The 64,703-nt window shown below is 42.2% G+C and overlaps 3 protein-coding genes across 3 annotated transcripts; all 3 read left to right on the forward strand.

Moving 5' to 3' along the window:
• The first annotated feature begins 1,835 nt into the window (after window positions 1-1,835).
• On the forward strand, window positions 1,836-12,648 carry VPS26A (VPS26 retromer complex component A). The gene is made up of 9 exons (XM_053451066.1): window positions 1,836-1,928; window positions 4,014-4,163; window positions 5,834-5,909; window positions 6,452-6,608; window positions 8,694-8,858; window positions 9,133-9,239; window positions 9,485-9,553; window positions 9,797-9,939; window positions 11,672-12,648. Exons 1-9 carry the CDS (start codon window positions 1,926-1,928, stop codon window positions 11,780-11,782), a joined length of 981 nt encoding a protein of 326 aa, XP_053307041.1. The 5' UTR covers window positions 1,836-1,925; the 3' UTR covers window positions 11,783-12,648.
• A 2,763-nt stretch (window positions 12,649-15,411) lies between these two features.
• SUPV3L1 (Suv3 like RNA helicase) lies at window positions 15,412-25,971 on the forward strand. Its single transcript, XM_053451059.1, has 15 exons — window positions 15,412-15,796; window positions 15,962-16,039; window positions 17,189-17,296; window positions 17,612-17,726; window positions 17,885-18,053; window positions 18,744-18,855; window positions 19,601-19,678; window positions 19,821-19,912; window positions 20,672-20,852; window positions 21,256-21,349; window positions 23,224-23,443; window positions 24,018-24,098; window positions 24,472-24,648; window positions 25,121-25,269; window positions 25,488-25,971. The coding sequence occupies exons 1-15, from the start codon at window positions 15,538-15,540 to the stop codon at window positions 25,894-25,896; spliced, it is 2,322 nt and encodes a 773-aa protein (XP_053307034.1). The 5' UTR covers window positions 15,412-15,537; the 3' UTR covers window positions 25,897-25,971.
• A 981-nt stretch (window positions 25,972-26,952) lies between these two features.
• LOC128469224 (hexokinase HKDC1-like) lies at window positions 26,953-58,317 on the forward strand. Its single transcript, XM_053451055.1, has 18 exons — window positions 26,953-27,164; window positions 30,419-30,581; window positions 41,691-41,839; window positions 42,125-42,241; window positions 42,606-42,701; window positions 43,733-43,832; window positions 44,367-44,550; window positions 44,925-45,080; window positions 45,819-46,052; window positions 46,305-46,609; window positions 47,252-47,400; window positions 47,560-47,679; window positions 48,470-48,565; window positions 48,818-48,917; window positions 51,492-51,675; window positions 56,571-56,726; window positions 57,206-57,439; window positions 57,955-58,317. The coding sequence occupies exons 1-18, from the start codon at window positions 27,102-27,104 to the stop codon at window positions 58,106-58,108; spliced, it is 2,760 nt and encodes a 919-aa protein (XP_053307030.1). The 5' UTR covers window positions 26,953-27,101; the 3' UTR covers window positions 58,109-58,317.
• Window positions 58,318-64,703: the final 6,386 nt, after the last annotated feature.

A 64,703-nucleotide genomic window follows, 5' to 3' on the forward strand; every position in this document is an offset into this window, starting at 1 on the left:
TGCTGCAGATTTGTCGGCTGCACATCCATGATGCGAATCTCCCGTTCCACCACATTCCAAAAGTGCTCTATTGGATTGAGATCTGGTGACTGTGGCGGCCATTGGAGTACAGTGACCTCATTGTAATGTTCAGGAACCCAGTTTGAGATGATGAGCTTTGTGACATTGCGCATTATTCAGCTAGAAGTAACCATCAGAAGATAGGTACACTGTGGTCATAAAGGGATGGACATCTTCAGCAACAATACTCAGGTAGGCTGTTGCGTTTAAACAATGCTCAATTTGGTACTAAGGGGCCGAAAGTGTGCCAAGAAAATGTCCCCCACACCACTATACCACCACCAGCCTGAACCATTGATACAAGGCAGGATGGATCCATGCTTTCATGTTTTTTACATCAAAGTCTGACCCTGCCATCTGAATGTTGCAGCTGGAATCGAGACTCATCAGATCAGGCAACGTTCTTCCATTGTCCAATTTAGGTGAGCCTGTGCGAATTGTAGCCTCAGTTTCCTGTTCTTAGCTGACAGGAGTGGCACCCGGTGTGGTCTTCTGCCGCTGTAGCCCATCTGCTTCAAGGTTCGACGTGTTATGCGTTCAGAGATGGTATTCTGCATTCCTTGGTTGTAACGAGTGGTTATTTGAGTTACTGTTACCTTTCTCATCTCGAACCAGTCTGCCCATTCTCCTCTGACATCAAGAAGGCATTTTCATCCACACAACCGCCGCTCACTGGATATTTTCTCTTTTTCTCTGTAAAACCTAGAGATGGTTGTGCGTGAAAATCCCAGTAGATCAGCAGTTTTTGAAATACTCTCACCAGCCCGTATGGCACCAACAACCGTGCCACATTCACTTAAAACAACTTTCTTTCCTATTCTGATGCACGGTTTGAACTTCAGCACGTCCACATGCCTAAATGCCAGCTTCTGCCATGTGATTGGCCAATTAGCTACTTGTGTTAACAAGCAATTGAAAAGGTGTACCTAATAAAGGGGCCAGTGAGTATATATTGTGAATTGCTCATATTTGCTGTCAGAGTCTGTTTCTGATTGCAGGAATACTATGACCAGAATTTCATGCTGGATGCGTTTCTGACTGTTTTGTCTGCTGGAATGACCGGAGCACTCCCTGTCATGGGCAATCAGCCCCCCCGGAAACAGTGTCCTGTTTCCACTTAAGCACTCCCTGAATAGTATTCTGGGATTCTCTAGAATAGTGTTCCTGCTGCTGAAACCACTGGAACGCTCCCCACCTTGGTATTCCGGCTCCTGAAATGGCCAAAGCAGCTTCCACCATAGTATTCCTGCCGCTGCTGGATCAGCCACAAAACGGCATACCGTTCTGGCTACTGGAATGCCCAGTGGAAGCCCCTGTTCTTCCTATGGGATCAGCTAGAGTACCCTCCAGCATAGTGTTCTGGCTGGTGGAATGTACAGAGGACGCTCCAGAATAGTGTTCCAGATGCCAAAACAGCTGGAACGCTCCCCAGCGTAGTGTTCCGGCTGACAGAAGGGCTGCAGCACACCTCAGTGTATTTTTCCAGATATTTTAAACATATTATATTTGCAGTGAACATACACACATATGTCCTGCATATTTCACTCACATGTTGGTGAGTGACTTCTATACAGATCAGTGTTAGCAGTCACGTGTCACAGTAGTAGCACCCTGGTGACAATCTGCACATTTTGATGATATAGGTCTCTGAGTCACAAGCCCCCTGACATTGCAGGAGTTACAGCCAGCAGGAAAGCGCACACCTCGACCTGCCTCCTAAACCCAGCCCTGACGTGGGCCCAGATCAGCTGACCGGTCACACGGCTTCTCTCAACGTGACGCCACTCCGCCCCTCCCCTGTAGTCACGTGACGGTGGCGGGTGGAGTTCCTCGTCGGTGCTGAGGGTTCGGCCCGGTGTGACAACATGGTAAGTCCTAGACCACTGGCGGAATGGAGCTGCGGCTAAGGCCTCCTCTGTGGCGGTGGCAGTGACAGGCCAGGCTGCAAGCGGTTAGGCCGGGGAACTGTCAGGGCCTAGTTCGGGGCGGAACAACTGGCCTGAAGTGTCACTGCTCTTGCAGACTGTTTTTCTCCTTTAGTGCTCCGCTGCAGCATTCCGCCTGCATACCGACACTGCGAGTGCCCCTCTTCGGTTACCGCAGCCTAAAACCTACGAGTTCGCTTGTGGTTGGAACGGGTTAAGCATGACTGCGTCGCAATATAGTGATCGTGATATATGGCAATTGCACCGGACTCCTGTAGACCGCATGCGGTGTGATTTATCATTCAAAGCGTTAAAATCTTTATTTGTTGCAGACATGTTACATAATTTCAGCTCAATTTATCAATGATAGCAGCTCTAAGTTATTAAAAATAATGAGACGCTAACTGTCTGTTTACCATGTTTTGTCCCACCAGTGATTACCCCAGTATTCATTTTAACTTTTGCTAATTCTAACTTTTGGGCATGCACCTGTATCACTGATTTATTAGTAACACACATGTAATTATAATGAGCTTCTATATAAATCCAAGCCAACTTTCCTACTAAATAAAATAGCAACTAATGTTGTATTTGTTGCAAAGTGGGAATTCTTTTAGCCCCACGTTGCCATTATCGTTACTGTAATACAATATGCTACTGATGTTCTTGGGCTGTTGAAACATAGAAAGTAAATTTGACAGCTGATTAGATGCATTTAGTACATCTAGTCTGCCAATTTTTTTCCTGACGTGAAGACTCGGTCGTTAATCCTGTTTGTCGATCGACTGGATAGCTAATGGTATATTTTATGCTGGGCAAAACCCCCTTTCTTCCAGCCGATGACCTGCTTCAGCTGCCAGTCTAGTAGGGACTAACCTTGCTTCTAATCACTAACTCCTTCTTGTGAAGCTACGGTCTGACGGAAAATAGAATCGCTATAATCACAAAACGAAACGTATAGATAAATAAAAATAAAAAGCCGACGCGGGTTTAACAACCACTGATGAAGCCGAGCTGAGCCTTGGCGAAATGAACCTCGGCTTTTTTTTGTAGCTTAGTTTGGTGATTATAGGGGCTCTTTGTTTGGTTTACAGTAGGAATGATATGAACACGCAAACCTTAAGATGCTGTTGGCCAGGTTCTGTTTCTTTAGTAATGCATGCTTTTCATCATCTTATATCATCTGCAAGAATTGTATGCTAGATGCAGAAGACATGGTGCTGTCACTTGCAATGATTTTCGGGATGTGTTAGGACATTTTTGTTTCCTTTACGTATAATAACACATGAACTACATAAACCTACACACTCCAGGAGCATGATGATGATGACTGTATCATTTTCTGTTATGAAGCTAAAACAGACATTCTGGAATCCCTTTCTCGAGTGGTCTTGTGTAGCGGTTATGTACATCTCTAAACCATAACTAAAACTAGAATGAAAGCGATCCTTTTTATGTAATTTGACATTTTTAAGTTATTTATTAATATTTTGTCCAAAATACTCCTTTATCACAGTGGAATCCTATTATCAACCGGTTGAGAAATCTGTAGCCTTCTACTTGGACATCTTGGCAATCTGTGTACATTAGATTGTGTGCAGCGGTTGCATTTTATTCAAATACATACATACAGCGCTACTGAAAATGACATGAGAATGGAAGAACCCAACATGATTAATATGTTATCTGTATGGGTGTTGAAACTGAGGGTAATTTGGAATGTTGCCAAAAGTTTGTCGGGCTCTAAACTTAATGAAGCAATAACAGAATTGCATTCTCCTTTTTTGCTTAAAGGGATAGCAGCCGTACTGTTAATGTGAATGGTAGCTGAGGTCCCTTTAATCTAAGTTGTGTCCTCCTTACAAATGGGTTGGGGATTCTGCAGAACACAGCGGTGTGTTAGGTCAGTGGCATGAACCACCGGAACATGGAGGGGGAGAGCAGCTTCCCTCTAAGGGTAGTATATTTGCAAGACAAGGCTTACTTATAAAGACTTATTTTTTTGTACCACCGCTCATTTCTTTGCAGAGTTTTCTAAGCGGTTTGTTTGGTCCAATTTGTGAGATTGAAGTTGTTTTGAACGATGCAGAAACCAGGAAGCTATCGGAGATCAAAACCGAAGATGGCAAGATAGAAAAACACTTCTTGTTCTACGATGGGGAATCTGTGGCTGGAAAGGTAAATCTTGCATTCCAAAAATATTAAAAAATATATTCATGATTAAGTAGAAGAAAAGGGCACAATGTTTTTTCTTTTTTTTCTTGGGTCTTTTGTGGTACCTAAAATTAGTTTCCGAGACCTTGCGGGCAGACGAGATAGGCCAAATGGTCCTTATCTGGTGCAATATTCTATGGTTCTGTGATGCTTGGTATCAGTCTCTAGTTAGTATGTACAAGGAGCAGTTCAAAACCAGGCAATCCCTCTGGAATACTAGTCGTAACAGCAACTATATGTCTCTGCGGTCTAGTAACATACACAGTCACTGTAAACATAGACTTCAAACGCACAATACTGTGTTTATAAACGTTTCAACTCTTTCTGCAGCAGAACCAGTGTTTCTTACAGAAATACTCCACTTTCTCTTGTTACTGTTTGCTGGCACCAGTGGCACCGACCAAGCATTGCTGGCTTTGTTGCTGAGCCCAGCCTCAAGCATAAATGCACTGGGAGCTTGAGAAGACACAATACCCAGTACTGCTACCTGACCAATGTTAGTAGACAGACAATAAAGTCACCGGGATGCATGCTTTGGGCAATTAGCAGGAGATGATGGAAGGTGAATGTCTGTAATTGTTTTACGGTAAGATGCAGGAAGTGGTACAGGCTTCCCTTCCCTTGCTGCATTTTGAAGGGGGCACGGTGGGCATGGTGGGAGTACGTTGCCATATGTTGTACCAACATCTACAAAGGTGAGACCCTTTACTACGCATTAGAAATTTAGTTTGAATTTGAGGAAGCAACCAAAGGAAAGGCAGAGCCAGCCAGAAGATGATTACTCTGGCAGAGGTTATTCAAACAAGGAGAAACAAGTCAGGGCAAGACCAACAAGGAACTGTTAATTCTGTATGTGAGATCACTAGTTTGTGTGCTGTATAGCATGCGGCTCTTACAGTGTATTACTGGGCTGCCATCATGGAGGTAGCCTTCGGATAAGCCTTCACTATGGCCGCAGTTATTAGTATCTGAAGAATGCAAAGTATGTTTCTCGGAAGGGACTGTGTGGGGATTCGTCTGGAGGTCACTTAATCTGACAGACCACGGGTTAGTGTCTCTGATATGGTACTTTGATTTTAAAGACAAATACCTTACAGATCCTTTAATGCTCATTTTTAACTCACATTTTCTACCCTTTCACCCATTCAGTGGCTCTCAAAACTAGTAAATACATCAGCTATCAGAAGGCTTGTGCGTTAGCGGTGAATACTGTATGTTACTATTTTATTGTATTCCATCCTGCAGCACTGAATGATTTAATTGATATGGCGGTATAAATGTTGTTAATTACCACAACTATAGTATCCTCTATTGCTAAGCAATCACTTGCATTGTTACTGTGAGAGATTGTGTATGGGAAAGATCTGTTCAGATCGTCAACTGGATGTGACTTCACACTGGAACCTGTGTCTATTTTTTCCATTAAATCATTAAATATGACATCGTAGTCCTGGAAAATATATGTATTTGTGGCTACAAAGTCAAAATGTATACATAAATGTACGGTATTGTTCAGAGAACCATTATTAGTGTAAACCTAAGTGTCTCAGACAGTTTTAATATATACTTTCTGCTTCCCCAATAATTGTCCCATTTGCTTACCTTTTGTGACATGTTTGTGTTTTTGTCTGTAGGTAAACGTTGTCTTCAAGCAGCCTGGTAAAAGACTAGAACATCAAGGAGTTCGAATTGAGTTTGTTGGACAAATTGGTGAGCCCTGACATTGGCTGATCCTCAATACTAAATTCCATTGATAGTAATTGGTGGAAGTTTCATGTTTTACAGCAGTGACACATTTATAATGGAGAGTTTTGGAGTATGAATTCATTAAATACAGCATTCATGGCTAAGTGTATTTGGATAATATGAATAAGACCCTCATTTCACGATATGGACCAATGTTTTGTGAGATCCGGTTACCCAGCCTTTACGAATTGACAGTTTTGTCTTACTTATTATAAATGACTTCCCTGTTTCACCAGACGTTTGCTCAGAATGGCTTTGTATAACCTATGGACTTGACTATCTGTAGCAGAAGACCATTTGTTTCATGTATCTTGTATGCCCTTTTTGCACCGTGCATTACTACTCTGGTGCATTTTTTCCCCAATATGTCCTGTCTGTCTAAAACTATTTATACCTTTATCACCAAGATGAAAACCAACTATCATCACATAGTTTCTTACTGGCACATGCTGGATTTGTGTATGCAAAGATTTAGATTGTCCTTTTTATTTGTTTTTTCTACCCAGAACTTTTCAATGACAAAAGCAACACACATGAATTTGTGAACTTGGTTAAAGAATTGGCCCTACCGGGAGAACTGACACAGAGCAGAAGTTATGATTTTGAGTTCATGCAAGTCGAGAAGCCTTATGAATCCTACATTGGTGCAAATGTTAGGTTAAGGTATGAGTTGTTTTTCATTTTTGTTTTCATATAAGATATGTCCTTGATATCGGGAGGTTTGCAGGAGGATTGCACTTTCTCTGCTGACTTCATTTTGCATTATACGGCGGTAATCCTGATTATTATTCTCCTGCAAGAAGAGATTGAGCTGGCTCTGTATAATGTCTCCACGTTCACTGTATATTATGCAGGAGAAACACACCAGGAACGGCTCTTTATAATGTGTAGGCAAATAAATACCGTATTTGCTTGATTACAAGACAAGGTTTTTTCCAGAGCAAATGCTCTGAAAAATACCCCTGGTCTTATATTCAAGATCATCTTATAATCAGACCTCAAATAGAGGTCTGACTACAAGACTACGATCCAGATCCCCCGCAATGGGGGGTGTAAGGGATATCAGGGAGGCAGAGTGGCAAATAAGGGGTATAAGGCATATCAGGCAGGCAGATTGGCATATGGGGGGGCAGATGTGCATGACTGGGGGGCAGATTGGCAAAAGGAAATTAAAAAAAAAAAAATAATAATATTTACTAATAAAACTTTTCTTATAGGGTAGTCTTATTCTATATTCAGGCTTTTTTTTCTAAAATAATAATAATAATCCATAATGAAAATTGTTGCCAACTAATTTTATTATCGATTAGTTGAATCTATTTTATCCAATATAAGATGAGGGTTTTTTTCAGATACCCCTCGTCTTTTAATCCGACTACAAATAGAGGTTGGATAATAACACAATGTCTGCCGGCTGCCAGAGAGGAGGATCCCCTGCAGCGCTGCAGGGGACCTGGATCGTTCTCTCTGGCGGCCGGTGGGTGTCTGTGCGATGTGCGCAGACAATCTCTGCTACCGCCTGCACTACTGCTGGGACTTCTATGATGGCGCACCGGTGTCACATGACCTTCCGGGGGTCAGTCATAGAAGCTCCTGCGACAGCTCGCAGGCGTTCACTGGCTGCCCCTACTAGACACCAAGTAGTATGGAGCACGGGGGTAGAGGGGCATATCCTTGATGTGTGGCATATCAGGTGGGGCATAGTGGCATAAAGGGGGTTATAAGGCATATCAGGGGGGCACAGTGGCATTTGGGGGCAGAGTGACAAATCTGGGGTATAAGGCATAGCAGAGGGCACTATGGCATATAGGGGGTATAAGGCACATCTGAGGGGGCAGAGGGGTATATGTGGGGGTATGTGGCATATCTGGGGAGGCAGTGTGACAAGCCTGGGCTCAGATTTGCATAACTAGGGGGGCAGGTTGGGAAATAAAAACAAGAAATGCATTTTTCTCAGTTTTTTTATTCTGCTGTTTGCTTTTAACATCCAGTTATTTTAAATAAATTTTGATTAATCGAAAAAATAATCAGCCAACTAATCGATTATGAAAATAATTGTTAGTTGCAGCCCTATCTACATGTAATATGTTTGTGACGTGTAAAGCTATGAACAAAGTAGCAAATAGGTGCAAATGATGCCATGAAGGAACCATGTAACATGGTAAGGAATCAGAAAAAAAGTATCTTTACATGCCTTGGCAAGGTTGTTTATATGTCCAGACTGACACAAGTAAATATTTTGCTTTTGTTGGGTAAAATGCATTTTTCCTACATATGCAGCAGTTTTTAAAATTATGTATTCCGTGACCGCTTTATATTTGGTTACGGGTTTTTTTTCTCCGCATTGTGACTTATTTCATAATTATCCTAATTTACTTCTGCAAATGATGGGTGTAGGAGTTCTTGTGTTTAAAGGAAGAGTGTCCTTTGCTAAATGTTTTGGGGCTATCATTAGACTTCTGACCCTGATGGCATCATCACGTAGTAGGAACGTCTGTTACTAATGTTACTTGTTGTTCATCTGCTTCCTTAGTGGGCTTCTAATGCATCTCCCATAGTAGCATGGTTCAGTATCCTTGCTACAATCTGCCACTGGTAAATAACACTCTACTAGCTAATCGAATCGAATAGTTGCTGCAGCCTTATTGGTGTGCTGGTACAGTCATGTCAAACGAGAACTGATAGAAATGAGAACTCACAGCTAATATCCCCTCTCTTTCTATGTTGGTCCTTCTGTGTGCCTGTCAGGTATTTTCTCAAAGTGACGATAGTGAGACGCCTTACAGACCTGGTAAAGGAGTATGACCTAATTGTTCACCAGCTTGCAACGTACCCAGACGTCAACAACTCCATCAAAATGGAAGTGGGAATAGAAGACTGTTTGCATATAGAATTTGAATACAACAAATCCAAGTGAGTGTTTTGTACTAGATGCTGTTTATTTTATATTGTTATTTATTATAATTATTATGACTTACAGACTCTGGATAAAGCTAGGAAAACCTGAATCTAATTTAAATTCACCTAGTTGATTCTACTATGTTTAATTCATTTGGTGTATACTGGTTACACATTACTTTTATTGGATATTGTGATATGACAAGGGTTGCTTTGTCTCTAAGTTAATTGTTCTTAGTAATTACTGTATGTATATCCTGATCATGATTTACAAACTTTTCTGTCCAAGGTACCACTTAAAAGATGTAATTGTTGGGAAAATTTACTTCCTTTTGGTCAGAATAAAAATCCAGCACATGGAATTGCAGTTGATAAAGAAGGAAATCACAGGAATAGGTAAATATGAAAATATTATTACTCTGATAATCTACCATGAGTTGATGAAACAAAAAGTCAACATGTGGATAATTACATCTTGTGGCTAAACTTAACTACATCTCCCATGATGCTTTGTGAGACGCAGACTGGCAGAGGGTCACATGTATTAGGATGTTCTAACACTTTTTTCCATATAGCAACAAATCAATATTTATATGTCTGGGTATGTTCAGCGGTGTAATAATAGATGTATTGTTTTACAGGCCCTAGTACTACAACAGAGACTGAAACTGTGGCAAAGTATGAGATTATGGATGGAGCACCAGTCAAAGGTAAAATACTGGTTCATGTATATGGCAATGGGAAATCTTGTTCACATGTGAAAGAAGTATGTGTATAATAATAATAATAATAATAATAATATATATATATATATATATAATATATATAGTTGGTATGCAGAAATCCATACTGTTCTGTATTTTTTTTTTAAAATGTATATACACGAATGCTGAAATGCTATTTAATACACATCAGTTTCTCCTGGGCTAACTGCTAATGTTTTCCCATTTCAGGGGAATCTATTCCTATTCGACTCTTTCTCGCTGGGTATGATCCTACACCCACTATGAGGGATGTAAACAAAAAGTTTTCAGTGAGATACTTCCTGAACTTAGTACTTGTTGATGAGGAAGACAGAAGATACTTCAAACAGCAGGTATAATGCTTTGTGGCTTTGTGAAAGTAGTGGAACCAGGATGTGTTCATTTAGAATTTACAGCTACAATAATATCTGTGGCTTGCCAGGAAGCAGACACCGTGTGCAGCTTTGTCTAAAGATTGTGGCGTTCCGCTGTTGCTTAAAACCGCTTAAAACCAAAAGAAACAATACAAATGTTTAAGGGGTTTCTTTTTGTTTTTTGCTAAGAAAGTGTTCATTCATGATATAAGGGATACATTTAGTCTGTCCCAGGAAAAGTGAGTGGTGTTGAATTTGTCATGGTTGCTCTGGACACGGATTAAAGCATTCAGCTGTAATAGAAAAGCTGTTCATAATACTTAATCATCTATTTGACTTGCTTAGTTTTATCCATTACAACATTAATCGATTAATCGTAGCGCTGGTCATCAGCATTTAAAATTTATATGTATCCTGGAAAAAAAAACATGTTGACAACCTTTATTAGTCAAATGATCTTTTCCGCTGTGCAGTGAAATAAGGTCTTGTTGGTTATATATAGCTTAAGTCTACTTTTTGTATATATAATATGGGATACACTGTACTCTTACCTGGATGTAATGTAGGATGCAGAACCCCCCCATGCATTATGTAGGATGCGAACCCCCCCCATGCATTATGTAGGATGCAGACCCCCCCCATGCATTATGTAGGATGCAGAACCCCCCCATGCATTATGTAGGATGCAGAACCCCATCATGCATTATGTAGGATGCCGAGAACCCCATCATGCATTATGTAGGATGCAGAGATCCCCCCCATGCATTATGTAGGATGCAGAACCCCATCATGCATTATGTAGGATGCAGAGATCCCCCCATGCATTATGTAGGATGCAGAGATCCCCCCCCATGCATTATGTAGGATGCAGATAACCCCCCATGCATTATGTAGGATGCAGATAACCCCACATGCAGTATGTAGGATGCAGAGAACCCCCCATGCAGTATGTAGGATGCAGAGAACCCCCCATGCATTATGTAGGATGCAGAGAATCCCCCATGCATTATGTAGGATGCAGAGAACCCCCCCATGCATTATGTAAGATGCAGAGAACCCCCCCCATGCATTATGTAGGATGCAGAGAACCCCCCATGCATTATGTAGGATGCAGAGAACCCCCCCCCATGCATTATGTAGGATGCAGAGTACCCCCCATGCATTATGTAGGATGCAGAGTACCCCCCATGTATAATATTGGGTAAAGATTGATTGGGTTGCATGTACCTAATGTGATGCTACCCAGGAATGGGAATTAAAAAAAAAAAAAAAAAACACTCCTTTTCCAGCTTTGCTTCCTACCATAAGTGTGTTACATTGGCTGTGTACAACTAGTGATGCATGGAAAGGGTAGGGAGGCAGTACTGCTAACCAGTAAGCACTATGTGCCCACCTATCCTTCTGTCCAAGCATATGGGATTCATTGCTGACACAAGAGCTGGTGCTGCTGTTTAGGCAAATAAATACGGTGCCTTCCAAACGTGATGGTTCTAAAATTTAGTTTTACATTAAAAAAAACTTTTCACATGCTGTATACAGGAGAACAAAGGAGAGCTGATGCCCCTCACTGCTCAAAGGAGGCTGAGAGAGGGGAGAGTACCTTGCAGCAGCACCCCTACCAGATTGGTGTCCCAGACTGCTATATATGGTGGGTCTGCCTTTGTTATAGTAATTTATTTTATGTTTAACATGTTCACTTTCTCTTCAAAAGGAGATCGTTTTATGGAGAAAAGCACCTGAGAAGATAAGGAAAAGAACCAATTTTCACCAACGATATGAGCCATCAGATCAACAAGCATCAGCTGAAGAGCCAGAGATATAACACTTTCTATTCCACATGAAATGAAGGATTGCAACGGATACAAGGAAGTAAAACCTTCCGCCATAACGTCTTCCTTCATTCCAGCACTGCTGCATTTAATGTACCACACTAAACATTCTGCAGGTCTGTATGTAATTCCACTTGTACATATATAAATAGCAAGTGCTTTTGCCGGAAAACACTGGACCTTTCTCAGACTAGCATTTTATAGATTTCATTTAATTTTTAATTTTGAGATTTTGCATTGGAACATGCAGCAAGCTAAAAACAAGTGCTTCATGTATTACGGTCATGCATGTAGGCTGGTAAAAAAAAATAATTAAAGAAAGGAACAGATGGCCTTATTGTCCCTGTCTCTCATGTACACTTATTGCATTGTTTATCTGGAATCAATTTATACTTGTTTTGAACAAGCAGAGCATTAGTGTGAATCTACACCAAATCCATAGAATTCTATTTGACAAAAAGGAAAAGCTTTATTAAACATTTTGAAGACATCCTGAGTATGCGTCACTTTTATTCTGTACTACTTACCCAATTAATGTATGTAGAAACTTTATTTTTTGTTCTTCGTGAAATAATCAGCCTTTTTTTTTGTTTTGTTTTTCATCCTAACAAATTGCATCTCTTACTTTTTCGTTTAATCTTAAAATGTTATATCTAAAATACTAGAATTGGTTAATATTTATCACTCTACTGTACCCTTAATTACAGTATTTTTGCCTTCCTTTAATATATGGTAATGAAATCAAAAAAACAAATCTCATGCAAAGTGTATATAAATTTGCTTTATTATATTGTACAAGTATTTTATATCAATGTTTTGGGGCAAAATACAGATGAAAAATAAAATCTTACAAACACCACAGTGTTTTTTTTTGTATTTTACATATGAAAAATTACATATGAAAAATGTAATTTTGCAATAGTGTGTGTATGAGAGAGAAGTGAGATTTTTACCCTCTTTTATGCTACAAAAGTAACAGTAAAAAATGAAATAGGTGAATTAAATAGTAGCAAATCAATACAATGTGTAGATGCATAAGGGGGTGTTTTCCAACTTCAAAGTGAAAATAAAATGGCTTGGTTTATACGTAATTTTACTACAAAACAAAAAAATCTCCAATTATAACTGTAAACGGACAAAACCTTTTATGTTAAGGTGAAAACAAAACCACTGTTGTAGCCTACGAATTTACAATTGACACCATTTTATGTATCAATAGTTTATAACAATTTGTATGGTACCTACTTTGGAGCTCTTTGCCCATTACCCCAAGCACCATAAGCTCCCTCTCTGGTACTAACCCAACCTGTGTCCTATCACGAGTCCAACATCTCAAAAGAGCAACAGGCTGCCGTAGCGACCGCGCTCAAAGTTCAGCGGGTCTTCCCGCGGGGCTCAGCCGCCAAACAGTTCCAGGAAATTGCAGCTAGGGCCAGGCGAAAGAGCAGGAAGAACAGGGAAACGGGGCAGGGAAACAACAAGGAATGTAGGGGACATATCATGCTCTCTTATCTTGATAAAATTACATAAAAAAGCACTATAAATATATAAAATAATAAAGGAAACCGCAGCGAAATTGTCTTTGTAGCTCTATATCTGTGACAGTGCTCCCCCCTGACCCATAGTCCGACAGACCCAGCTGGATCCTGTCGGGTCGATCTGAGGCAATCCGGGTAGATTTTATTCCCATTCTGTTTTTCCAGCCTGTACTGGATGGTGAAATTGTATGGCTGCAATGCGAGGCTCCAACGCAAGAAAACGTTCATGGTCTCCAGATACCTTATTGAGCCAGACTAACGGGTTGGGGCCCGTGAACACATTGAAAGCGAGTCCATATAAATATGGCCCTTTGGCTTATATGGGCTACTGGGTGCTCATGGCCTCTGTCACTCACCTGGTGAACTGCTTCAACCTGAAGATGGAGACATCCATGTGAACAGAAATATGTTTGGAGGGGTTAGGAGCAGCCAGAATAAGGGCCGAAGTTAGTGCCTGTTTAAATTGTTGTAAGGCAGTGAGGTCAGGACCATTTTCAAAATTTTTCAACTCAGGGTCATGGAAGTACTGTTAAAGTGAAAGTGTCTTTTATATGGTATATCACAACAAATGCAGCTTGTGGGTGGTTGGAAGAAGACCTGAAGTTGAAGCGGTATTGTGATGTCAGGCAGGGCTGCATTGGGGTGGATATACTGGGCCCAGCGTCCCTGAGAGCACCTTCCCACTTAGCCTCTGGGCTACACTGAAGTGGGCGCCTGTGACGGGCTGACTGCACGCCGGCTGGGTGCACCCGTCGGTTCTCGGTTGCTTCCTTCTGGGATGCCAATAGTTAACCACTTTCCTACTAGACGACACTAGCAGGGAAGGGCTCAGGAACTGGTCCGGCGTCCTCAGTGTCACAGCACCGCAGCTCGCCGAGGTGTAGCCAAATGCAGCGCAGTGATTGTCCTGACACGACAATGGGTGATATAGCGAGTCCCTGACGTGTTAGAAGAGACTAATGTCCAGGGAAAGAACACACACTTTATTGGGGAAACACACAGGCTTATATACAGGTTAGGTCAGAAAAATACTATAAATCATGTCAACATCTTCCCGCCCTGCCCAGACAGTCCGGCACCACACTTAGACCACCGAGCCCCGCAATGTCTGTATAACTTTAACATCATTCTCGGGGTGATCCCAAAGGAGCAGCGGCGGTCACGGGATAGCTTGGGGTCCTGAGTGTATCCTGTCCAAAAAGTGACGCGATCGGCTGAAGGGACCCCGAGCTACAACAGTTCAAAGTGCGTCTCTCTGCGTTCTCCTGGCAGTGCCAGCGACCGGGAATCTACAGGAGGCTCCCTGTCCGAACCACCCCTTGTCTGTATCCAACCACCCGTGGGTTGGTGGTGTCCGGGCTACGAGGGATTAAAGTCGTGGGCAGGGCATGTGGCACACAGACAGGGTAGGACATGAGGGAGAACAACACACAAACAATAAACACTGCATACATTGAGTAAATACAGAAATCAAGAAAGTATGCGTACTGTATTGTAATGTTAGAATCAATGTGTGTATTATATTTATATATATTCACATACATATACACACTCACACACAGTGACTAGCACTATATACATAGTGTTTATAACTTGATGGTGGCCTTGGTGTCACTCAGACATGCACAATGATAGCGGCTAGAGTCCAACGTTAACTTGGTATGCATTTAAATAAATAAAACTATACATTTTTTTAAATATTAGGAACAACTCATTAATTCGGGCACATAAAAAGAAATACACGCCTACAACTTATTAAAGATTTTATATGATAACCACCAATAATTATATAGAAAGTTCACACGTCTAGTAACCATTTTCTTTGGATTTGCACTGAAACATTTCAATAGTAATATATGGGGTAAATATATGGGTAACATAACATTAAAACAATATATTGTTGTATTGTAAAAACGTAACAGTCCCTCAATTAGGATATTTTCGTGTGTTTAAGTGGGCAAAATATGGCAACTGTTTGCAGCACTTCCTTGAATGTCACACATGAGGCTTATGGTACGACCTGCCAAAGTCACGCAGGCAAAGACGCGGCAACCTAAGTCTGGGGTCCTTCTCGCTGACGCAATCAGAATGCGCCGCTGTTCCATGCTCTTGCCGGGGACATGCAGCTGTAGTGGTGATTGCAATGGGACATTTGTTATGACTGCTCGGAAGTTATTAGCAGAGCGTTTGGTGGTCGGAGCGCATCTATCATGTATCTGAAACGCATTCCGCAGTTTGCTAGGTGCTGCCTACAGCCAGTAGCTCGCAGCTTACAGCGTTCGGGCGATCGCAGGGTTCCAACATTATGTTCGGTACCAAGATGGACAAGACTAGATGCTGGGCGCAGAGCTTTGACTGGTGGAGGTGGAAAATCACCAGATACCTCGCTGTTTTTCCCAGTGCAGCTCAAACCTACAGAAACTGGGGACACTGACATTGGGGCAGAACTTACACAGCCTCTAAATAAGGGTAATTTCCATAACATCGAACATATCAAATCATTCTGTACGTTTTCCAATGCATAAGCCCTAGGTTTCAATGACTGTAGCAGTCATTAAATTATACAGCCAGTGTTTGCGATGATATGGTTTCCTGTCATAATCATGCACTAATACAGTATTATTTTTCTCATAGGTGAGGTGCTGAAGGTTTTGAATAAGTTTTACAAAAGAAAAGAGATACAGAGATTAGGATCAGAGAATGGACTGGATGGTAAGCAGTAATGTTGAGCTTTATGTATTAATGTGCATGTTTAAGTAATGCATATCTCTTTAGTTTAATAAGCATACTTTTCTCATTGCTGCGTTCCTAATGTATCCTGTCCGTTGAGATTTTACCATGTAGATGTCAGATGAAGTCCCATATACACATGTTGCTAATTTAATCATGTCGGCAGGATGCTCTGTGTCCTGTATTGTTTGCTATCTTAAGTAGATTGAGTTACAGGAGGACTAGATATCTCATTGATCTGTGGAAATGTATATGCAATGCTTTTGTGATTTTCAATGCAGCCCTCAGTAGATGTTTTCCGTAAGGTACATATGGTTATCTCTCTGTGGTTGACTGTTGTAACCTAGTTTAGTGAATAATACGTCTTCCTGCCGCTACACTGGGCATCGGGCTTTTTTTCAAAAGCCGGGAATCTCCCTTTTTGACAGAATTCCTGCTGACTGGTTCTCCCATCTGCTGGCTGATCGGGATTATTGCAATAGGGCAATGCAGTGCTATGGAGCCCTGCTTGCTGATCACCACAAACAGATCAGGAGGAGGAGAAAAATATATAAATGCGTGTGTGTGTGTATATATATATATATATATATATATATATATATATATATATATATATGTAATATAAACATGAAGGAAGTAAGATAAATTGGGTGATTGTTCAGCTGTGCCATCTACAGTATGGAAGAAAATGTAAGCAAATTCGTGATTTGTTTCTCTATTTTTGTATAGGTTATTTTTTTAATCTATTATCACTAATAGATATTATGTTTTATGTATGCCTATGTTTTTAAACACCACTTTCCTGAACAAAATTATATGTAATTTGTGCCGGTTCATCAAATATGGAAAAGGGGAATCGTGGTTTACCAAACATATAGTAAAAATGACAATATTTTGATCCTTCATTATGAAAACCTTCGGGCATGAAGGAGTTGAAAGCAAGGTTTGTAGACTCCCTGTGACATTACAGGAGCTGACTGTGTCCAAAAACCACGCTCTGACTCTCACTGTTCAATACTTAGTAAGACAGAGAGCCTTAATTCCCTTTATCCATATGCTCTATAGAATAACACGATTTGGGAGGTTTTTTGTCAGCAAATGACTATTTGTCCGGTTCTATTGTCATCACAGCTCGCCTCTTTCACCAAGCTTTTATAAGCTTCCGAAAGTATGTCTTGGAGACTGACCCATTACAAGTGGATCTGCACATCGTTCTGAATGACATTTGTGTTGGGGTTGGTAAGTGGAAGTATTCTAACAATCAAATTATACACAGACCACTAATTTCATGCAATATTTTGCCTTGAGTTTTCTTGAAACCATACTTTCATTTGTTCCCAATATTATTCAGAAAGGTAAAAGTTATAGGGAACTTTTTGAGAGATGGGAAAACTATATTTAAATTTTCTAAATTACCCATATTAGGGATATACTGCATAGAGGAGCTTTCCAGATTGCTTAGCATTGACGAGACGTGATGTATTCAGAATATTTTGCTTACGTAAAACATTGAAAGTGCATCTAATTCAATTGTCATTTATTTCACTTTTGTAGGTCATGTTGATGATCTCTTCCCATTTTTTATGAGACATGCAAAACAGATTTTCCCAATGTTGGATTGTATGGATGATCTTCGCAAAATCAGTGATTTAAGGTTACCCCCTAATTGGTAAGCATTGCAGTAACGGGCACGGAGTTATATGGTTATATGTTTTTGTTTCTGTTTCAATGCTTGTGCTGCACAATGCCGTCAGTGGAAGCTGCATAGTGCCTTGATTTAAAATTATTATTTAGTAAAGACACTTCTTTATTTTGCATTTTTTATAGGTATCCTGAAGCCAGAGCCATTCAGCGCAAAATTATTTTCCATTCCGGACCTACAAATAGTGGTAAGACTCACCACGCTATTCAGAGATACTTGTCTGCAAAGTCTGGAGTATATTGTGGCCCGTTGAAACTGCTAGCTCATGAGATCTTCCAGAGGACTAACGATTCGGTTAGTATGTTTTCAGTTGTATGATAAATGCGATTATATGTGTATATATATAATCTCATCCTGTACTTTCCAAGTGTCCCTCTCGGACAAATTCAAAATAGATTTGCACTCCGGCTTTAATTTTGTGGATGTTGGGTAAGCAGTGGCGTCTTTTCCACCATCTTTGTTACTTTTCCGTACACCTTTCTGTCTAGATGAATTTCTCCAGGAAAGTTACGTTTTGGAAACTAATGGAACATTTGTAAGGATGAGACCGTAGTGAACTCTACAGTACTCCCCAAAACTTGAGCATGGGCAATAAAAATCTAGAAACCATCAGTGCTTCTTTTCCATATCCGGACTTCCTAATGCACAGCTCATGTTAAACAAATTATAGGTTATAGTAATTCTCTGATTTACAGTTACGTACTCCCATCCTACCGCATGTACCACATATGGAAGAAGACATTTTTGCTTCTAATATTGTATTTATGTCTATTCCCACTTATAACCTCTTGGTTTCACCTGTAAAACGTACATAGATAATTCCTCTTGCACCTCCACTTACTACAGTATATTAAATGATTTTATACAGATTTACACACCTTGTTAGTTTGTTGCTTTTATACAGATTTCACTCAACGCCTTTCTGTCTGATCTTTTGCTACCTTGCTTTCTTGCTCTTGGACCCTCATGTTTATGCATTTTCAGGGAGTGCCTTGTGATTTAATAACTGGAGAAGAGCAGGTGTACGTAGATGTGGAAGGCAAACCAGCAGCACATGCAGCATGCACCATAGAGATGTGTAGCATGACTACGCCTTGTACGTATTTTTAATGAACAGTCACTTTTCAGATGAACAATCGCTGATGATGGCACCAGTGTTGGTTTATGACCTTTAGTGCATTTTATGGTCAGTGACAATTTTTTTATATAGCAAATTTGAGTTCAGTGTGCCAGTCTTCCCTGTGTCTTATTGCTGCCCTCTTTACATGCTTTGGTTTATATGCATTATTATATGTATGTCCAATTGTACAGCACTGCGGAATCTGATGGCGCTATAGAAAACAATATGATAATAACGTAGCACACTAGAAATTCTCTGATTCTGTTAGACTGGGTGCATCTTTTTTCTTTCCCAATTGTGCTGTACAAACCACTCAATGAAGACAAGATGCAAAGCCCATGGTCCTAGACCTTGCTATTACTAATGTAAATCGCTGTGCGTTCCACACTCTTTCATTGCGTTAACTTGTTGACCTTGTTTACATGCGCCAACCCAGAATCCCTTGTGGTTGTGGCAGCACCAAGGTGTCTGTAGATGAGTGTTTAATAATTCGACTACCCCCTTAATTTAAAGTGGAAGGGTTTTCCATCACATTTACCCACCATAACGTATGTAATGGTATTGCGTTAACTGAAATACCAATCTTAATTTGAAATTGCTTTTACTCGGTTGTATCTAATACAGAAGCCAGTGACATGTCAATCCTTATTGCGGTGCATTTAGTAATTATAGTTTGGGTGGTGCGATTAGCTGTATTTTTTTCTCTCTTATTTTTCTTTAGATGAGGTGGCTGTGATCGATGAAATCCAAATGATCAGAGATCTTTCTAGAGGTTGGGCCTGGACAAGAGCACTTTTAGGTAACGTGTTTTAAATGTATTTACTATAGTGTAAATATAGACTGACCCAAAGTCATCTACATTTCATTTCGTTTTTGCCAGTGATATTTTCCTCTTAGCTGATTCTGCCTAATTCTGTCATGTATTGGATTTTTTTTTTTAGGTCTTTGTGCCGAGGAAATCCATATATGTGGAGAAGCTGCTGCGATTAACCTGGTAACCGAGCTGATGTTTACCACCGGAGAGGAAGTTGAGGTATGGTTTATTACAGGGGCGTAACTAGAAACCTCAGGGCCCCGGTGCGAGAATCTGTTAAGGGCCCCCCCCACCCCCAACCCATCTATCCCTTTCTCACGATCTACCCTCTCCCTCCCTACCCCCCCTTCTCACGATCTACCCTCTCCCTCCCTACCCCCCTTCTCACGATCTACCCTCTCCCTCCCCACCCCCTTCTCACGATCTACCCACCCCCCCTTCTCACAATCTACCCACTTCCCCCTTCTCACGATCTACCCACTCCCTCCCTTCTCACGATCTACCCACTCCCTACCCCCCTATGTAGGTCACTTACCGTCAACTCCTGTGCCTCCCGTGAGGCGTTTGTCTCGGGTGCCGGCGCTTCACTGGTGAGCGCCGGCATAAGATGTCATATGCCGGCACTCAGCGTGAAGCGCCGGCACCCGAGACAAACGCCTCACGCTCCCAACACTGCACTCTGGGCAGCGCTGAGGCAGGCGGCCTCAGCGGTGACGGCGGCAGCAGCGGCCGGGAGCGGAGGCATCCTGGATTTCTGTCAGTCAGGGGGGCCCAAGAGTTGCCGAGCGGTCGTTTTCAGCAACCGCTCGGCACCCCTTGGGCCCCCCTGACTGGCAGAACACCAGGGCCCGGTCTCAGTCGCGACCCCGGTAGTTCCGCCACTGGTTTATTAATAAACTCTAAGACCCTTGCATTGATGGCTTTGTTGCCAGATTGCACATGTTTACAGCAGATCTATGGTTATATTTTGCTTTCTAGGTACGGAAATATGACAGGCTGACCCCTCTTAAAGTTCTCGATCAAGCAATGGAATCCCTGGATAACCTTAGGCCAGGGGACTGTATTGTGTGTTTCAATAAGAATGACATCTACTCTGTGAGTCGGAGGATAGAAGCCCAAGGGTTAGAATGCGCTGTTATATATGGCAGTCTGCCTCCAGGTAATAATGGCTCTCCAAAACATGTCTGCTAACGTCTAGTAGAACTATGTGCTTTTTATTTTAACCAGTATACCTTCGCCATAGACCATGCCTTGTATGAATAGTTAGGCCAGAGCAGATGAATAGTCCTATGTCTGCACCTTAAAACATGTATTTGCTGAAAGATTTAGGTGAGCAAAGTTTTGTTTTTTTAAAGATGTCAGTAAGCCCACCCACAATACTGAAAATAGCAAAATATGTAATTTTCATTAAAATTTGTCATTTTCATCTCAGGTTTAATCATAAAGATAGTTTTCAGCTCTTTTGAAACTTGTGATGTTTAGCTAATATCCCAAGATAAAAGTAGTTGCTAGTTTGTAATATGCACAATGATAAATTCAAGTTATTTATTTTTCTCCCTTAGGGACTAAATTGGCACAAGCAAAAAAGTTCAATGATCCAGAGGATCCTTGCAAAATCTTGGTTGCTACAGATGCCATTGGAATGGGGCTTAACTTGTGAGTGCAATGATATTTAATGTGATTTCAGCAGCAGTTCTCCATTTTACAGCTAGTCCTCACTTAACGTCACCTATAGCTTTGTGAAACCTGCGATTCGAAGTAAAACAAAATTCCAAAGTCTCCCTGCCTGTTGACTGCTTCCATGTCCCTGCCTTTCTCGCAGCTACTCTTCTGATCTTGCTTCTTCTTGTTCTTCAGTCTTTTGTCTTCATCCGCTTCTCCCAGTATCTTCTTTCTTGCTCCATGTGTCTGTGAATCAGGGCTCTTGGCGCACTTCCGCAAAAGGGTGGAGCTTCCAGGAACATCCTCACCTCTGTTCCTCCAATCGGGGGAGAGGATGTTCCCAGAGGCTCCACCCTTTTACAAAAGTGCCCCTGGAGGCTTGATTCACGGATCAAGCAATTAAGACACGAGGAGAAGCGGACGAAGATAGAAGAAAGATGACTGTCAAGAAGATGCAAACTCAAAGGAGACATGGGCAAGGAAGCAGTCAGTGGAGAAGGTAGAGAGACATTGACACAGAGTGTGAGTATCACCGTATAACAAAATGACATTATTCAAGGACCAGTTGTACTTTTATCCCTATTACACTTTTTCATTCTAACCCATATACTGTTCGTAGTCTTTATAAATCGCTATCTGTTTGATAACCCTTTGTGATTTTGCAGAAGCACTATACGAGCTTATTTGAATAGTTAATCCAATTGTAGTCTATTTTCTGCTTTGTGCTGCTACTGTGACGTTAATGTGTTCTAACCTTTTATTTTTGTTAATGCACTTCCTTCACTAATGAACTGAAGGAATAATCCCATCATCAAGGTGATGCACTCTCAGATATATATGAGATCCGTCCTGTGTCATTTGACGATCCCATAAAAATTGGGAAACCATAAGCATTGTAACAGTGTGTTTGCCTTCCAGTCTGGTCAGATTGTCTGGAGTTTGCTTTTTTTAAATATGGTTTATATAATAAAGTAAATTAAGCCATCATATGCACTCTATGTAAGTAGGGGGTCTGCAGAATCCCCCCATATGTATTTGCCCGCTTCCGCATCCCTTGGCTGTATGCCATGCAGCATATGTGTTCGGACCAACAAATCTCCCTGCAGGTTATATACTCTCCTTCAGTGAGACCGGGCTGTGGCTCGGGTGGACTGTGAATGCAGGGGTCTGTTCAGATCTCTGTGCATATGTGGGGATTTTGTCTTTTCTATGAGCAATACGGCAGTATCCATTTTTATGACCCTACACTACTGGAATTATTTTTATTAGCACTGATAGAAGAGTAGTTTTTGCCTGACATGACTTGAAGTAATTCATTGGCTCGGAGCATTGTTCATGATGTCATTCTGTGGGATAAATGGAAACTGAAACAGGTTAGTTCAGTCTTGCATTTAAGCACAAAGGTTAAAAAAAATGCCTTTATATGAATAGGATAGCTAGGTAATGTTTAACCGGATGCAAACCCAATGCTCACAATCAGTTACTGATGACCAAAAGACATTAAGCATACATCTAGTCTCCTTCACTCTTAGTAACTATTTGTATTATTTGCAAAACAAAATAAAAAATTACATATTCTGCTCTATATGGCTACTGCAACAATCATATACCTTGATCTCCATTTTATTTCACAATAAAAGCCTTTTATCCTGTAACCCTTTTTACTGTTAATTCTTTTCCTAATGAACCCAAGGTATATTTATCATCAAGGGCCGGACTTCCCCGGATAATTGTCATTTGAGAAATAAATTGACTGAACACCTGAACATGGTGAACATGGTGTTTGCATCAAGATGGGCAGAACTTATTTTACTTTCTATTCTATAGAAGATCTTGATATCAGTATCTTATTTGGCAATGTTTTTTAGGAGCATAAAAAGAATAATCTTTAATTCCCTGGTCAAACCGAACCTCAATGAAAAGGGGGAGCGAGAGATCGATACTATTTCCACTTCCCAGGCTTTACAGATAGCAGGCCGGGCTGGCAGGTTCAGCTCCCAATTTAAAGATGGAGAAGTCACCACCATGTTCCGAGAAGATCTGCCGCTGCTGAAGGAGATAATGAAGAAATCTGTCCCTGACATCGAGGTAACTGGTTTACAGAACATGTTAACGTTTAAGGGGCAGTGATTTTACAGGGATCCGTGAAACAGTCTGTGTTTCGCTATCCCTCTCTGCTTCTTAACCTGCCTGGCGGTCACTTCATATCCCTGTGCCTTAGAACCTTAGTGCCTTTTTCTAGAACCTTTGAGGAAATCAGAGCTCTATTTAAAAACCCTTTGTGTACCAAATCATTATTATTATCAACTTAACAAACTTTGGGGTCTGTTCACCAAAGAGTTTATGGGTGAATTGAACAGGTTTGCACTTTATAATGCATTGTGATAACAGTTTAGCTCGGCTACAAACACTCCCTTTAGTGTGAAGACCTCGCTGGGTCCTTTCTGAAGGCAAAATCAGTCATAGATGGATAAAAATATGGCAAACTAAGGACAGCTCTTCCTCTGATTGGTATATTTTTCTTGTGTTGTATACCATCTTGTGCACTTAAGCTACCTATTGTCCACAATGAATTAAGGCATACAGAGTTCTTCAAGTGTGTATGTATATAATATGTCATTTGTTTCCATTTGACATCCATTTAGTCCCATTTTTGTTTCAGACTGCAGGGTTGCATCCTACTGCCGAACAGATAGAAATGTTTGCTTATCACCTGCCAGAGGCTACTCTGTCTAATCTCATAGTAAGTATACAGAACTCTGAACACTAGTTTATCCTAGTGTTGCCACTTTGTCTTGTGTTTCTTTGCCTTCACGCCATTTCTGTGATAGCACTCGGATCCGGTACCACATCTCATGCTTGCATCAGTCTGATGTGAGATACCAGCTTGGGGACAGACCTTGAGAAATTTCACTTTGTCTCGCTAGAATAAGTATTGAGATCTCTCCCCAACATCACTGAATGAATAAATGTCCCTGCAAGCCAGTATGAAACCTCACAATTACCTGGCTTTTCAACAGAACATCACGGTAAAGACCCATACAAGCTTGCAGCATTCTGGTTATCAAATCCAGCATTTCATTCTCTTGTTGTTCTCTTTTTTTTTTTCTCTATAGGACATCTTTGTCAGCCTTTCTCAAGTGGATGGGCTTTATTTTGTGTGTAATGTTGATGATTTCAAGTTCGTCGCTGACATGATTCAGCACATTCCACTGAACTTGCGAGCTCGGTATGTTTTCTGTACAGCACCCATCAACCGGAAACAACCGTTTGTCTGTACATCACTTCTAAAGGTGAGCAGTACCAATTAAACATACAGACCCTTCAAATAAGCTACCATAATGCACTTCAGACTGAGTGTTCACTTTGTTTCCCCTCACTTGTTGAGCGAAACGTGTGATGTTGGTTTTTGATGATACGTCCGTGTTGGACAAACCTGAGTTTATCAACGCGTAAAAGCTACTTTAGTCATAAGAAACAGAAATTGTTACATTTCCCTGAATTATTTGCTGTCAAATGCGTGTCTAAGACAAAAGAATTGAATTGACATTGATTTGAACCTGGTCTTTGTGGTGCGTATTTTTGCCTTTGCTTTACTTTACTATATGTCAGTTGACAAATCATTGACAAAGCTTGTGAAAGCCTTTTATATTCTTATGATGTTCTGTTGTTTCAATTTCTATTTTCCATCAGATTCCATCAAGTCAAAACAACTGGTCCATATTGTATCTCTTCTTTTATCAAAATCCTCTCTTTATCTTCTAGTTTGCTCGTCAGTTCAGCAAGAATGAGCCTCTGACATTTGACTGGATTTGTAGGCATATCAGTTGGCCTGTTACGTGTCCCAAAACCATCAAGGATTTAGTGCACCTGGAATCTGTTCACGATATCCTAGATCTTTATCTATGGCTAAGGTGAGCCATTCAGTGTTATTTTTGATGTTTGATCAGTCATTTGATACAGAGATCTAAGAAGAATCCATCATGAACCAGTGATGATGTTTTTGGTGCATTTTTTGGAGCAAGTCGTTTTTTTTTATTGGCGCCGTTTACACAGGTAGCAGGCACATATGCCTTAAACTTGGAAACCTACAGTATAGCTTTGATGATTGAAATGTTTATTTGTATTTCAGTTACCGCTTTATGGACATGTTTCCTGATGCTAATCTGGTGAGACAGATACAGAAAGAACTGGACTCCATTATCCGAATGGGAGTATACAACATCACCAAGCTTATCCGAGCATCGGAATCCAACGCTTCTGTCGCGATGAAAGATAATGCTGCGCTACAGGATCCCAAACAAGGAGCTCTAACGGATATGGCTCTTCTTGGGAAGTTTCAGCTACAAAGGAAAGTCAGAAAGGCCAAACTGTCTCAGCCGTTTCCTCGTAAAATTGAGGGCTCTCTGGCTTCTAAGTTAGTCGAACAAGGACTCCTAACCTCAGACATGTTGGAACAATTGGAAAAAGAATGGTTAAAACGTCAAAATGGAAACCAGACCAGTGAAACAAAAACAAAGTCTTTTAAAGGGAAAAAATAATGGACTTGAATATATTTCATTTTAAATAACGAAAATAAAAAATAAAAACACTTCTACAAAGTGTAGTGGTGATTTTTATTATTATTTTGTATTATGTCTTGGATTTTCTGTGCTTTACTTTTTCTGCCATCACTCAACTTTACAACTTATTAGAGTTCTTTGAAGTGATATGCCACCTAGAACACAGCATTTCAAATAGAAAATAAATAAAAAGACAGGTATGCGTTTTTTTTTTAATTTAATCAGTTGTTAACATTGTTGTTTATATTTCTATCTCCTACAAACTCTATATTATACTGTATCTGTGCTATGTTGGAAAATGTGTCATAATGTACTCAATACTTAGCTTTGAATTAATTAGTGCACTTAATATAAAAAATATATAATTGATTAGACGGCAACTAGCAACACTGTGCTATAGTGGACTGTGTGCTATATATTACTTTCAGTAGTTACCTTGGACTTTGTTCCACAAGTTAGCCAGATAGAATCAAAATCTTATCTAGACTATATGTGCTACTCTACATTCTCTACCTTATGCCTCTGCATTCTTGCGTAAGCACTAACAATAATTTGTGTTCTATATAAATAACTATGCCTGCACTCTATACCTACGTTACAGTGCTGTCAAGAATACAGTCGCTGTGATCTGCACTTGTCACATACAACATGGCAAAAACAATATTGACTGAACTGTAAGAACTGCAAATACCCCCAAGAATTCCCTACAGGTTCCATAGGAACTTTCAGTTTTATGTAAATTCAATAGAGTCCAGCTAAATCATAAGCGGACAGAACCCTTTAGCTATGAGGTCTACAACGTTCAAGTACGCTTTGTATAACTTTTCAATTTTTTTTTTTTTTGTGAAAAGCGAAGATTAATCATTGGGGACTTGTTTTTTTTTTTTAAATCTCCAGAAGCAAATGATTTATGGCCTACTGCTTGGTCAATACTCGCATACCAGCAATAAAACTTCAGCGAGGGTGTTAATGATTGAACAAGCCTAGTGAATCACTTCAGCCTTTGTCTTTACTCTGGATTATAACCTTTAGGTTCTTCTCTCCACTGGAATGACTTGGGATCACCTTGACTTTTCTTCAAAGTAATACCTATTACTTTGACTATTTTTATTTTATTTCTTTTGATCTATACCCCCTTTCCCAATCCATAGCTACTCAAAGCCCTAAAGACATATTTTTTGGAAATGTTGGCTGTCCACCTCATTTCGTTTTTCTTCACAAAGCTCAAAGAAGATCAGATCAAAAAGGTAAGTTTGGTGGCTTAATTCGAAGCTCTGAATTTATTTAATATTATTGGGAACGATAGACTTTTGAACTTCATAACATTTTCACTGTTAGTAGTAAGGACTCTTAAGTAAGGTCTTAAGGTAGGATTAAAAATGTACTTGTTAAGCACTGAAGCTTGCTTGGTTTTTGCACTACACACAATCACCAAAAGGGACTACATAGAAACCGCATAAAGCATATAATAGATCCAGTCAGGGTGGCATTATGCTGGATTCCAAAGTCAGTGACCCCAAATCTTCCAGTTATAGCAGTCCAGGGGTCTGATTCATTCATTGGAGATGGTGTGAGAGCTTCTCTCACTTAGCAAGCTGCTGTTACATTGAACAATCTTGAGATTATTGTTCTAATGATCTCAAAAAGATCTATTTTTTTTGTTCTTTTTGAGAATCCCTAGTAAATTGAGAAGATAAACCAAACTCTGTACATCTTTAAATCAGAGTTCTAATACTGGAGAGCCACGTCTGAAACATGATAATATAAACAAATTGTGATAGCTAGACGACTTGGTCAGAGCATCCCCAATAACTGCAGCTCTTGTGGGGTGTTCACGGTCTGAATGATCAGTCTCTAACATCGCATGGGTGGCCCAAGGGTGTAGCGTCAATCCGGGGGTACCAAAGGAAAACTCAGGGCCTGAAGATGTTATGGTCCAAAAAGCGACAGACCCTTAGGGACAGTGACGGAAACTTCCCCGGGAATAGCACACCTTCAGAGGTTTAGTGGAGTCCATGCTTTGACTGATCATGGCTGTTTTGGTGGCAAAAGGGGGACCTACACAATATTAGGCAGGTGGTCATAATGTGTATATTGCTTATTTTACCTGTAAACCATTACTTAGTTTTAAAGAATGTACTAAGGTGTAAAATATTTTATTTAGAAAGTCAGGTCTGCTTTAAGAATTAATTGAAGTCAGACTCACAACTAATTTGCCTGATCTTTAGTGCCTCCACAAGCATTATGGTGCATGGGTGCATATTACTCTATTGCTTTAGGCCTCATTCTGCTAATTTGTTTTGCCACCGGATATATCTACACCTTAGTCTAGCCTTGGACACTTTCATAAAGGTTGGACTTTGAACTGCAACGAAATCTGAGATGGGATCTATAAACAAAACATAAATTGTAAAATTCCTCTTAACCGGTTCCATTGTCATCTGGGAATGTACGCTAGTTATGTTTTTATGACACTAGAGTCTGTTGTAATAATTCTTATGATCTGTATGTCTAGTGTGTGAGAGAGCCATGTTATATCCCTTGGGTGTGGAAGGATTGTCTGATCAGAATAATCAAACTTCTGGATGAGAGGTCATTTATGAGGAATGAGAAAGAAAAATAAAAGCCTTCACGGTCACTGTGATTGATGTCACTTTTTTCAATAAAAAGTGAATTTTCTGGATACAGAGATGGACTTGCATTTTTTTAGCCTGGGACACAACTGCATCCAAGTGGCACTTTTACATTTGACACACAGCGTATTTAACATGCACTTTCCAGCCCTCTCCAAACACATTAACAAACAAGGGAATGCATAGAAAACAATTAAAAAGTACAGAAAGGGTCCCATATGGATATAAATCCTGCAAAAAGCACTTGTTTAATATGGGTACCCACGTAAAAGCACTTTAGGTTGTGACCAAAAATTTGAAAGTGAGACCAGCCCTGGTGGAAATTCCCCCTGCCCCTATTGCCTGTCCCTTCCTGCATGTGAGACAAAAGAAGGCACAGATAGGTTGTTGCCATAGACTGTAGAAAAAGCATTAAATGTTAATGTTGTAAGAGGAAAGATCAGCTAAGGTGTGACGGACCGACCAGGGACCTCAGGTTGTCCCTCTCTGCCAAGAGCGACTTCTCCCTTCAGGACAATAATTCCCCGCAATCCGTAGGCAATATCCCCAAGCAAAGTAAAGGGATATCGCTATCCAGTACCCAAATAACCAGGCAAGACTAGTCTTTAGGTAAACCAAGAGGAGAACTGATTTATTTTAGACACAGACACTTAATCTGCCTCCCAGAGACAACAGGGGCAGTAAAGGGATTAACAATACAAAAGGATACAGACGCCACTAAAATAAGGAATAGACATTGTCTTGATTAGATTATCTCCCAGATCTTAGTGTGCTGTGTAAACAAGGCAATAAAATAAATTTTTATTAATAACTAACAAAAAGGCTTCATGTCACTGGATAACATTAACTGAGGGGTAGGGTGACTCTAGGAACCGTCACATAAGGGTTATTTGTTTTATCATACCAGAGCATGCAATGTATGGATGTAGAACAACACTTTTAAGTTAATTTCTTTTTATCACTCAGGTGGTTAGATGAATACTCTGTTGATCACAAAATTCTATTGCTTTACTTTTAATCGCTTTAAAAAAGCTTTTTTATGTCAGGGGTGATAATGCTCAATGAATTTCAGGACACTTCTACACGTTACATTCTGATTTACACATATCTCTCGTCCCTGCATAGTCAGGCTGCTCTACTCCATTATTAGTGAAGGTAATGAAATGTACCATCAAAGAAACAAGTACCTCCTGCTTCCTCACATTAAGGATGAATGATGTACTTTGGCAGTTAGAAGCTTTGTTAACTATACTTGGGAACTCTCGGGTTGAAGCTCTGCTGCCTTCGGTCACCGGGTCAGTTTCCTCGTTCCGCAGTCACAGGACCAGTGTTTGGCCATGTCTATTCAACACCTGCTTCAACACCTTTGGCCTCTCGAGTTCCAGCTATGTGGGGGAAATGTAGAAGGCAACGTGGGCTCAGAGAGCCAGCTATGTATCTCCTGTTCTCCTATTTAATTTTTCTGTAGTGTTGTGGGGTTGCCTTGGAATAGCTGTACCCTCTACAACTACGGTACTTACATCATTACATTTAAACTTAAAAATATAAACTAAAGATGTCAACACAAAACACAAAAGTTATAACAGACAATTATGCAACAATAAATTTGTCGGATATTCTTTACCGTGCTAAAGACACATAATTGGTTATACAGATATTTGTTAGGTCAATTCCTCACATGTCTTCTAAATCATTTCTAGCAAGCTCTGTGAAGAGCAACCTAATGGCCCAATTACAAGTTCTCTTCTAGTGTGAACAGGAGGGCTAACATGTTTCAGTAACTGGAGGAGAGGAATGATAACTAAAGTATTTCAGCAATGTTTGATAGGAAAGGGTTAGATAATTATTTTTTTGCTTTCCATTTTAAGGTTGACCGGTTTTTGTATCACATGCGCCTATCAGATGAAACATTATTCGATATCATGACTCGCTTCCAAGCAGAGATGGAAAAAGGCCTGAAGAGGGACACAAATCCAACGGCATCTGTCAAAATGTTGCCAACGCATGTCAGGACGACTCCTGACGGCTCTGGTGGGTGGCCTTCAAACCTAGTAGACCATCATTAATAAATATCCCATTTAGAAACCTATGCAACAAGGGGCATTATGGAATCTTCATATACTTCCTGGCTTGTAGAAACAGAAATTTAATATTCATTGGAAATATATATGTATGTATGATATATAATTCTTTATATATATATATATATATATTATATTTATATACACATTATTGTGATTTTTAGAGCTAGAAAGCTCAGTGATATACTCATACCCACTAATCATTTTGAGGTCCTGGAAAAAAGAAATATAGGGGAGGAAGGAGAAGACATTTTTGAGTCCTAATGAGTAATGATCCCTTTTATAAAGGGCATTTAGGAAGTACGACAACACATTCAAACTTATAATACATGACATTTCCACTGATGCACATGGACAATTAACCTGTGTGTTCAAATTAACACATGCCCATACAAAATGGGTAGTGTCACCAGGGCCGGACTGGCCCACCGGGATACCGGGAAATTTCCCGGTGGGCTGGCAGATTCGTAGGCCGGGCGGCTGCCCGAAATCTGATCTAAACGGCCGGCACTACTTCAATTCTTTTTTTTATTAAAGTATTAAAGCAGCGCCGGCCGGCGGCATCAGCACTCAGCGGCCGTGTGCGATGGCCGCCTACTGATGGGAGCAGTGTGAGGGGTGAAAGCTCCGCCCCCTCGCAGGACCTTTCACCCCTCACGCTGCTCCCATCACTATGCGGCCATCAGATTAATGTAAATTTAATCGAAACGGCCGATGCGTGCTGACACCGCCGGCCGGAGCTACTTTAATACTTTTTTTTTATTTTACTTTATATGGCAAGCCGATCCGGCATATTCAATTCAAAAACGCATCGGCCGTTTCGATTAAATTTCCATTAATCTGTTGGCCGCATAGTGATGGGAGGAGCGTGAGGGGTGAAAGCTCCGCCCCCTCGCACTCAGACTGCTGGAGCACCGGATGTCCTGTCACTGACATCCTGTTTACATAGAAAACGGCGGCCTGCAGCTACCAGAGGACGGAGGCCAGGATAAAAAAGCCCCAAAGTGGAAGAAGTAGAAGGTCAGTAAACAAATGTATTTTTTTAACAAACTGTATAATATTTTTATATATAAAAGCCTTATGTCCCCCATATGCCACTCTGCCTCCCTGATATGCCTTATGCCCCTTTATATGCCACTCTCCTTCCAGAAATGCCTTATACCCCTATATGCCACTCTGTTCCATGATATGCCTTTTAACCCCCTAAATGCCAGAGTGGCATATATGGGCTACAAGGCATTTCTGGAGGCAAAGTGGCATATAGGAGGTTAAAATGCATATCATGGGGCAGAGGGGCATATAGGAGGGTATAAGGCATATCAGGGAGGCAGAGTGGTATATGGGGGGCATAAGGCTTTTCTGGAGTGCCCCATGGTATGCCTTTTAACCCCCTTTATGCCACTCTGTCTCCAGAAATGCCTTTTAACCCCCTATATGCCACTCTGCCTCTATAAATGCCTTTTAACCCCCTATATGGCAGAGTGGCGTATAGGGGGTATAAGGCATTTCTGGAGGCAGAGGGGCATATAGGGAGTTAAAGGGGGGCAGAGTGGCAAGCCTGGGGCAGATGTCTGGCACTCCACCAGAATTGATCTGTGTTTTTTTTCTGGATGTACCCTGCAATACGAAAAGACATCAGATTCTACTAACTTAATCAGGTTCTATTAACTTAAGTAATTGAAAGCTCCTTGACATGGGGCTCTGTGCAAAAGAAAATAAAAAGGGGGTAGAAGGGGCTGTTGGTAACCCTATTAGAGGAAGGGAAAGATTGCATCAGGTTCTGGGCAACAGCGACTCGCGTGATATGCCTTTTAACCCCCTATATGGCAGAGTGGCATATAGGGGTTATAAGGCATTTCTGGAGGCAGAGGGGCATATAGGGGGTTAAAAGCGGGCAAAGTGGCAAGTCTGGGGCAGATGTGCATAACTGGGGGGGCAGGTTGGCAAATAAAAGGAAATGTAAACAAAAACAAAAAATGTCTCAATCTAAAAATGTTTGCAGTAGTAAATGTTTTGATTCCATTATGTGTAATATATTTCATTTATTAGGGCCTTTTAACACTTTTGATTTCTGGTATTTTAATACAAATAATATGATAAAAAGAATGTTTTATAGTTATTTGTATGGCAAATAGTGTGACTCGGGTATGTATTAGGGGTGCGTGTGGGTATAAGAGCTCAATCGCGAGATAAACTATATGGGGCTGCTCTCCAAATGTTTCCAGGGCTGCTTTTCAGTCCCAGTCCGGCCCTGAATATAATAATAATAAATATAATCATAGTTTTTATACAAGATAAACAAGATTCTTGTTATTCTTGCTTCAGGAGTGGCATATAAATATATATATATATATATATATAAAAATAAATAAATTATATATATATATATATTATATATACATTTATATACAAACTATAATATGATTATATTATAATAAATATAATCATAGTTTTTATAAGGACCCCCCAAGATCTTGAAAGCACGGTGTTCTGCAAGCGAGCCGTTAACTGCAACAAATATTTTGTTTTCAGAGTTAAAAATACATGATTTTTACATTTGGCAGCGCTAGTTGAAAAAAAAAACAAATGAAAAATACAAATTCCAGAACTCTTATGTCTTCTCATGACCTACATCACATCTGTTGTCAGAAGTATGTTTTCTGCAAGAAAAATATGCTCCAAAAATATGATGTCGCTTCAGTTCAACTCCAAGATGTCACTTCAGTTCAACTTCAATATTTTTATATTTATTCCTTAGTCGTCGTCGTTAAGGTTCTATAAAAGCTAAAGAGCTAGCAATCGGTTACGTCTGGAGTAGAACACCTTGTTGCTGCATCAATCCGGTAATTACCCCAATGCCCCCGTCTGCACTCGTTATTGGAAGACCCCCTTTCTTCGAAAACAAGAGTCTGTTTGCCTACTAAGCATTCGGCTATCTAGTTAGAACCTGTTTTTGGCCATTAATTGCCAGACGTGTTAGCCCTGAGTATTAAGGTCATTAGAAAGTGTCATTCTAAAGGGCCAGAGGCTTAGATGTAAAGTAAAGAGATTTTAGTTTAGTGACAGGGTAGTAGATGAGTGGAACAGCCTCCCAGCGGAAGTTGTAGAGGATAATACAGTGAGTGATCTGCCGGCAGGTTCCGTGTTTTTTAAGTTTGCTGTAAAGTAGGGTTTTTTAGTAAATGGTTGGACGGAGCAGGCAGAGAGTTCTGTGGGGTTGGTCCTGGTGATGGAAGGATCTGGTGAGAATTTATTGTTGAGTTTCACAGATAATATAAGACATAATCCTGTGTTTAATGCAACACAACATTTTTATTTTTAACATACTAACTTATTCTAACGTATTCTAACTTATTCTAACTTATTCTACAAGCAACAACAAATGCTATGACTTAATCATCCACACGCACGCCCTTCTTCATAATCCTCCTATTCCACAATGACAGGAGTCTGCCCAGGAGGCCAGGTGTTTTTTGGCTTGATCTGATCTTGGATCTCCATTTGCAGGGAAAGCACCCATGTTTGCCAGCCTCCTCTTCCTCATCCTCCTTCTCCTCCTTTTCCTCCTCCTCATCCTCCTCTTTCTCCTTATCCTCCCCATCTGCATCATCATCAGAAATAATGATATCATCATATTTTGGGTGAGGAGTAGGGAGGTTGTTGTTCTCCTCCGAGTCGTCCTCCTCCTTGTCCTTCTCCTCTGTGTCATCTGGCATTAAGATGAAAATGTCAAATGGGTAAGGAGTAGGGAGGTTATTGTCCTCCAACGACTCTTCCTCCTCCTCGTCCTCCTCATCTGTGTCATCTGGCATAAAGATGTAACAGTCCTCCTCCTCAAAGCCAAATGGGTTAGGAGTCGGGAGGTCATTGTCCTCCACCAATTCTTCCTCCTCCCCGTCTTCCTCCTCGTCCTCCTCCTCTGTGTCATCTGGCATAAAGATGTAACAGTCCTCCTCCTCAAAGCCAAATGGGTTAGGAGTCGGGAGGTCATTGTCCTCCACCAATTCTTCCTCCTCCCTGTCTTCCTCCTCGTCCTCTTCCTCATCCTCATCTGGCATTAGGATGTAACAGTCCTCCTCATTTAAGCCAAATCGGTTAGGAGTCGGGAGGTTATTGTCCTCCACCGACTCGTCCTCCTCCTCGTCCTCCTCCTTGTCCTCCTCCTCCTCGTCCTCCTCCTCTGTGTCATCTGGCATAAAGATGTAACAGTCCTCCTCCTCAAAGCCAAATGGGTTAGGAGTCGGGAGGTCATTGTCCTCCACCAATTCTTCCTCCTCTCTGTCTTCCTCCTCATCCTCTTCCTCATCCTCATCTGGCATAAAGATGTAACAGTCCTCCTCATTTAAGCCAAATGGGTTAGGAGTTGGGAGGTTATTGGCCTGCGAATAGAAAGAAAGTAAATCATCTTTTTCTTAAAATGATCATGAATTCAAAATATTGAATTAAATTTATAAAATTAAATCGTTAGTAAATTATTTAAACAGAACCTAAGAACTGACCGTATGGGCCCAGGGAGTCTCTATTTCTTCCAAGGGAGGAGGCTCGGGGTAATATCCAGTATCATCCTCCTCCTCCTCTTCATCACCGGCGATGGTAATGATGGAAAGGCCATCTCTGGTAATGGTTGTGATGGAAATGCCGTAGACATTAACGGTAAGGATGAAAACACCGTAGTACGAAATGTTCATGATGGAAAGGCCATCGTCCATATAGGTGGTGATGAAAATGCCACCTTCAGTGATGGTAAGGACAGAAAGGCCTTCCTCATTAACACCAAACTGTGGAGGTGTTGTGAAATAGTTTTCCTGCAAATAGAAAGAACATAAAACATCCTTTTCTTCACATTTTGATATCTTCATAGAAATAATCTTTGTGTAGAAATGAAATCTGGCCCAAACCATTCATACCTCATCGTATCTCTCATCCATGGTTAATCTCCTGAAGAACACGCTAAGAGCAATGGTACCAAAGCTAGATCTGTAGAACACTCCTGACCACCTGCTGCTCTACTGATGGAAAGCTTTGTCTGACTTAGGCTTACATGGGTATCAACAATGACATCACAAAGATTCTATGACATAATAGTAGGAGCTTGGTGTTGTGAGCAGGGCTTAGTTACTAGATACCAGCAGGATATTTTCTGAATGTTTTAATAATAGAATCAGACTAATTGGACTTGGAAGAGCAAACATTTTTTTGGTTGTATATGAAATAAATAACTAATAACAAAGTAACGATTTGCATTCATTGCCTGTATTAAACAGAACAATTTATAAAGATGTTTTATATAGGAGATAGTAAAAGTAATTGCTTTCTTTATTATATGCTTTGGCTGGTGTGGGTTGGAACATTTACCCCCCATATATATTTACAAACATTTGTATATTTACCCATACGGTGAACCTATGGATGGTAGTAGATACATGGAACTGCCGAAGGGGTAGAGGTATGCCAGTGACAAGGATTGGTTTGCCGCGAAGGTGAGATTCAAACCTTTAGCCATGGCTGGTAATCTGAGTGATCCGATAGATAAGTGGACACTCATTTTGTTACATCAGAGGGACCGGAATATATATATATATACTGTATATGTATGTATATTTATGTTTTTTTCAGTGGTATGATTTAATAGTGGGAATTATTAATCCCCCCTTCAGTTTTGACTGTGGTATCTAATGTGCCCCCCCCCCCATATATTGTTCCTACAGTGTCCCCCAGCTATGGTTGTTTAGTGGAAATGGTTAATATGCAGCTGTCTGCGAACATTATATATAATGGGACGAAAACCACAACTGGGTAAAACATTGTTTTAATCTGATACCAGTCATAAATAATATATAATAATAATAATAATAATAATAATAATAATTGAAAGCTCTGTTAGTGATGAAGATGGTTCATTGATTAGATGGTTGGGAATCTTGAGATATTCTTAGCTGTAGTCTTTTCCAAAAAACCATACAGAACATGGGAAATACGGTGAATTAATAAATGACAAAAGCAGGTCAATTGTTCTTTATCTTATTTATTTATATATATATATACTTTGTAATAATTGATGAATAGCACACATCCTGGATAATTAAAATACCCTTAAAATAATCCCCCAGTGCTGTATACAGTAATAACCCCCCCAGTGCTGTATACAGTAATAACCCCCCCCAGTGCTGTAAACAGTAATAACCCCCCCAGTGCTGCATACAGCAATAACCCCTAGCGCTGTATACAGTAATAACCCCCCAGTGCTGTATACAGTAATAACCCCCCCAGTGCTGCATACAGTAATAACCCCTAGCGCTGTATACAGTAATAACCCCCCAGTGCTGTATACAGTAATAACCCCCCCAGTGCTGTATACAACAGGGCTCCCTACTGCCTTTCATTCGGCTAATGATGAGACTTTTAAGGTTCTATAAAAGCTAAAGAGCTAGCAATCGGTTACGTCTGGAGTAGAACACCTTGTTGCTGCATCAATCCGGTAATTACCCCAATGCCCCCCGTCTGCACTCGTTATTGGAAGACCCCCTTTCTTCGAAAACAAGAGTCTGTTTGTCTACTAAGCATTCGGCTATCTAGTTAGAACCTGTTTTTGGCCATTAATTGCCAGAACTGTTAGCCCTGAGTATTAAGGTCATTAGAAAGTGTCATTCTAAAGGGCCAGAGGCTTAGATGTAAAGTAAAGAGATTTTAGTTTAGTGACAGGGTAGTAGATGAGTGGAACAGCCTCCCAGCGGAAGTTGTAGAGGATAATACAGTGAGTGATCTGCCGGCAGGTTCCGTGTTTTTTACGTTTGCTGTAAAGTAGGGTTTTTTAGTAAATGGTTGGACGGAGCAGGCAGAGAGTTCTGTGGGGTTGGTCCTGGTGATGGAAGGATCTGGTGAGAATTTATTGTTGAGTTTCACAGATAATATAAGACATAATCCTGTGTTTAATGCAACGCAACATTTTTATTTTTAACATACTAACTTATTCTAACGTATTCTAACTTATTCTAACTTATTCTACAAGCAACAACAAATGCTATGACTTAATCATCCACACGCACGCCCTTCTTCATAATCCTCCTATTCCACAATGACAGGAGTCTGCCCAGGAGGCCCGGTGTTTTTTGGCTTGATCTGATCTTGGGTCTCCATTTGCAGGGAAAGCACCCATGTTTGCCAGCCTCCTCTTCCTCATCCTCCTTCTCCTCCTTTTCCTCCTCCTCATCCTCCTCTTTCTTCTTATCCTCCCCATCTGCATCATCATCAGAAATAATTATATCATCATATTTTGGGTGAGGAGTAGGGAGGTTGTTGTTCTCCTCCGAGTCGTCCTCCTCCTTGTCCTTCTCCTCTGCGTCATCTGGCATTAAGATGAAAATGTCAAATGGGTAAGGAGTAGGGAGGTTATTGTCCTCCAACGACTCTTCCTCCTCCTTGTCCTCCTCATCTGTGTCATCTGGCATAAAGATGTAACAGTCCTCCTCCTCAAAGCCAAATGGGTTAGGAGTCGGGAGGTCATTGTCCTCCACCAATTCTTCCTCCTCCCCGTCTTCCTCCTCGTCCTCCTCCTCTGTGTCATCTGGCATAAAGATGTAACAGTCCTCCTCCTCAAAGCCAAATGGGTTAGGAGTCGGGAGGTCATTGTCCTCCACCAATTCTTCCTCCTCCCTGTCTTCCTCCTCGTCCTCTTCCTCATCTGGCATTAGGATGTAACAGTCCTCCTCATTTAAGCCAAATCGGTTAGGAGTCGGGAGGTTATTGTCCTCCACCGACTCGTCCTCCTCCTCGTCCTCCTCCTCGTCCTCCTCCTCGTCGTCCTCCTCCTCCTCTGTGTCATCTGGCATAAAGATGTAACAGTCCTCCTCCTCAAAGCCAAATGGGTTAGGAGTCGGGAGGTCATTGTCCTCCACCAATTCTTCCTCCTCATCCTCTTCCTCATCCTCATCTGGCATAAAGATGTAACAGTCCTCCTCATTTAAGCCAAATGGGTTAGGAGTTGGGAGGTTATTGGCCTGCGAATAGAAAGAAAGTAAATCATCTTTTTCTTAAAATTATCATGAATTCAAAATATTGAATTAAATTTATAAAATTAAATGATTAGTAAATTATTTAAACAGAACCTAAGAACTGACCGTATGGGCCCAGGGAGTCTCTATTTCTTCCAAGGGAGGAGGCTCGGGGTAATATCCAGTATCATCCTCCTCCTCCTCTTCATCACCGGCGATGGTAATGATGGAAAGGCCATCTCTGGTAATGGTTGTGATGGAAATGCCGTAGACATTAACGGTAAGGATGAAAACACCGTAGTACGAAATGTTCATGATGGAAAGGCCATCGTCCATATAGGTGGTGATGAAAATGCCACCTTCAGTGATGGTAAGGACAGAAAGGCCTTCCTCATTAACACCAAACTGTGGAGGTGTTGTGAAATAGTTTTCCTGCAAATAGAAAGAACATAAAACATCCGTTTCTTCACATTTTGATATCTTCATAGAAATAATCTTTGTGTAGAAATGAAATCTGGCCCAAACCATTCATACCTCATCGTATCTCTCATCCATGGTTAATCTCCTGAAGAACACGCTAAGAGCAATGGTACCAAAGCTAGATCTGTAGAACACTCCTGACCACCTGCTGCTCTACTGATGGAAAGCTTTGTCTGACTTGAGCTTACATGGGTATCAACAATTACATCACAAAGATTCTATGACATAATAGTAGGAGCTTGGTGTTGTGAGCAGGGCTTAGTTACTAGAGACCAGCAGGATATTTTCTGAATGTTTTAATAATAGAATCAGACTAATTGGACTTGGAAGAGCAAACATTTTTTGGTTGTATATGAAATAAATAACTAATAACAAAGTAACGATTTGCATTCATTGCCTGTATTAAACAGAACAATTTATAAAGATGTTTTATATAGGAGATAGTAAAAGTAATTGCTTTCTTTATTATATGCTTTGGCTCGTGTGGGTTGGAACATTTACCCCCCATATGTATTTACAAACATTTGTGTATTTACCCATACGGTGAACCTATGGATGCAGGGCCGGACTGGCCCACCGGGATACCGGGAAATTTCCCGGTGGGCCGGAAGGTCCGTGGGCTGGGCCGCCGGCAGACTAACCATGAAGACAGCTGCTGAGCGGCTGCAAATTGCATTGAACGCCTCCCTCGGTGCCAGGGGCGGGCTGGGCAGGGGGGCAATTGCCCCCCAGGCTGCCCGAAATCTAATCAAAGCGGCCGTGTGCGATGGCCGTCTAGTGATGGGAGCAGTGTGAGGGGTGAAAGCTCCGCCCCCTCGCACTGACCTTTCACCCCTCACGCTGTTTCCATCACTATGCGGCCATCAGATTGCTGGGAATGTAATCCAAACGGTCGGTGCGTGCTGATGCCGCCGGCCGCCTCTGCTTTAATACTTTTTTTTTCTTTATACGGCAAGCCGATCCAGCTTACCATATAATTCAAAAAAAAGTGTTAAAGTAGCTCCGGCCGGCGGCATCCGCATCGGCCGTTTAGATTACATTCCCAGCAGTCTGATGGCTGCATAGTGATGGGAGCAGCGTGAGGTGGAAGCTCCGCCCCCTCGCACTCAGACTGCTGCAGCACCGGATGTCAGGTCAGTGGCATCCTGTCAGCATTGAGGAGAACAGTGTGCAGCTACCAGGAAGTCAAGAGAAGTAGAAGGTGAGTAAAATAATGTATTTTTTGTACTGTATAATGTTTTTTGTATTTTTTAAAAACAAAAAAAATCGGCATGTGTGTGTATGTAAGTGTGTCCCCCTATATGCCACTCTGCCTCCAGAAATGCCTTATACCCCCCTATATGCCACTCTGTCCCATGATATGCCTTTTAACCCCCTATATGCCAGAGTTGCATATAGGGGTATAAGGCATTTCTGGATGCAGAGTGACATATAGGGGGTCAAAAGGCATATCTGGAGGCAGAGTGGCATAAAGGGGGTTAAAAGGTATATCATGGGGCAGAGGAGCATATAGGAGGGTATAAAGCACATCGGGAAGGCAGAGTGGCATATAGGGGGCATAAGGCTTTTCTGGAGGCAGAGTGCCCCATGATATGCCTTTTAACCCCCTTCATGCCACTCTGCCTCCAGAAATGCCTTATACCCCCTATATGCCACTCTGTCTCATGATATGCCTTTTAACCCCCTATATGGCAGAGTGGCATATAGGGGGTTAGAAGGCATATCATGGGACAGAGTGGCATATATTATTTTTTATTTAATATGGCAAGCTGGATCGGCTTGCCATATAAAGTAAACAAAAATGTCCCATGATATGCCTTTTAACCTCCTATATGGCAGAGTGGCATATAGGGGGTTAGAAGGCATATCATGGGACAGAGTGGCATATAGGGGGTTAGAAGGCATATCATGGGACAGAGTGGCATATAGGGGAGTATAAGGCTTTTCTGGAGGTAGAGTGGCATATAGGGGGTTAGAAGGCATATCAGGGGGGCAGAGTGGCAAGCCTGGGGGCAGAGGTGCATAACTCGGGGGTAGGTTGTCAAATGAAAGGAAATAAAAACCAAACATGTCTCAATCATAGCTTTTATTAAATATGGAAAAAAATAGTCTACATGAATTAATAAAGAAATAAAAGTTTCTTACCAGAATATCGTGAAGAATAATGTGATCAGTGTTTTGTTCCACTGAATAAAATGGAACTCTTTCATCTAAAAATGTTCGCAGTAGTAAATGTTTTGATCCCATTATGTGTAATGTATTTCATTTATTAGAGCCTTTTAACACTTTTGCTTTCTGGCATTTTAATACAAATAATGAGATAAAAAGAATGGCACATAGTGTGACTCGGGTGTGTTTAAGGGGTGCGTGTGGGTATAAGAGCTTCACCGTGAGATAAACTATATGGGGCTGGTCCCCAAAGTTTTCCAGGGCTGCTTTTCAGTCCCAGTCCGGCCCTGAGTGTCACTTCAGAAAGGGGCTGGCGGTAAAGAAGCAGTAAAGAGTTCAAATAAAAGTTGAGTTTAGTAAATAAAAACAAAACATCAAATATACCAGTAAAAAAGCAAAACCTCTTTTTGTCTTAACAGAAAAGGGAGACTTCCTAGCTCTTGACCTTGGGGGCTCCAAATTCAGAGTTTTGAGGGTGAAGGTGTCTGAAGATGGACAGCAAACGGTGCAGATGGACAGCCAATTCTACCCAATGCCTACCGAGATAAGAACAGGAAACGGGGCAGAAGTATGTCCGAATATTAACCCGCCAACCTTGCTAATAACTTGAGTCTCCAGCCTATGGCACAGCCAGCATTATCTCATTCAGTTCATGTCATTCATTTCCCCAATAGCAATCTGCAAAAGATCTGCTTTAAGCTTGTATTTCTTTTATGTTTGAAGTTATTTACAATGAACGGCACTTATATGAAATATGCTGGCCACCATACATTTCTTGGCCGCTAGCTTTATGAGAATGAAAATACTGTTCCTTATTTCTGCTGTTGACAAGTACAATATCCCGTTAATCCAGCTTTTCGACTATGTTACCGACTGTCTGGGTGATTTCATGAAGAAAAGACAGATAACTGAGAAACTTCCTCTTGGATTCACATTTTCATTTCCCTGTAAGCAGAACAAACTTGACGAGGTAAAGTAATAAATACTATATTATATTTTTGTGATGAGTAGATCAGAAACATGTACTCGTGTTTTGTGTTAAATAGTTATGTTAAAAGTAAATCCCATTGTAGCGAATACTACAATAATACATGTTTAAGTTGTGGTTATTCTGAATATGAATTAAGTTGTTATAAGTTCGTTTTCAAGCTTGTCCAAGATGCCCAACTTTATTTCACAAGCACCACAAAAATGTATCCAAAAAAAATAAGCATTCCACTTTATCCTCAAATTATTCAGCGCTATATGTGTATTCTTTCTTTCCGCTTAAAATGCTTTATTTTACCAGACTTGTAAATATACAAAACTTTTCCCTCCTCTATCTGTGGATTAAGGCGGTCTTAGTTTCGTGGTCCAAAGACTTTAAAATCAGAGGAGTTCAAGAAAATGATGTGGTCAACTCACTGCGGAAATCTCTGCAGAAGAAAAAGGTAGGTCATAAATACGTGATGATGCGGATGAATAATGTGCGCAGATATCAACATCACAATTAAATGATATTTAGCGTTTTGAGCATAAATGCCTTGTTAATGTGAGGTCAGTGGATCTGATTGCCCACTGAGATGTTGAACGGACCAAGGTCTATGCTTTTCTAGCACGTACTTCAGTAACAGCTTCCACACTGCTGCTTTGAGACCTATTGAAGTGAAGCCCTGGAATATGATATCATATCCTATTATTCTATTTTAAAACTTTGTGAGGGGCAAGTTAGCAGATGCAGAGACCACTGAATATAAAAGCCTTACAAGTTGCTGCTCATGTCAGCCTTTTTTGTTTAGAGAGGAGAGAGGCTGCCATATAGTGTGAAATGTAGGTTAACGACTGCCGGATAGTATTATGTACAGGGAAGGTATGGGGCTGTCAGATTGTGTTGTGTGCAGGGGGATACTGGACAGTGTTGTGTTGAAGGGGAAGGGGTACTGAATTACAAGGTGAGAGGCTACAGGATCCTGTGTTCAGAGAGGAGAAAGGATGCTGGATCATGTTGTATGTGAGGGCAAGGACAAATGATAAAAAAAAAACAACTTGAGAAGAAAGTGAGAAAGAAGAATGAAAGAGAAGGAGAGAGATAACTGAGAACAAAAGACACAAAAAAGGAGAGAAAGCAAGAGGTAGAAAGGGAGGAGCAGAGAGAGAGATAGAGAAGAAAAAGAAGAAAAGAAGAGGGAGGATAGAAAGAGAAGAAAGGAGAGAGGATACATATACTAGTATCATATAAAAAGCTCATTATAATTATTAAGAAGACAAAATATGATATATGGACATCATTATAACAAATACTGTATTAGATTACATTTGGTTATCCGAATTGCTTGACTGCCATTATCATCTATGGTGTTTCTTTCTGATTCATTGTAATTCAATATGATGTAGCTGTCATATTTTAGAATCCGATACTAATTGAAACAAAATTACCGTATATATTAACGAGTATGATATATATGTATTGTTCTGTTGATAGGGTACAAATGTGGATGTCCTGGCTCTGGTGAATGACACAGTGGGAACCATGTTGACCTGTGCATATGATGACCAGCTGTGCGAAGTTGGAGTCATTGTTGGTAATAAACCTCTTTCGTAACGCAGAGACCTGATTCATTATATATACTGTATCTTACGTTACCAGTTTGTTCTGTAAATTCCATACATTGTTTTTGAGCTCCGTAAATGTATTAGGTAAGTTCATATATATATGTATATGTGTATAATATAAAAAACTTATCTATTTTGTTAACTGTGAAAACATATTTCCACTAAGCTCAAATTCCAATAATATCAACCAGCAAAACCATATTATTTTGCTGCTACTAACCAGAAAATGTGGCACCTGCCCATGGCTGAGGGGGCCAGATCAGTCTGCCATGTGCTGAGTGAGTTGGATGGAAGGACTGAGATGTGCCAAGAAGAAAAGTGAGAGCTGTTGGGGGATATTTGGGGTGAAAGCTGTTGGGGGATATTTGGGGTGTTCAGACCAGGGTTCCAGCTAATTTTGCTCAGAAAGAGCTGATTGTGAATGATTTTATTAGATTGTATGATGACCATATGTTTCCAATGGGATTTTGGATGTAATTGTTTCTTCATTTACTGTATTGCAGGCACTGGTTCCAATGCCTGTTATATGGAGAACCTAAGTAATATTGATCTGGTCGAAGGCGATGAGGGCAGAATGTGTATCAACACAGAATGGGGAGCTTTTGGAGATGATGGTGTTTTGGATGACATAAGAACAGCGTTTGACAAAGAAATTGATCTAGGATCCATTAATCCTGGAAAGCAACTGTAAGTCACTTCTGTTCATGAAAGATGTGTGTTTTAATCAATAGTAGGGGAGGTCTTCTCCTTCACCACAGTGCTGATATATTCACACACCTGATTCAAAAATATTTTATATAGGGGTTTTATTGAAAGAATTGTTTGAAGAGCTTTCAAACCCAAAATAACTTTTTAGACAATGTCTGGATGCTTCCATGAAACCAATTTTATTTTGTGTGTCATCTACACGCCACCTGAGATGTGGCATCTTCAAGGTACTGGAAGAAAGCATGTTGAATTTTATTACAAAATATCTTGTCCTGAGGACAGTTTTTCTTAGCAACTCTTTTTTTATTTCTGGTGACCTGTAAGATTTTATTTATTTTACTTATTCACAACAGGTTTGAGAAAATGATCAGTGGTTTGTACATGGGAGAGCTTGTGCGACTTATTCTCTTGAAGATGGCAAAGAGAGGACTACTGTTTGGTGGCTCGATATCTACAGCTCTACGAACGAAGGGAAAGATTGAAACTTGTCATGTAGCTGCTATGGAAAAGTAAATATTAGCAAACTACAGATACAATATGACGACACATGGGTTACAAAAATAATAACATCCTAGAAATAAATCCAAGATTGGTGGCTTAGGAAGCATGCTACATTTGATGCTAAACTAGAAATGTTATACTTAAACACACAATTCTCCCAAAGTCTTGGATATTGTATCAACTAAAGTATGAAGGGAATGATTGGTAAAACTTTGCTTCTGAGAGCATAAGCCTGTAGCTAACTTACTACCTACTGTGAATGATCTTAGATTAAATGAACAACTATAACAACTAGGGATGGACTTGTGATAACTTAAATTAATATCTGAAATAATCCAACAAAATTGAACTTGGGTACTCACCAATTTGAACTCAGAAGCTTAACTTGACATCCTGGTAGGATGTCTACATAGCTTGGACCCTACACAATGAATGAGCAGAACTTAGAAAATGCTTCTATTGATTTCAGCTGCAGTTCCCAAAAAACCCGAAAAACCAAATTAATGCATTACGCAAAAAGAAGCACAAAATGAGGTGCAGAGATAGAAAATAATTATGGACAGGGGGAATTTCAAGGTTGAAAGATGAATAAACATCTGTTGACAGTAGTCAGAAGGGATGCATGTTGCTCTTGCTAACCGGGTCATCACCCTGGTTTAACATAACTGCATATCATCACTGTCTGTATGTACTGTGTCACATGCTAGGTGTTTGAGGTCTGTTTTGTATTTTCCGCTTGTTTTTAGATATAAAGAAGGCCTATACAACACCAAGCAGATTTTGACTGACCTTGGTCTGCAACCAACAGAAGATGACTGCATAGCCGTGCAACATGTCTGCACCATTGTGTCCTTTCGATCAGTCAATCTGTGTGCCGCGGCCCTCGCTGCCATTCTTACAAAGCTCCGAGAAAATAAGAAGCTAGACAGAATGAGGACCACAGTAGGAATGGATGGAACGGTTTACAAAACTCACCCACAGTGAGTTTAGATTTATAGTGCATAACCAAAGGACGGGTATAATATATATATATATATATATATATATATATAATGTTAAATAAACATAATTTACAAAGATAATTTAGCTCACAAAAGAGATAAATAGATAAAAAAAAGATGATAAATAAAGAAATATTTATCTTGATATACAGGTTTCCTTTTGAGCTTACATTGAGGTTACTGACTGTGTTGAGTTTGCCATCTGGTCAGTATGTTGCTTTTTTCCCCCAGGTACGCTAAACGGTTGCACAGAGTTGTTAGGAGGCTGGTACCAAATTGTGATGTGCGGTTTCTGCTGTCGGAAAGTGGAAGTGGCAAAGGAGCTGCTATGGTGACCGCAGTAGCTTGTAGGCTTTTGTCTCAACGCAAGGAAATTGATGAGGTTCTGTCCTTACTGCGCCTTACTGACAAAAAGCTTGCGGACATTAAAATGAGAATGATGTTCGAACTAAAGAACGGGCTGAAGAAAGAAACTCATGACTCTGCAACAGTGAAAATGTTACCCACCTATGTGTATGGAACCCCTGATGGAACAGGTACCAAGAAGCCACATACATCTCATGCTGTATGTGTGTTTTAAACCTTATAAGTCCTTATTCTATCCTTTGGAGTTATCTTAGTTTCCCCGTTCTCTTGTTGGCGATGTCAGAGCTGCAGTCAGAGCACAGATGTCTGATAATATATCTCAGTGAGGAAATATGGGATAACAGCTCCTGCAAATAGAAAGCAGAGTTAGCAAGGAGTTATAACATTTGTATTCTTAATCTGGAAATGGATATCATACCTAACACTGATGAGATAGTTACTCCATATCTTCACTTTATTTCTGGAAAACAATGTAAGGTGTCTCTGGTGCTTTGCTGCTCAGTTTCAGATCTTCCTTGTAACCAACTCCCTTTTACTATGAGGGTGTGATGTGCCCACTATAGTCACATTTACCCCGTGTGTGCTTTTATTAAAGTGGCCCATTAAGCAGCACTTTAAAGGAGCAGCTTGGAGGTCTGCACCATACGTCTCGCAGGATGACCCACCATGTTTTGTTAGATGATTGCTTGAGTGCGATTCGTTTGCTCTATTTACAACTAGATAACATTACTATAGGTTTTAGTGATTTACTACTGGTGGAATGGATAACTTACTTATCACTTACATTTAAGACCGATGATCTTTTGTCACAGAACACGGCAAGTTCTTGGCCCTGGATCTTGGAGGAACCAACTTCAGAGTACTACTTGTCAAAATCCGCAGCGGACGAAGGCGATCAGTTCGCATGTACAACAAGATCTTTGCCATTCCTCTAGAAATTATGCAAGGAACTGGTGAAGAGGCGAGTGTGTTTTCAGCGTCATTCATTGCATATTTATTGTTAAGAAAGCAATCTTTGAAAGATACCGTAATAGTATAACGCCGCATCACTTAATGTCATTGCCGTTGTGCTATGTACGATCCGAGTTTTCATACTTGCTACTCTTTGATTGTCTTGTAGCTTTTTGATCACATTGTTGAGTGCATAGCGGATTTTCTAGACTACATGGGAATTAAAGGGGCTCCCCTACCATTGGGATTTACTTTTTCATTCCCCTGCAAACAAGATCGTATCGATAAGGTAAGTACCTTCTATGTACCGATGACATCTCACACTCAGCAGATCTGTTTTGCCATAAAAAGCTGTTGTTACTTGTAAAAACTAATTGAAATCATGAAAAAGCAATAAAAATGCTAAATTTCCATTGGCATATACAATTATTACGTATACCCTGCATGCTGCATTCGATGTGTTTGGAACTGATCCCAATTAAACCAACTCTGGAAATATAAGGAAATCTATTTTTAGTAGCATGCATTTCCTATAGATAAGCTGCTACCGTCAGCAGTTTCCTGATATAGCCCGACGGCACATAGTCACGTAAACACACAGGGAATCAATGACAGGCTTTATATATAAAATGTTCCCCAAAATATGTTACATGGTGATCAAGTGTGTCCCATGGAGACACTGCAATATTACTGCAATGTCCACATTATTCTAATACTAAATGAGAAAGTAAAACATGTGTTCCTTAATAAACCCCTAAAGGGTGTAGAATACATGTTTACTTGGGATATACTCATATATTAAAGAAACTTTACACAGACTGGCTTACTAATGAATAATTGGCCTGACAACTAGAGAAAAAAAACCATATTCATTATTTTAGCGAATATTAAGTATTTTGTAGTAGTATATCTTTTTTCTTGGGTCCTAGGGGAACCGGCTTTGGCGCCCCCTATCAGCTCTAAGCCCTAGAAAGCCTCCTAGTTCACCTGTATGGTCGGCCAGGACCATCTGTGCACTCTGCTGTAGAATATGGTTATATTTCTAAAATGAATGATAATTTCATGCATTATTTCTACAGGGAACACTTGTTGGGTGGACAAAAGGCTTCAAGGCTACTGACTGTGAAGGCCAGGATGTAGTAGATATGTTACGGGAAGCAATTAAGAGAAGGAATGTGAGTATTTAGAATGCTTTGTTTACCTTTTTTACCATATTTCTTTCCCCTATACTTTTGCCGTATTTGCCTGGCATTTTCTTTTCTTATTACTGAGAACTTAAGTTTAGTAAATAATATTGCTCAGGATTATAGAAATCATTACTAGTCGATCTCCGATTTTTCTTACTAAAGCTCGTACTTGACTCGCGGGGCTATGCCTCCGATTTTTGTTTATTTACCTTGATGTCCACTTTGCATGTTGCTTTGCAGGAGTTTGACCTGGATATCGTAGCAATAGTCAATGATACCGTTGGCACAATGATGACTTGTGGATACGAAGACCCAAATTGTGAGATTGGTCTCATTGCAGGTAAGCTAAACATGAAAACAAATGAAAAGTTGTTGAGGAAGCACGATAAAAACTAAAAGCTTAGATTGTATGTGATGCGGAACATAGAAGGTAGTGTTAAAATCATAAAAAAACTATTAAGAACTTTTCAGCAAAAGAAAAATATTTTGCATGTATTTAAGCAGTTCTTGAATTAAATAATCCCAGCAAATAATATTAGCTGAATATGTCCGCTTAAAACTATCGAAAGAAATAAGTGAATATGTAAGAAATATCCACGTGTTGTTTGTGTCTCCGTCCCGGCGGCTCCGGACGCCGCCAGGAGTGTCTCTATCCCGGCGGCTCTGGACGCCACCAGGAGGAGAACCGGCCGCGCTTCTCAAACGCCGGCCGTTCGGGAAGGCGGGCGGCCCTCCGATCGCCGCACTAGGCCTAGTAGCGGGCGGAGGGTTGTCCGCGGTTCCCGGGAGAACATCTCCCCGGGCAGCGGACAATCATCCGCCCGAGGTACGCGTCGGGGGAGATTAAGCTCCGGGAACAACGGTTCCCCCAGCCTCTGTACTTACCCGTCCTCCGGTCGTCGGTCCGCCTCCCGGGCTCGCGCTCGTCTGGGGATTGATTGACGGCTGGGGGGCGTGGTCTTTTGTTCAGGTCCGGGAGGGGCTTGTGTTTGGCGCCAGTTTTAAAAAGCTGGCTGTGCCTTTAACAGGCACCCTGTTGTGGTCTCAAATCCTTAGTATTCTGCTCGTGATTACAGTATTGTGTTCTGACCTCTGGCTCGCCTGACTCCCCTTTTGCGCTACGATTTTGTACCTTCGCCTGTGACTCCTGGTTTTGACTCCTGGCTCGACTGACTACCCGTATTGTGTATCGGACCCCTGGCTTGGCTGACTACCCGTATTGTGTATCGGACCCCTGGCTTGGCTGACTACCCGTATTGTGTATCGGACCCCTGGCTTGGCTGACTACCCGCTCTGTGAATCTGACTCCTGGCCTGGCTGACTACCCGTATTGTGTTCCTGTCTCGTACTGCGCCTTGCCGCTGCTGCTGCTCAGTATCTATCTCCAGCTGGTGGGAGGTTGTCCACTGTTGGGATCATCTAAGTCCTGGGCTGCTGCTGCCGGGATCTTCGCTCTCAGTAGCAGCAGTTTGGGCTGAAGAACTTCTGCGGGGACGATCTTCCTTAATACTCCAGCGTTACAGTGACAGTTTGATCTGGGTCACGTAGGAAATTCTGTCAGCACTCTTTAGACTGTTGTGTCACACACACTGACGCAGCTGGGATCATTCAACTTGTACTTCAACAGTCAGTGCTGATGGGAAAATAAATTTATAGTTTAATAGATCTGACTGGTAGCTGTCTCTGACGTTAAACATTTGCAAAAAATTCTGGTTTAAATGTATTCTTTGCCATATACACAATATACATTTCATTTCCAGGCAAAATATCTATTATGTAACGAAATATTCCCCCCTACTTATTTGATTACCAAGAGGATATATGAATATGAAACTAGAAGCAGTGATGTATTTACCTAGGACAACCTAGGCCTTGCCCAAGGCAGAGCTCTTATTGCCCCCCACCGTGGCTGCCATCCTCATTGCCGAGTGCCACAATGTAACATCATATCCTGGAAGTCAATGTCTTAAGACTAGACTATATGAATGAACAGATACATTCTACGCCACGAGCCAAATAGCTTGTTTACTTAGAATCTGTTAAGATGCCAAAGTGGAGACTCATTTATAAACAATGTACACATTCACATTCATGCTCACATACACATTCATTTATCATTAACACACACTTATTCATATATTCTCATTCTAACATACATACATACTCTGTGTCTCGCATGCCCTTAACTCACCTGCAGCGTTCTGCCAGTCTACTCCTGCTTTACGCATCTTCCAATCAGCGCCATGCTGGATATGAATTCACATCCAGTGCGGTGCTGCCATGGGAGTAATTATATGTAATTATGTTTTGCCCCTGCAGCTTCATTGTCAGCCATGGCCACATGGCTCAAGGGAGGTGGCCTACGGGAAATTCCGATATCCCAGTAGGCAAGTCCAGCCCTGGGCATAAATAGCAAATTTTCATAGGTCACTAATTCTGAACAATCATTTTGATCTGGATGTTGTCTTTGGTCAGGAATTACCACATCACATAAGGGGTCCTGGGTCCAGAATAAGGTTGTCATATTTTTATCTTAGCATATCTAGCTATGCAGTGTTGCTGACTACCCCTGATAAAGTGCTTTCTAGCATTATAAGGGTGGATAAACATGATTTAGTAATGGGTTTCCTACTACAATGTAGGTGGTACAGCAACATGTGAACATTAAATTTATCCTTGAAAAATGGCCTTTATAGTCCAGAGGCTGGGAACTAAAAATGTAGGTTAACTGGATGATACGTGTCACCTGCTTAAACGGTTGTATTTCTCATCTATATCACACATATTATACATGTGTTTGTAGCTAAAGGGTTGTAGGGTCCACATATGGTCTAAATAAATTATAATGTTCTATTTAACTCATTAAGCTGATTGAGAGTGCACAAGCAACTATCTTCTAACATCTATCTAACAGGAACGGGAAGTAATGTTTGTTACATGGAAGAAATGAAGAACATTGAGCTTGTGGAAGGAATCGAAGGGAGAATGTGTATTAACACTGAATGGGGAGGATTTGGGGACAATGGCTGTCTGTCTGATGTTCAAACTAAATATGATATAGATGTGGATAAAAACTCCTTAAATCCAGGAAAGCAAAGGTAAGGCTTGCCCACAGGCTTGTGTACATGTAATCAGTAACTGGAAAAACGTATAGTATTTATAATGTATACAGCAGTATCTATGGTGGTTGCCCTGTGGTGTGGTGTTTACTTACCAACAGTTGAGACTGATCTACCGCAGATCATTAAGTACCTGTGCGGCCTGAGGACATTGTTAACTAGGGAATATTACCTAGTTTACTTAATGATGAAGCATTCCTGGCTTGATAAAGCCCTGGCCTTACCCACACCACAAACCACAATGCCTTAAAAAAGGTCACTTGTTGGAAGTTATTCCTTTGCATAACATTAATACCCATGCTAGATTGCATGCTCACACGCCAAGTCCTCGAAATCATGAGTGTCACTATGAGTAAATATGTTATTGCATGCATTGTACTGATTTTGCCAATTTTTGTCTATACTTTATAACATCCGCAGGGACTTAGATTTAGAATTATTTTAGAATTATTCCTAAGCAGTACAGTAATTTTTATTTATTCTACGGTAATGTTGTGTGTTTATTCTCCTGTTCCTGTTGGGATATTCTTGTTATTGTATTATTGCTTTATATTGTTTCTTTTATTATCTTTTATCTTTCATACAATGTATTAGTAAGCCCCTTGGCAGCTGTGTCCCTCACCCCTGCACTCCTGTGAGTGTCCTCGATGCCTAAGTGACCTCATGCAAATCGTAGGCATCTATCTGGTTGCTCCCCGAGCCCTGTTTCCCCAAGTTCATACCTTGTCACGTTCTGCCCTGGCTGCGGAGCTGCATATCTGTTCTGCTTTAGTTTCTCTGCTTTGCTTTGATCCATTCCTGGATTTCCTTTTGCTTTGTTCTATTTTCCATTCCTTGCTTCTGCTCCGGCTTTTTGCTTCAGCTCTGCTTCCTTTATTAGGTGTGCCCCACCTGTGTTCTGTTTGTCTCAGTCTGCAGTCTGCAGTCTAAGGTATGTCTCTGTGCTGTGTTTGGTTTACATGTGTGGTTTGTTTTGTATCTTGTCTGCAGGGATTAGCGTTAGGACCCACCGTCATTGGAGTACTTTGGCGTAGTGGTGGGCTAAGCATACTATGGCCATATCATGTGACGAAATCTCCAATAGTTATCTTGTAGTCCTAGGCTAGTTTCTGTATTCATGTTTGTGTGTCTTTTATGTACCTTTGCCCTTCTTCCTTGAATCATCTGAGGATTCCGGTTCCTCTCTCCTCTCCCCATGTCCCAGTTAAGATTTCCTATCCTTGCTTAAAGGAAGAAGCGTCCGAGGGTTCCGGCTCCTCACTCCTTCCCCTGTGTTCCTTGCCTTCTTCCCTGTCCTTTGTTGTGCCCTGTACCATGTATGTCTTGTCAGGTTATGTTTATTCCTTGTCTTGTGCCTGTTTATATCTTTCAATTCATGTCATGCTTCTAGCCACTTCTCATGTATATCCTATATCATGTTTCTTGCCTGGTTTCCCTTTCCTTTGCTGTGTTATGTGTCTGCTACATTAACCCTTTGCTTAGTCTTCATTCTCCCAGCCTGTAGCATCCTGCTCGTGATCCGTGTGCTATGCTTCATGCCTGCTCCAGGGTGCCTGCAGGATTCGTTTTGTTCTGGACTCCATCTGCTGCCATATCAGGGCGCTGGTGTTTGGCTGCACTTCCTAGGTGCTCAACGCCTGGGCGAGTGTGGTTACCCTGCAACCAGGCCCTGCCCCAGACTCCACTGCTGCATCGTGACTCCTGCAAACAACCATCGGGCGCGCTGGGTCCTTCCAGTCACCAGCTTGGACCCAGTCCGTGACACATGGCCGCAGGTAAACGGCCAGGAGTTCGCGGAGTGGAGTTTGCAGCACCCGTCAGCCCTTCCAGTGGGCCTCCGTACCCGTCAGCCCTTCCAGTGGGCCTCCGTACCCGTCAGCCCTTCCAGTGGGCCTCCGTACCCGTCAGCCCTTCCAGTGGGCCTCCGTACCCGTCAGCCCTTCCAGTGGGCCTCCGTACCCGTCAGCCCTTCCAGTGGGCCTCCGTACCCGTCAGCCCTTCCAGTGGGCCTCCGTACCCGCTTGCCTGAGCCTGTTCCTGCCTGAGCCTGTGCCTGTTCCTGCCTGAGCCTGTGTCCGTTCCCGTACCCGTACCCGTACCCGTGCCTGAGCCGGTACGCATGCATGATCCACTACCTGAGCTTATGCCGGTACCCGTGCATGTACCAGTACTCGTGCCTGGCCCGGTGGTACTCTGTTCTCGTCCGCCCTGCAAGAGGGCTTCTAGCCATGCCGTGTGCCCTGGAAGAGGGCTTCTAGTCGTGTGCCCCGCAAGAGGGCTTCTCCTTGTTCTAGTACCTGCCTTGTTCCAGTACCTGTCTTGTTCCTGTTTGCGGCCAGCGCCCCAGTAAGTGGACTCCCAAGTCGAGTACCCTGTAAGTGGGCAACCCGCCGTCTACCCTGAAAGGGTTTCCTGAGTTGCGGCCAGCGCCCCAGTAAGTGGACTCCTAAGTCGAGTACCCTGTAAGTGGGCAACCTGCCGTGTACCCTGAAAGAGGGTTTCCTGAGTTGCGGCCAACGCCCCACTAGTGGACTCCCAGGATGAGTGCCTGCATCCGGGCTACCCTGGTCGAGTACCCTGCAAGTGGGCAATCTGCCGTGTGCCCTGCAAGTGGGCAACCTGTTGTCTGAACCTGAACCCGTGCCTGAACCTGAACCCGTGCCTGAACCTGAACCCGTGCCTGAACCTGAACCCGTGCCTGAACCTGAACCCGTGCCTGAACCTGAACCCGTGCCTGAACCCGTGCCTGAACCCGAACCCGAGCCTGAACCTGTTCCAGTCGTGTCTGCCCAGCAAGTGGGTTACCTGCCGTGTCTGCCTTGTCAAGTGGCTTATCTACCTTGCCTTCGTCTGGATCTAAATGTCAGCTAGAGACTACTTCCTCAATCCTGTTCAGACATTCTGATTCCTGTTTTTGGAGGAGATTGGTCTACTAGCGGCAGTGCTGGTCATCGAAGGACTCCTACGTTTTTCAGACTCCGTATGCTGGTTCCTGGGTTGACTTGTTTCTTCAGTCTTCCGTTAGAGAGCGGGCCTTCCTTCTGTTGATGTTTCTGTTCGCGTCCAGAGGCCGCTCTTTCGGAGGGGGATTGTGTCACGTTCTGCCCTGGCTGCGGAGCTGCATATCTGTTCTGCTTTAGTTTCTCTGCTTTGCTTTGATCCATTCCTGGATTTCCTTTTGCTTTGTTCTATTTTCCATTCCTTGCTTCTGCTCCGGCTTTTTGCTTCAGCTCTGCTTCCTTTATTAGGTGTGCCCCACCTGTGTTCTGTTTGTCTCAGTCTGCAGTCTGCAGTCTAAGGTATGTCTCTGTGCTGTGTTTGGTTTACATGTGTGGTTTGTTTTGTATCTTGTCTGCAGGGATTAGCGTTAGGACCCACCGTCATTGGAGTACTTTGGCGTAGTGGTGGGCTAAGCATACTATGGCCATATCATGTGACGAAATCTCCAATAGTTATCTTGTAGTCCTAGGCTAGTTTCTGTATTCATGTTTGTGTGTCTTTTATGTACCTTTGCCCTTCTTCCTTGAATCATCTGAGGATTCCGGTTCCTCTCTCCTCTCCCCATGTCCCAGTTAAGATTTCCTATCCTTGCTTAAAGGAAGAAGCGTCCGAGGGTTCCGGCTCCTCACTCCTTCCCCTGTGTTCCTTGCCTTCTTCCCTGTCCTTTGTTGTGCCCTGTACCATGTATGTCTTGTCAGGTTATGTTTATTCCTTGTCTTGTGCCTGTTTATATCTTTCAATTCATGTCATGCTTCTAGCCACTTCTCATGTATATCCTATATCATGTTTCTTGCCTGGTTTCCCTTTCCTTTGCTGTGTTATGTGTCTGCTACATTAACCCTTTGCTTAGTCTTCATTCTCCCAGCCTGTAGCATCCTGCTCGTGATCCGTGTGCTATGCTTCATGCCTGCTCCAGGGTGCCTGCAGGATTCGTTTTGTTCTGGACTCCATCTGCTGCCATATCAGGGCGCTGGTGTTTGGCTGCACTTCCTAGGTGCTCAACGCCTGGGCGAGTGTGGTTACCCTGCAACCAGGCCCTGCCCCAGACTCCACTGCTGCATCGTGACTCCTGCAAACAACCATCGGGCGCGCTGGGTCCTTCCAGTCACCAGCTTGGACCCAGTCCGTGACATACCTATTGGCCACAATGAATGAACACTTACCCATCACGTCCGGTGCCCCGTTGGCTGTAGACATGAAGTGAACCAATTTGTGTCCTATATGTCTACCCAGAGTCTTCTTTGTCCTTAAAAACCCTGTCTTTTGCCCCTATATCTCCCTGTTCTTTTACATCTTGACTGTTGTGTTATTGCTGGTGCTAAAGGTCAGTTGGGGAGACTTTTCCCTAGAGGATCACACTCACTCCGAGACATGGAGCGGCTACCCACCTGTATCCGGCTCACCAAAGGCCAGGGATCCCTTCTGTTACAAGTATCAAAGATGGATTTCAAGTGAAGAAATAAATGCTTACAGGAATTAGTGCGTTCATGACTGATTGTGGTGTACTTTTTACTTTGATGCAAGACAATAAAACTTGTTAACAGGAAACAGGAGTGTCCATTGTTTACAAAGCTCTCCACCTTGACTACTTTGTCTATAAACAGCTATTAACAACTTAACCATACTTAAAGCAATCAGATAGAAGGGCTGGGATAAACAATTAGCTATCTATCCAAAACAGTGAGCATTTAAGACCAATTCTTGTAGTGAGTGAAGATTAGGTATAAACTGCAGCCTATCCATGTATTCGCCTGTATGAAATGATAAATATATAATACAGAAAAAAATGAATGTTTATCAAACTAACTACAAGAATACTACAATGTTATCAGTTTCCATATTAAACTCAGGATAAAAGTTTACTCTCTCTGTAGTTATGAGAAGATGACAAGCGGAATGTACCTTGGAGAAATTGTACGTCAGATTTTGATTGACTTAACAAAACGTGGCTTACTCTTCCGTGGACAAATTTCAGAACGACTGAGAACAAAAGGAATATTTGAGACTAAATTCTTGTCTCAAATCGAAAGGTATGAATGTACTCACCTCCTTATCAAAATAAGAATAGTGTTGTCTGTCTGTTTCATTGGGTCTCATATGAAGACATACCAATATACTTTTGCCAGATCTCTGCTTAGTATTGGACTGGTAATTTAACCATTTAAAGATTTTATATTTAAGGAGTTAATGGCCAAATGTAGTGTACAATGCAGAGTTTATTTGCAAAGATAGCAGGAAATGGAAAACATGATCATTTTGAACAAATTGCTATTGTATGTCTAACCCAGAAAACACAATAAAATTATATATGTTGCAAAATCTCAGGGTCGCAAGGCTGCTAGCAGGCCATTCTTCAAAGTAACAGTGATGCATTCATTATTAAAGCTTTCCACAGAAATAATGATAATATTAATAAGCATTTCCCATTAATTAGTATTAATTGTTATAATGACTATTGTCCACAATGCATACAAGTGTCTGTAACTTTCTTTTTCTCTCTCTTGACCAGTGACCGTCTAGCTCTTCTTCAGGTCCGCAAGATCCTCCAGCAGCTGGGATTAGATAGCACATGTGATGATAGTATAATTGTGAAGGAGGTGTGTGGTGCGGTGTCCAGGAGGGCAGCCAAGCTGTGCGGAGCCGGGCTAGCAGCCATTGTGGATAAAATCAGAGAAAATCGGAATCTGGACCACCTCAATATCACTATTGGTGTTGACGGGACCTTGTACAAGCTGCACCCACAGTACGTAATCCAGTGTTAGCATCATGTATGCCCAGCTTTTTAATTAAAGTCATTTTATGGAAACAGCCTGAGATACTGAGAAATCCAGTATTGGTGGAGCAAGACCTAAGCTTGCTCATTGCACTAAAATATTGGGTTAGCCTATCATGTTTTATAATAGCAGCTGAACCCCCCCCCCCCATTGTATTCAAATATATGGCTCAGTTGAGCCAAGATTTCCAAGTGGCCACCCAAGAAATATATATATCTGAAGTTATACATAACTAAAGGAAGTACAGCCAAGGCAGGCCTCTGACTTCCAAGGGACTCAACATTTCCACACCTAACATAACACCTTTTCCTGGTTTTCTAGTGTAAGGGGGCTTACTCACCGATTCTTCACAATAGATCACCAGGGATTCTGCTGCCAATCAACTCACCACCGGAGTGAAAACAAATGCAGAGTAGAAGAGACATTGTGCCCCCAACCACTTTAAAAATGTAGAAAAATATTAACTTTTTTTTTTTTTTTTTAGTTTTTCTGGGATTCTACAGGAAACTGTGAAGCAGCTGTCTCCTGAATGTGATGTAACATTTCTGCTGTCTGAAGATGGCAGCGGTAAAGGAGCTGCACTGATTACTGCGGTGGCAAAACGCTTTCATGGTAAAGAGGAAGAAGAAAAGAATTAGAATTTCGAGGATCAACGTTTTAGCATTCAGTTCAAGGCAACTTACATTTCCAGGCTGGATTTACCATAAGGCCGAAATAATATCATTTATACCTTCTTGACCTAATGTTTTCTAGAAAGGCTCAATCCCATTAAGCGTTGTGTCTCCTAGAACATAAAATGTTGTAATACCATTGTCCTGACCTGCCATAAAGCATATTTGTACTAAAATATGAATTTCCCTTGCCATTCCAGGTGGCACATGAGAAGAAGGCTCCGCCTACCAGGTAGGGCAGGAAACACTACAAAAAAAGGAGACCTCCCCCTTCCTCCCCAGTGTTGTTTCCTGCCCTACTCAGGTAGCGGTTAGGCTTTAGCTTACCTTCCCTCTTCTTTTTTGTTTTCTTGGAGCCCCGGGGGGGCGTCCTTCTCTCCGATCCCCGATAGTGATCCCGGTGGATCCAGGGTGATGCGGCAGCCTCGGAGGCTGTAACTCCGCGGTCCTCGCGGTTACTCGAGGCTCAGTCCTCGGTATATGCTGCCCACAGCCCAGGGGGCTCACTGGGAGGTGCATCCCCGGGCTCCGGTTCCCTCCGTCCCGGGGAGGAGGAATCCTCAGCGTGAGGCACGGCAGGAGAGCGCTCCGGAGGCGCTGCGAGCGGGACTTTATAGCCGGCTGTGCCGGTTTCACGGCACCCGTTGTTCATTATTTTCCTCTCTGCATTACCCCCGGCTGCGTCCGGGGTTACGAGAGGTCAATTGACGAGGAATTTCCGGATGTGACGTTTTCTGGGCCTGGGCGCCTAAATGCCTCTATAAAAACGCCAGAATGGGTAAGATCTTTCCTTGCTCTCGTTCCTGTGCTGTATTATTGCATTTTCTACTCCTTTTTTGTGCCTGCCTGTGCCTAAGGATTGTATATTGCCTTTTTCAAGTAGGTGTTTCCCTCCTGGGTTTTAAGGAGATTTCCATGGCCTATTTCCATTGCTTTCTGTGGTCTCATTTTTGTGTTTTTTCTCCTCAGTCATGTCAGATAAAAATCCAGACATCCCTCCTGAGGCCTCCCCACATAGGAAGTCTGTGGGTAAAACGAAACACAAAGCCTGCTCTTCCTGTAAAAAGACCCTACACGACCCTACGGCCAAAATGTGCAGCTCCTGCTCTCGGCCTAAAGAAGTTTCCGCAACGGAATTTACCTCCTGGTTGAAAGGGGAACTTCAGTCTACCTTTGACTGTTTTCGGGCTATGGCAAGCTCCTCTCAGGCGCCGGTGCCTCACCATCAACTTTACCAGCAGGGTCCACCAAATGTTCTTCCAGATACCCTGGAAGATTATTCGGCTCCTTTTTCGGAATATGACTACCAGTCGAATGACCCCCAGTCTTCGGATGAGGAGGGGGAAATTAAAGAGGAAACCTTTTTCTTCCCAGTCGAAGAAACAGGGAAGCTCATATCTGCAGTCAGGTCTACTTTGAATCTACAGGATGACATACCAGTCTCAAAACCGGATCCTTTTCAGGGTCACTCTAGGAAACCGCAGACCTTTCCAGTTCACGATTCACTTTCAGCAATAATCACGGAGCAGTGGAGATATCCTGACCGGAGATTCTTCACGTCTTCCAGAATCAAAAAGCTGTTCCCTTTTGATGGTAAGAACTCTGATGCCTGGGAAGTTCCGAAAGTGGACACCGCAGTAGCCAAGGCTACGAAGAAAACAGCCATTCCGATGGAGGACGCGTCTCATTTCAAAGACCCCATGGACCGGCGGGCCGAGAATGCCGCCAAGAGGGCTTTTGAAGCAGCAGCGGCGAACTTTCGTCCAACCATTGCAATAGCGTCAACTTCTAGAGCCATTAAGATCTGGCTTCAACAAGCGGTGGAAGACCTGGCAGCTATTCCAGGGACTGAGCAGGTCGCAAGAAACCTGGCCGACACCTGCTTAGCAATTGATTTCATCTCCGATGCCTCCATTGAATCTGTCCGTGCATCTGCTAAAGCTACGGCACTTTCAACGGTTTCTAGACGAGCGCTCTGGCTTAAGTCGTGGTCGGCAGATAATGCCTCAAAACACAAGCTGTGCGGCATTCCGTTCCAGGGGAATCACCTCTTCGGCAGCGACCTCGACACGATTTTAGAATCCACCACGGGCGACAAGCACTGGTTACCTCAGAGGAAAGGACCACCTCGTTTCAGGTCTAATTATTATAGAGCTCCAAGAGACAGGGAGTTCTACAGGCCCTCTACCTCCAATCAAGACTACCAGTCCTTTCGGGGTAAACCCTACGCAAGAGGTAGATTCCAGAGAGGAAGAGGCAGAGGCAGGGACGGTAAATCAGGAAGGTTCTGACGCCAGCAGGCTTCAAGTAGGGGGCAGGTTAACCGGTTTCTTTCATGCCTGGGAAGAGATCACCTCAGGCCCCTGGGTCCTTCGCATCATCAATCAAGGCTATGCACTGGAGTTTACTCACCTACCTGCCCAGAAATTCCTGCTGTCCATGCCCCCCGCAGATCCTTGGAAAAGAGCGGGATTTTTCTCCACACTCACCAACTTAATTCACGAGAGGGCGCTAGTCCCGGTGCCTCATCTAGAAATAGGACAGGGAACCTATTCCCACGTCTTCGTCGTACCAAAACCATCCGGGAAATTCAGGTTAATAATCAACCTACAGTTGGTAAATGCCTGTATAAAATACAACAGGTTTCGGATGGAATCCCTGAAGTCCGCCACGGAGATTATTTCATCGGGGGACTTCATGGTCACTATAGACCTGCGGGATGCCTATCTACATGTCCTCATCAGGGAAGACCACCAAAGATTCCTCCGCCTGGCCGTTACACTGCCTCAAGGTGTTCGTCATCTTCAGTTTCGGGCCCTTCCGTTTGGGATTGCTTCAGCACCACGGATCTTCACGAAACTCATGTCAGTGGTCGTGGCCTTCCTGAGGCAAAGAGGCATCAAAGTGGTCCCATACCTGGACGATTGGCTCCTAATTGCAGCCTCGGCATCATTGCTCCAATCACATCTAGAGTTTTCCCTCAAGACTCTCCACAACCTGGGATGGTTGGTGAACTCTCTAAAGTCAAAATTACTTCCAAACAGACGTCGGACCTTTCTGGGAATGATCCTCGATTCAGAAGTACAGAAGACGTTTCTCCCGCAGGACAAAATCCTAAGATTACGGGAATTCGCACACGCGGTCCTACAGAGCAAATCAGTGTCCCTCAGATCCGTCATGTCTTTGCTCGGTCTAATGACCTCCTCCATCTCGGCGGTTCCCTGGGCACTGGCTCACGCAAGACCTCTTCAACGGTTTTTTCTGGATCACTGGGATCGCTCCGGGACATCCCTATGCAAGAAGGTCCGGCTTTCTCCCTTCGTTCGGGAGTCACTCCGTTGGTGGCTGTCAGCCAAGAAGCTTTCACAGGGACTCCCTTGGCGGACGAGAGATTGGGTGGTAATCTCCACCGACGCCAGTTTGACAGGCTGGGGTGCTGTCATGGGAAGCCATATTACCCAGGGAACCTGGTCTCCTCAAGAATCAAGCCTGCACATCAATCTTCTAGAACTGCTGGCGGTCTGGAGGGCTCTAAGGTTCTGGTCTCCAATCCTGCGGCACAAGTCCATCAGGATCCTTTCGGACAACGTCACCGTGGTGGCCTACCTTTCCAAGCAGGGTGGCACCAGAAGCAGACGCCTGCAGACCCTGACGGCTCAGATCTGCCGATGGGCGGAGTTCAGTCTCTGTACTCTCTCCGCGGTCCATATCAAGGGTTCACTGAATCAGGAGGCGGATTACCTCAGCAGGAACTCAGTACCTCCGGGAGAATGGTCCTTAAACAAAAGGGTCTTCACCTTCATCACAAAGAAATGGGGCACTCCCCAGATAGACCTGATGGCCACGCATCTGAACACTCAGGTAAAGGAGTTTTTCTCTCTTTCACCAGTCGGCCGTCCCCGAGGCCTGGAAGCACTCTCGCAGACCTGGGATTTCGATCTCGCATACGTTTTTCCTCCGCTTCCCCTTATCTCCAGAGTGCTCCGGAAAATTCGGGAAAACCCTCAAAAAGTCATCCTGGTTGTTCCTTTCTGGCCTCGAAGAATTTGGTTCTCGGACCTTACCACCTTGTCCATAGACGAACCCATGCTTCTTCCTCAGGTCAAGGATCTACTCGTTCAAGGTCCTGTTCTCCACCCAGATCCCTCCCGATTCAACCTCTCCGCATGGCTTCTGAAAGGGAGATCCTGACCTCTAAAGGATTAGCTGCACCAGTGGTGAGCACCATTCTCTCCAGCCGCAAAAATTCTACGACCGCCAAGTACCAGAAGGTTTGGGAAACATTCATCGCCTGGTGCAATATGCACGAAGTATCCTCTCCATCTATCTGTGAGGTGCTGCGTTTTTTTCAAGATGGCTTTGATAAAGGATTCCAACCTGCTACTATCAAGGTCCAGATCTCAGCTCTCAGCAACTTCTTGGACTTCAATCTGGCTTCCCATCCTTGGATCTCCAGATTTTCTAAGGGAATGTGTAGACTTCGCCCTAGGCTCCGTCCGTCGGTCCCGCCCTGGGACCTTAACCTGGTGTTGCATCAGCTCACCACGTCTCCCTTCGAGCCTCTAGAGGATACCTCTCTAAAGCTACTCACCTACAAGGTTGTCCTCCTAGTAGCCCTCACTTCTGCTAGGAGGGTGAGCGAGCTCCAGGCTCTCTCCAGAGTAGAACCTTTTCTCAGGATTCTGCCGGACTGCATTATCCTTCGTTTGCCACCGGAGTTTCTCCCTAAAGTAGTCTCTCCTTTCCATTCGGATCAGGAGATCGTCCTGCCTACTCTCTGTCCGGATCCCAAGAATCCCAAAGAACTGGAACTCCACTCGCTAGACCTGCGGAGATGTCTCCTGTCCTATCTCTCACGTACGTCTGCCTGGAAGAAATCCGATTCTCTCTTTCTGTCCTTTGCGGGGACCCGCAAGGGCAAGTCAGTATCCAGGGCTTCCGTGAGCCGCTGGCTCAAAGACGCAATCACTTTATGTTACGTCTCCGCGGGAAGAGTACCTCCCTCCGGCCTGAAGGCTCACTCGACCAGATCCGTCTCGACTTCCTGGGCTGAACTCTCCGGGGTGTCTCCGTCTCTTATTTGTAAGGCAGCGACCTGGAGGTCGATTCATACGTTCGTAAGGCACTACAGGCTGAATCTTCACCTCTCAGACGAGTCTCAATTTGGTCGGCGTGTCCTACAGACTGGAATCCTTCCCCCCCTATCTTGCTAATTCTTCTCATGTGCCACCTGGAATGGCAAGGGAAAGAAAGAATTCTTACCTGGGAATTCCTTTTCCTTGTCCATTTCCAAGGTGGCACACTTTTTCTCCCACCCATTAAATTTTCTTTGTTTGGCTTTTATTTGTCTGAGTCTTTCTTTTTAACCACACTGGGGAGGAAGGGGGAGGTCTCCTTTTTTTGTAGTGTTTCCTGCCCTACCTGGTAGGCGGAGCCTTCTTCTCATGTGCCACCTTGGAAATGGACAAGGAAAAGGAATTCCCAGGTAAGAATTCTTTCTTTCTCTAATAATTATATAAGGAAGACTTTTAAAACATTGGTTGCACTATTTCAAGTCACGGAGTTAACTAGTTTGTTGATATTAAAGTTTGAACGCTTTGCACACTTTAAGAGAGTAAGATAAATAATCCTACTCTTCTACTACGAGACCAACAATGAATCCCGTGCCGTCCTTGTCATTACAGTATGTGTTACCTCCATCGCTTACTGCAGTGTTGATATTGTCTTCCGTCATGTGTGCTTTGGTATTTTGCATATTACGTATTATGTCAGACAGTAACTTGAAACTATAGGTATGGTACAATTTGGATATTTTGAAAGCGAGAACCTCGCTATTTACCCTAGAAACAAAATTATTCAATACAGTGACAATTTGTGTTGAAGGATGTCCTCAATATGTATGTAACTGTGTCCTGTAATATACCATGGCAAATATGTGAGTTTTTGTGATGGTATATTATAAACCTTGGGTGCTGCTTTTGCACCACAGTCAGCCAGGGGTACGCTAACAACACTCACTGAAAAAACAGACTTCATTTGCTATATCCACCAATGGGTTTTATTTGCACACATACGCTCATGAGTTCCTCTGTGCACTATATTGGTTATATTTTTAATTAAATTACATTTCAGAGAAATAATTAATGTTGGATGTACTACAAAAATATACAAGTTTGGCAGGTGGGCATAGTGAGTTTGTGGCTGCCGATTGTGTTGCACCTCTTGGACTCACAGTCAACTGAGCTTTTAGAAACCCTTATTTAAGTACCTTTTTGATTTTTATTCACAAAAAATACATCCTCTTTACCTCCCACATACATGTCAACACCACCTATCTTCTTGTTACTGTAACACATGAAACCTTTCCATGTCTGATAATTGCAGTTGCAACAGTGCAGTATACGTAGAAGCTCAGGACTACTTTGTCCCTAGTCAGCCAGTACCACATCGGCCATGTTTTCCAGGACACACATCATTTTTACATATTGCTGACCAGCCCAGATAAAATGCTGCCCTGGAGAATGGGGGATGTATAGATTTATGGAAGGGAACCAATTAGTCA

This window comes from Spea bombifrons, chromosome 11, assembly GCF_027358695.1.
Source record: "Spea bombifrons isolate aSpeBom1 chromosome 11, aSpeBom1.2.pri, whole genome shotgun sequence".
Taxonomy (NCBI): domain Eukaryota; kingdom Metazoa; phylum Chordata; class Amphibia; order Anura; family Pelobatidae; genus Spea; species Spea bombifrons.

Excerpts from the sequence above, each read along its gene's own strand:
- VPS26A (XM_053451066.1), top strand. Across the intron at positions 5,910-6,451 it reads TGAGTTTGTTGGACAAATTG|AACTTTTCAATGACAAAAGC; the intron begins GTGAGCCCTGAC and ends TTTTCTACCCAG. Across the intron at positions 9,240-9,484 it reads GAAGGAAATCACAGGAATAG|GCCCTAGTACTACAACAGAG; the intron begins GTAAATATGAAA and ends ATTGTTTTACAG.
- SUPV3L1 (XM_053451059.1), top strand. The coding sequence starts at position 15,538 with ATGTATCTGAAACGCATTCCGCAGTTTGCTAGGTGCTGCCTACAGCCA. Across the intron at positions 18,054-18,743 it reads TCCAGAGGACTAACGATTCG|GGAGTGCCTTGTGATTTAAT; the intron begins GTTAGTATGTTT and ends ATGCATTTTCAG. Across the intron at positions 19,913-20,671 it reads CCACCGGAGAGGAAGTTGAG|GTACGGAAATATGACAGGCT; the intron begins GTATGGTTTATT and ends TTTGCTTTCTAG.
- LOC128469224 (XM_053451055.1), top strand. The coding sequence starts at position 27,102 with ATGTTGGCTGTCCACCTCATTTCGTTTTTCTTCACAAAGCTCAAAGAA. Across the intron at positions 48,566-48,817 it reads AAGCAATTAAGAGAAGGAAT|GAGTTTGACCTGGATATCGT; the intron begins GTGAGTATTTAG and ends GTTGCTTTGCAG. Across the intron at positions 51,676-56,570 it reads TTAAATCCAGGAAAGCAAAG|TTATGAGAAGATGACAAGCG; the intron begins GTAAGGCTTGCC and ends CTCTCTCTGTAG.